The sequence below is a fragment of the Lathyrus oleraceus genome, chromosome 5 (assembly GCF_024323335.1).
Source record: "Lathyrus oleraceus cultivar Zhongwan6 chromosome 5, CAAS_Psat_ZW6_1.0, whole genome shotgun sequence".
Lineage (NCBI taxonomy): Eukaryota > Viridiplantae > Streptophyta > Magnoliopsida > Fabales > Fabaceae > Lathyrus > Lathyrus oleraceus.
Genome location: NC_066583.1, coordinates 94,190,322 through 94,262,410, shown reverse-complemented (window position 1 = coordinate 94,262,410; position 72,089 = coordinate 94,190,322). Strand labels below are relative to the sequence as shown.

Here is a 72,089-nt window from a genome sequence, read left to right as displayed (position 1 = left end):
TTTTGGCATTTTTAATATTTAAAATAAACTTGAATTAAAAATAAAAGAAAGGTCAAACTTAAAAATTACCTCAAATCAACCTTGAAAGGTCCAAGTGATTTACCCTAAGCTTAACAAGGTCAAACAAAGTTTGACAAAAAATTTCAGCATTTTTAAAAGTCAGAAACTATTTTTAATCAATTAAAAATGAATAAAAATAACCTAATTGAACTAAAATCTCAAATAAATCTCAAATCAATTAAAAAATTGATGAGAATATTTTTCATAGATCCATCATCATTCAAATAGGTTAGGAAAATATTTTTGTATTTTTTGAATATTGAAAACTATTTAAAATGAATTAAAAATAACCAGAAAAGAGAAAATTCATAAAAAAATATCAAATGACAAAATAAAAAATATTAAAAATCAAAATTAGAAACTAGAAATTATTTGGAGAAGAATGCAATTGGTCCCATATTTTTTGGATTTAAAATGAAGAAGATATGAATTTTTGAAAATAATGGGAATAAAAGAAATTAAATCAGAAAATAGAAAATTCAAAAAAACAAGGAGCGTCTGATCAAGCCTCATTAATTGACGTGGCTGATCAGACGCTCCACATGCGCGCTTCCATGGTATACCAAAGTCATCAGCGAAACACATGGCATTATTAAAAGTCAAAAGATCCAAGGGTTGGGATATAAACTAGAGATCAGATCCAATGGTCCACAATGCATATGGCAAAGGGACGGTCACCGGAGCCACCTTCTTCTCCGGTGAGCATGAAGATTTCGGTGACATTTGCAGGTTTCAAAAGCTTAACCAAAATACACGATCCATATATCAAAATGAAGCTGGGGTGATGTACATCACCCCTGTAACCTTGAATCACACTCAAAATTCCTATAGAGTAAGAAATCTGAGCTGGAAGATTCAGGTATAAAAAATGCAGTTCAATAAAACACAAAATTGAAGCTACCACTAGCTTGCCTCTCAAGTGAGGACTTCAGAAAACACATTGGCCAGGCAAATAGATCAAAGAATAGTGAGTTTCGAAGAGAAAACCAGTTGATGATCACCTTTGAATTCTGGAGATTTGAGCTTGCTTCCTTGCTTCCTTTTTGGCCAAACAGAAGATCAATGGAGTATGAGAGAGAGGTCTAGGAACTTTAGATCTAGAAATTCAACCAGATGTAGTTGAATTTCAGATCTTAAAAAAATTGAGCGAAAATGAAATAGTTCCTTTAGGTGTGGCTCGGTTTTGATTTCTGCAGCACTTCAGGTTGATTCATGGATCCAATTTGAATGGAATGATGCTCTTATTTATAGATGGAGAGGCAAGGCAAGTGTGATTCAATCCGTGTGCATGGCAAATGGAGCTTCATTGCATGGGCTTGCATGATCATTCAAAAGGCCCAAATTCAATGCCAAATGAAATCTGAGACATAATTGAACTGAAATGGACGTGTAATTGGCAATGCACAAGCTTGTATAATGAATTCCAACATGTTATGCACAATTATGCCTAAAACTTCTCCTCTTCGAAAATGCCATTTGCCAAATCCAAACATGAGCATACGAGTAATGGTTGGAAAAGTCTTGATGTAAGGAACAAATTTTATGTTGGACAAAAATCCATTTGAAGTGTGGAAATTAGTGAATTTTGAGTTTAAAGTGTAAGGTGCAAAACATGCAAAGGCAAGGTTTCCAAATTTGGCCAATGTTCAAGTCCTTTTGTTTTGATGATGCAAGCCACAAATGAAAAATCCTCCAACATCAAAGTTGTAGACTTTTTCAAGACAATCAAAATGGAATTAAATCTTGAATCATTTGGATTTTTAATGAAATAGTTATGGGCACTTGAAGTTGGACTTTTTTTACTTTCAATGCATTTGGTCCAAAGTGACCTATAATGTTTTGCATTATCACATGTATTTCCTTTGAGATTTTGAAATTTTGTTCAACATAAAATTTTAAGTAGACATTTTAAGCTTTCCAATGAATTTGATCCCATATCAAAATCATAAAATGTGAATGAGTTATGTTCTTGGGAATTTGACCCAAAATTAGGGTTTCAGTCAAAATGACCTATAATATATTGGAATGGGAGATGACCTTCCAAGCTTCAAAATAATTTTTGATGAACATGAAAGTTGTTCATATTGTCCTTAAGAACATTTTTGCTTTTGGGATAATCTCCATTTGACCAACACATAAAACGTTAGGTCTCAGTGCACTTCAAAATAGTCAGATGGATTGACTGATCAACTTCTCAAGTCCATGACTCATATCCTGATGAATTGATGATTGAGGACACTCAAGTAAGTTCAAATATGCATGAAATGATGAATTAAAGAACTTCCCTTGATTGTATTTGATCATGGGCTGAGGTTGCTTCAAGAGCAAGACATTGTGGATGATCAGATGAATTAGGGTTTCCTTGGGGAACCAACCTCAAACCCTTTGACTTGCTTTGATCAAAATGATGGATTGAGATGCTAGGGAGGCATATTTGATGGATGAGAGCTTTGTGAACCATTACCATGCTTGATTTCATCTTCTCTTGGCCATACCTTTGTACTTATGATCTCCTAGAGGCTTTTGACCTTGTGATTGCTCAAACTACAAACAAAAGATGTTAATGACATTTTTTGTGCTTTTGGTTAATAAACAAAATAAGAAAAGCAATGATATACAATTCAAGCATGCTTGGTGATCTCAAACCACTCACAAGAGGAGATCCCACCCAAAGGTAAGGAGCCAAGATGCTTATGATCCTTGAGGCAATGCAAATGCAATGTTATGATGTCATGAGGGATCTTAGGGTCAAAATTGGGGTCTTACAGGGCCAGATACACTTGAGTGGGTTTTTTAGCTTGCAGCCCACACAACTGGTTCTATAAATAGAATCTTTGTGTAGAAGCATTGTCACTCTTGCCTGCAATTTCGTTTCTCTCTCTCTCTCACTCAAAGCCTTCATTCGTAGCAGCTAGCACTGAGATTGAAGGAATCCGTTCGTGTGGACTGAGTAGAGGCATTGTCATCGTTCAACGTTCGTGATCGCCACAAGAGGTAATGATTCTATCACTGATCATGCCCATTCGTAAGGATCACTAAATGGAGAAATTTTTAAATTCCGCTGTGCCTTGGATGGCAATTCTCCTTCAGACACCATGATTTTCTCCTTCATCTTTCTCTTAATATAGGAAGCATGAAAGAAATCCAATGGTACAGTGATGATCTACATCACAAGAGCTTTATTTCCATGTCCTCGTTTTTCGTTTTTTATAAGATTCATTTCTCTGCAAATTTAGCCGGAGTTTGTGTGTTTGGCCGGAGAAGACGGTGGTTTCCACCACCACCACCACGTGTGTTAACCGGGGCCTTTGGATCTTGCTCTCACGTTCTAATCTCACGCGTCCATTTTAATTACTTGTTTTAATTCGTTGTGTTGCGCGTTTGACTTGAGCCTACCGTGTATCCTCAGATCCAGGCCATGCATCAGTGCCACGTCAATTAATGAATTGGATCTGATGGCTCTGCTTTTTTCGCTTATTTCATTTTTCTTTTATTTTCTTTTAATTCATTCCATTTTCAAAAATTCATTAAAAATTCATATGAAGTCAGAAAAATATGAGACCAACTTTGAAATTTGTCTTGACAAATCTAGTTTCATATTATGATTTTTAATTATTTTTGTGACTTCATGTGATATTTTTCATGAATTATTTGATTTTTATTAATTTTAATTCATTTTAAAATACTTTCTGACTTTTAAAAAATACAAAAATATTTTCATAGTATCTATGGATCATGATAAGTCAATGAAAAATAGTCTCAACAATTTCTTGTTTGTTTTGAGATTATTTGAGATTTTAATTCATATTATGCTATTTTTTTGGTTGTTTTAATTGATTTTAATTACTTTCTGACTTTAAAAATTTGTGAGAAAATTAGTCAAAGTTTGTTTGACTATGTTGAACGTATGAAAATTTAATTGAACTTATTGAAGTTGTTTTGAATTGAATTGGAGGTTCAATCTTATTTGTTTATTTTTTATTTGTATTCTCTTTTAATTCAAAAAATACCAAAAAAATATTACTGACTTCTTGACTTGTTATATTCATCTCTCTTCTGTTTGGTGTTAATCAAGGTTGAATTGATTCAACTTTGATCAAATTCATTGGATCTTGTGGTTTGAGAATCCTTAAGGATCATCATCTAGAAAGATGAATGAATTTGATCAAGGATGAGTTATCCCTTGATCAATTGGGATTGGTAGTTGACTTCTTACCCCCTCCCTTTCATCTTCATCCCTTTCTTTCCCTCAATGGCCAATGAGTTAAAGTCTTGAGGTTGGTCTTGACAAATAGGAGTTTAATCTTCTTTGATCCAAACCAAACTCAACTTGATCCATGATCAAGGGAGTTATTTTGTGTCAAAGATAGGTTACTTCTTAGTCAAGCAAATAACCAAAAGTCAATACAAGGCCCTTCCCCTTTTGTTTGGCATGGCAAGTTTATGGAGCTTGGCTTACTAGTCATGACATCTAACTTGTGTTCTTTGCCTATATTCTTATTGACCGGCCTCAGATAGGTGTGACTACTATATTAGTCCACTTACGATTGCTTAACATAGCGCTACATTGTCTTATGACAAGCTAACATAACTCTACTAACTACTAACTTTAATTTGAGCTTTTAAATTCTTGTCATTTACTTTTAATGTCATTTATTTCTTGCTGATTATTCATCTTGATTTTCATCTTTGCTCACTTGAGCACATATTTTATGTTTATGTCATTTTTCTTTTGCTCATTTGAGCCCATTATTGTGTATAATTATATTGCTTTTGTGTTGTTTATGTTTGTTTTGAAGTGAACCAAAATGCAAAAGGAGAAAGGACTTAGAATTAGGATTTACCCATGCTTAAAGGAGTTCAAGAGCAACTAGGTCTCATGCCTTTAGAATGCAAAATTTGTTGAAGAGCAACTAGGCCTCATGCCTTTAGAATGCTAAAACTCAAAGTTGACCTCAAAGAACTTCTCTCAAACTTATTCTTTGTCCATTCCCTTTATTATGTTGTGAGCTTTTTGACGTGTGCTTTTGTGTGATAGGAACCTCATCTTAAGATTGTGAAAAGGGGACCATTGTCCTGAGTAGCCAAGTTAAGAGCCAAAGCCAAATGGAGATCCTAGGAGCTTGAATTCAAATTATTGATTGCTTGTGGTTGTGTGCTAAACCCAAAGGAAATGAGCATCTTGAGTCATCTCTATGACTCCAAGAAAAGGAACTCCATGGGTTATCTTTCCCCCTTATCTTTGTATGCTTTAGGAATAGCTCTTCTCTCTTCTCCCCACTCTAACCAAGCCAAAAATCATTTTCAAAACTTTGAATTTATTTCAAATTAGAAACCTAGGCCTTAGGCCTTTGACTTTTCAAAATTCTTTTCATAAATACTCATTGTAAATAAACTTTAATCCAATTTTGACCTCATTTTGTAAATAAATCTAACTTGTAAATATAACCCATTTCAAGTTGTTTTGTGGTTCCAATGGCCACTTGTTAAAACCTTTTCAAAAACATTAGTAATAGGTTTGAGTTGTCATAGTGGTTGATGTAAATCTCACCTCATCCTTAGTGTTGGATTATAAGCCTTCCATGCTTATTATAGGGTTAACCCCTCACTAGCATGTTGAAGTCTTCCTCACATGGTGGATTGTTGGTTTAGGTTGAGTTTTCTCCCTTTGATAACGAAAGACCTTAAGGCTTTTGATTAAAATCAATTCACCAATCTTTGAAATTTTTACCACGAACTACGAGGTTTTGATCCTCCTTTGTGATGGTACGTAGGCAATGGGTTCATCCATTCAAACAACAAAATTTGTAAATATAATCTATTCTCTTCTCATCCCTCCAATCCTTTGCACAAATCTTTTCACAAATACCAACCTACAACACATATTTGCAAAAAGGGTTCCCTTAGAGTACTAAGGATGTTTTGGGTGCGTAAAACCTTCCCATTTCATACCCAACCCCCTTACCTAGATCTCTGACATTTTTATTAGTTTTTGATTTGAAAAACTTCTTACTTGGCTTTTGTTCTCTTTTTAGCCTTTCCTTTGGACAAATAAAAGTGTGGTGGCGACTTGAATTGTATGTTGACTTTTGGTTTAGTCAATAAACCTAAAGGTAACGAAAACCCCGCTACACCAATCTCCTTTATGGTGGCATGAGATGGACCTGCATGGTTAACATTCTAACGCTCAAGTCAATTCAAAATTCAATGTGAATAAAGTCAAATTAGAGATCAGAGATTGTGTACTTTCTCATAACAAGTGAGTGGTTTTTATATGTTGGGTCGAGTATAATGGGCTTAGGATGGATTGGGTCATGGTCTGTTGGGCCTTTTGGCCGGTCCAGAACAAAATGTAACTAGAGTAAATCTCCAAAAACTGAAAACAAATAAAATAAAATAAACTCACAATTAAAATTTTATTACTAACTTTCATTTTTTTGGACATAAAATTGCAAACACTCTCAACAACAGTTTTTGGATTGAAAAATTGCAAACACTCTCAACAACTATTTTTGGTCCAAAAAATAGAAAGTTCTCTTAACCGCAATTTTTGGAAAGAAAAATTACAAATCCTCTCTAGACACATAACTACCTAAATCCATAATACACCAAAAATATTAGAGTTGTTGTGGTGAATAACTGCAAACTAACTCTCAATATTTATAATATTTTTCCCTTCTTTTTCCTTCACATTAATATATTACTAGATGTGAGTCCCACTTTAACACAACACATATAACAAGCCATTCTAAACTAATTAGACATATCTAGCATTTTTTTTTATAGATGTTCAATTTCATGCAATTTTGTCTTTGTTTTCAAGTAATTTTTTATGTTGCCTAATTTGAAAAAGGATTTTTTTATACACTTCCATATTCACCCTAGATAGTAATTATTAATATTTAATGAGAAATACACTGATGTAATAGACCATGTAATATAACTATACTAAATATATTTTTTTATGAATTAAACGATATACTTAGAAAATACGATGAAAATGCCATATATAAATGAATCAATTCTGACTACATAATACAATGAAAATAAATTAGAAACGATAATACTATCCCTAAAACCCATTCTATAATATTGTGTATATCGACCCCTTATTCCTTCGTTGTCTCCTGCACTACAATTTTGTTTGTGCCTCTGTAAAAATTGAATCTACAATGTCCCTCTTAGGAGAGCCTTTAGGAAAGACTCCTATGTCTATACATGTTCATGCAAGATTCATAATACGACGACAAGTAGACACCACATTAATAACATGATCTTCCCCAATCTGCTCCTCTTCTAATATCTCATGATGAGATAGCCTGGGTGGATTTCCCAGAGCATTTGGTGTTGTATAAGAATGTGATACTCTAAAATACCATTAGACGTAATTGTATGCACAACTGTAGTCGCTAGAAGCTAGGGTACCCCGTGTTTCATCTGGTACCTGATGATTAAGGAAATCATTATACATGGCATCTACATATGTGCGGATCATGGTAGAAGGAGCAAAATCGGAGGGGTTTCTTGGAACAAACTGAATATACCCAAATTGGAATATGATGCACTTAGGAAAATATGGATACATCAGACGTGTCCCACAAATCAACCATCCATAGTAGAAGTTATGTACCTTAAGGGACATGTCTGATGGTGATCGTGGTACAACTAGAAGTGTATATCATCTACTATTATATGGTCAAGATACACTTTGAAGGGCATGGTTTCCTGATTCCCTTTGAGAGGGACAAATTCACAAGCACGAGGCATATTCCCACTGTAGGTATCAACATATGACCAACCGGATATGCATGGGAAGTGTTAAAGGATCCATGCCTAAAAATAGTACATATGAATAATTAGTAATGACGTAGCACAGGTATTATGAAAATGGTTCAAAAATAGTAAATGATGCAAATATATTATCGTCAATAACGCGCAACTATATGTCATATGTTTTGTCTTACACATAGAACCTTCAACTAACTTTGAGTACAAGTAAACCAAACAAGTGGCCCCTTAGTTGTACTCATGAATTCGCTCCAAGTCACCGAAGTATCTGAGGTAAACCACATGCATGTAATAAATACTTTTGACCATAAATATGGAAGTGCCAACAAAGTACAACATGTATGATCTTAATTCATATGCTTTATGCTGCATAACCTACTCATCATCACCATTGGTCCGCTCTGCCGTTGTCAGTTGTTGTGCATACAACCTCTCCATGAATCCAAACCTCGCATGACACTCTCAGGTGCCTTCTATCTTCTTCAAGGCATCCCCTGGGCTAACTTTCAAATATGTCACAATCATCTACAACACCTCATCTCTGATAATCCTATTGTGGTCTAATAGTCTTCCCCTAATTGGAAGATGCAACATGCACGACACATCGTCTCATGGGATAAACATCTTACCATGTAGAAGATGAAAATATGACGTCTCAGATATCATTTCTCAATGAACATTGACATCATACCATGGTTAATAGTAGAATAATTGCTCTTGCATAAGTCTTGCAACCCAAATAATTGCATCACATCTTGAAATGATTGCCCTTAAGGCTTATGCAACATCGCAATCTTCCGACCATGTGTGAAGACAAGTTTATCAAAGTGTTTTGATGAAGACATGCTCTACAAGCAAATGTGAATCGCAAAAATAATGGTTCAAGACTCAATCACAAGTCAAGCTTCACTTATAAAAGAATTTCAAGTCTTGAAGATTTCTATTGATTTGATCAAATTATTAAGGTATTAAGTTCTCAACCTCTCTATGTTCATTCAAGTGCTCAAGGTTTTCATACATATATATCATGCTTCATTTAGGCCTCTTAAACATTTTCAATTGGCCTTACATTTCATTTTCACTTCATTCTGTCTTTGTCCTGATGGTAATCGGTTACCAGGTTTGAGGTAATCGATTACCAGTTGTATGTGTTGCCTTCTGTGACCAGTTTTACAGCAGGTAATCAGTTACCATGATATGGGTAATCGATTACACAGTTAAAATTTTCAAATTTATTAACGTTGGCTCAGGTGTAACCGATTACACCATATTGGGTAATCGATTACCACTGAACCAGTGGCAGAAAGAAATGTATTTTTTTCATGAAAACCTTTTCTGAAATGTGTTCTTGAAGCATGACATACATTCATGTATTATGACAATTTAGAAAGGTGTCTAAGGGTTATATATAACATATTTTTTCAGAATTTGAAGACACCTCCTTTACACAAATATTTCAAACAATCTTTCTCTTCATCTTTTCAAATTCTCTCAAGTGTTCTTGATAAAATTTTCTGGTGAAACTTTCTATACAAAATTTTCAATATACATTCATATAGTTTCATCCATATCATCCTTAGAGCACTTGTATGTTATAAAGAAAATTGATTACTTAAAAGAAGAAGATCAATCAATAGATTGATATATTATTCTATTTGTCAAAAACTTGTAAAAACTCATATTGTCCTTATTATCCTTGTTGTCCAGGACTGTTGGAAACAAGATAGTCATTAAGAGAGGATTGTTCTCTTAGTGGACTTAGTGAAAAACCCAAGAGGATTGTTCTTGGTATTCTTGTTAGAGTATGTATAGAAAGACTAGGTTGTCTTGTCCATAAGATCTAACTATAATAAAATCTCTTACATGTGGTAAGGGGACCGGAGTATTCTCGGATTGTGAGGGAAACCAAATACGTTTTGGTATTCTTTACTTTCTGCACTTTATCGTTAGGAGGTGACACCTACCTCCTCCGGGAAGACGAAGTTGGAGATGAATGAACCTAGACCAGTGGGACTTCCGGAGCATTAGAAGGTGACACCTACCTCCTCCGGGAAGACGAAGTTGGAGATGAATGAACCCTGGAAGTTGACACCTCTGCATGAAACGAACTAGAAACTATCGGTGGTTGCAAGAGTCGGGTTCTTTCCCTACGAATTGATGCATGATGCGACACTCTGTCGAGCCTCAGTTTATCTTGATTATCAATAATACTATAATTAAACTACACAAACATTACATAAGAGAAAAAAAATCAAACCCAGATAAAACAAAATAAAAATCATAACAAATAATAGATATAAACCAAATACGAAAATATATTTTTGAATTTTAAAAAAATTAAATTTTAAACAAATATAAAAATATATTTCCATACTCAAAACAAATTGTTCATCTAAACTACCTATAAATTTAAGGTCTAATTCAATAATAAATTAATAGTTTGGGAATGAGGTGAGGTATGTCCGAAAATATTTCAACTAATAATTTTAGGTTTTTAGTAGGCTGTGAGAACTTTTAAAGAGGGAATACCAATTCTCAAACTCAAAGTTTATAGGTGGCATGACTACTCCTTTATTCAATTTATATAGACAAAAAGAATTCGGGGTGTGTTTTGTACTTTTGTTTTATATATAGTTTGTTTGACTTTACCCATTTTTATTTAATGATTCCTTTTACATATTATGTGAAATGAACAACAAAACTTTGTAAGTAAAAAAGTAAAAGTTGGGCCTACCGCGTGTCTTACTAAATGTACTACCCTTTCTACCATCATAAGCGATCGTGCTAGCTTTCACAAAACACTCTCTTTACGCTCAATTCGATCAACACGTTTATAACTTAGACCTTCATTCAAATTCAAAATCCAATTTTTCAAACCAATGATTGTAGTTTATTTATAAGCAACCTCAATACAAAGAAATAATCTCCAATATTAATTGAAATTAATTAACTATATCCACATTATACTTCATTACATGAATGTATGTGCTGAACATGGATCATCATCCTATCTTCACTGATCGAGTTAAAGGTAAAACCCCATCGTCTTCAAGTGGTAATGATGATGATAACAATAAGAAGATGTACAGAGGTGTGAGAAAGAGGAAGTGGGGAAAATGGGTGTCTGAAATTCGGCTACCAAATAGCCGTGAAAGAATATGGTTAGGATCATATGATTCACAGGAGAAAGCAGCAAGAGCGTTCGACGCTGCACTTTACTGTCTTCGTGGTCGGCATGCAAGTTTCAATTTCCCTGATACACCTTTTCATTTCGATATCACTGCAGTTTCTAACGATCCAGAACAGATTCGAGAGATTGCTGCTAACTTTGCCAACAAAAATCCACCAATTGTTATTGATAATAATAATAATCATAATAATGGAAATATTAATACAGATCAATCCAAACCTGTGACTGAAATTATTGGCTCTTCGACTTCTACTACCAGTACTAGTGCTTTGCATGATAGTGGGAACACTATTGATTGGACATTTTTGAACGTGTTAGAACATGGTTCAAGTAATGATGCTACTGAAATTTATGGTGATTTCTATTCCGACTTAGAAAAGATGCATTCGGATGAGTTATTATTGTATTACACTTCACCGCCACTTTTTGAGGATAATAACAAGATGGAATTAGTAGAAGATGATAGCAATGACCCTTTTTCTCATGAATCATTCCTTTGGAGCTGGAATTTCTGAATCTTCATTCTCCTGTAATTTCCAGACTTTCATGGATTTTTTGCTACCATATAATATAGAGTTGTTTTGTTTCTGAATTAATAGTAATAAACTGGCAGGCTGGTTGGTCAATTTTAGACCACTCACAGATATATAAGTATATAATAACAAGTGTCCCGTTTTTTTTTTCTTCACATGTGTATAGTATTTAATGGAGATCAATGAAAGTGTATAAAAAAAATTTACACTAAAATCTATCATTCTATATGATACAAATAATTACAAAAGTTTCTCTTAAATTTCTTTTAATTATTTCTTGCACTTAATTGGAGACTCATATATATATATATATATATATATATATATATATATATATATATATATATATATATATATATATATATATATATATATATATATATATATATATATATTTGTCTTTGAAAAAAACAAATAGTAAAAGATATATTATCATAGAATTTTTATTTATTTATTTATAGTTTTCAACGTTTAACAACATATTAATTTAACATGAATTTGTTGAATAATAGTTGGTAAGTACACAGGCCTTTGTTTCAAAGGTCTTTTCTTTCAAGCTTGGTGATAAGTAGTTCATTTAGTAGTATTTAGTAGTATGTATTAACTGACTTAAATGAATATAATTTATTGGTTTAAAGTTTAGTTATTTACTATTATATTTATTTATATTTAAGCATTAAATTTATTAAAGTTTATAAAATAATAATTTAAAAAAATACAAAAGGGTAAAAAACAAGAGGGATTTGTTGAAAACATACAAGAATCACTTAGTTTTTTAAAAAAATTGTTGGAGTTCAACACCTAACTCCTTTGAAGCATAAAAATGAAGAAGATGAAGAATAGTGAAAGAATTGCAGAGAGTTGTGTGAATCCGCGTGCATGTGTGCGTGTATGCGTTGTGTGTGTATGAGAGAGAGAGAGAGAGAGAGAGAGAGAGAGAGAGAGAGAGAGAGAGAGAGAGAGAGAGAGAGGAGAGAGAGAGAGAGAGAGAGAGAGAGAGAGAGAGAGAGAGAGAGAGAGAGAGAGAGAGAGAGAGAGAGAGAGAGAGAGAGAGAGAGAGAGAGAGAGAGAGAGAGAGAGAGAGAGAGAGAGAGAGAGAGAGAGAGAGAGAGAGAAGAAATTGTAACTTTCTTCAAATCTCAAAATCACAATTTTGTTACAAATGTAACGGACATTGGATTTAAATCTATTCACCCAAATTCAAATGTAAATGAAATGTAAACTAAAATCAAATTCAAATTCAAACTAACTTGAATCTGAATTACATTACATTTAACACCATCCCTTAATTCTAATTCAAGATTAAAAATCAACAACACCAAATTCATCCCTCAAATTGATTAAGTGTTCAATTTTGACCGCCTAGGTCAGGATATCTGCAAGTTGATTTTAAGTGCTGACATGAACTATCTCAAGTACTCCATTTTGAACTTGATTGCGTAGAAAATGGTACTTCGTATCAATGTGCTTGCTTCTTCAATGCAACACTGAATTCTTAGCAAGACTTATGGAAGATTTGTTGTCAATCATTAGTTTGAGTGGTTTGCCCACCTTGAACTCCAGTTCCTGTAGCAAATTCATCAGTCAAACAGCTTGACAAGCTGACAAAGCACCATCTATGTATTCAGCTTCACAGGTTGACAATGCAACCACTGGTTGCTTCTTGGAACACCAAAAAATGGGGGCATTCAGATGCATAAACATGCATAATGTAGTGCTTATTTTGTCTACTTTGACCTCACACCAGTCAGAGTCTGAATAGCATATCAACTCAGCATTATCTAACACTCCGGATGGAAACAAAATTCCATGCCTCAGAGTCTCTTTTATATACCTTAGTATCCCGTCCCTAGCTTGGTAATTTGATCACTTTGGCTTACTCATAAACCTACTTACCATTCTAGTTGCATAACATATGTCAGGCCTGGTGTTACACAGATATCTTAGATAGTCAACCAACGGTTTGAAGGTTGTAGCAGTTACATCCCTACCATCAACATTAAAATCCAGGTTATGATTTGTCTCAACAAGTGTGATTATTGACTTACAAATCATCAGCTCAAATCTCTTCAGTAGCTCAAGTTCATACTTCATTTGGTGCACAATGATTCCCTTTTCAAAGTGGAGAATCTCCATTCCTAGAAAATATATCATATTTCCAAGGCCAGTTATATCAAATCCATTCATCAGCACCTTTTTGAACTTGTTTGTCTCAGAAGTGCAACTCCCTGTTAGAAGTATGACATCTACATAAAGACACACCAGAATCACATTTCCATTAGAAGTATGTTGCACATAGACACTGTAGCGATAAATTCGTGACCATCAAGTTATGGGTAAACTTAACATCAATAAAACCAGAGTCGCCACTGCGCTTTTATTGCTTCCAAAGAAAAAGGGAAAAGTACGAACAAAACCCAAAGATAAGAAGTTTTCAAATCAAAATTAATAAAATGGCATAGATTACAGGTAAGGGGTTGGTTACACGGAGGGAAGGTGTTAGCATCCAAAGTGTCCTAAGTACTCCTAAGGAGTCCTTTTTGTGTGCATATGTTTTTGGTATAAATGATGTTTGATAAAATATAGAGTGGAGGGACGAGAAAAGAATTCATTGATTATATTTTTGTGTTTGACAAGACTTTCAGTCTTATGTCTATGTACCAATATAAAAATGAGGGATCAAAACCCCGTAGTTCGTGGTAAAAATTTCAAAGAAGTTGGTGAATTGATTTTAATCAAAAAATTTGAAAGAAAAGGCACAAAAGGCCAAACACTTGAATGGGGTTGTTAATTCTTTTTTTGTTTTTTTTTTAAATTTAAGTCAATATAGTTAAGTTCATTTACAAGTTTGATTAAGAAAAAAGTTTGAAAATTCAATGGCATAAGGCCAAAGTTTCTAATCATTAAAACATGTCTAAGTTAGGAAACACAAACAAAGAAAGTTTTTAAAAAGAGGGAGAGATTTTGAAATTAAAGAGGTGGGAGGATATGAAGAGACTACCCTAGGCAAAATTTAAAAGTTAAGAGTTGAAAAGATCTGACCAATGGGATGCAATACAACAGACAAGAATGTCATATAGAAACTCATTTTCCTTTGGACTTTAGCAAGCAACAAGCATAAGCAACATCCAAGCAAACCAAATGAAAACCAAGGCATCAAATAAAGATAGCCATAATATCCAAACAAGCATTCCAATAGCTAGCAGTCTTCAATATCTTCCAATGTAGCAGATGAAATGTTCCCTGATCAACTCAAAATCTATCATCAGACATAGACAATAATAACAATATAATAATTAAGCATAGAGACAGAGTAGGAGATGAGTCAAATGGGTCCAAGATCTTGCATCAGATGAAGGCATATTCAAAGATAGCTCAGTCTTAAATGTTGGCATTGGCCAAGTCCTTTAGCACGGGGAATGTTGCCTAATTCTAAGTTCAAAAGCTCAGATCAAGTCCAACAGTCTACCAAGATGTTTTTTAGGGTTTTTGTTGTTATTATGTGTTTTAAGGTCCTAAGACCACACAAAAAAATAAGCAAATAATATATATAATCACAAGATATGGCTCAAGTGAGCAAAGTGAAAAGGACTTGAAACATAAATAAGTTGTATGAAATGTAAATGGCAATGAATGATTAAGGTACTGAAATTTAAATTGCATAAAGTAAATGACTTGAAAGTAAAGCAAAGTTAATTAAGAAGTTAGTCAATGGTTGATCAAATGTTATTGATGAGTTTTAATTGATTAAGTCATTCTTTGGAGAACACTCAACCATTCATTCACAAGTATGAATCCTTTAACCAAGACATCATCCATGAGAAGGGCTCCAACTTGGATAAATCAACAAGTATGCCACTAGCTCTCATGAAAGGAAAAAAGCTCAAGTTTCCATACAATGCCATGAAAAATGGGAGACTTACAATCTCACTTACTAAAATGTTATGCCTTCTTGATCAAATTTAGCTCTATGTTAAGCAATTGTAATTGAACTTATGTAGAAGTCATAACTATCTAAGGTTGGGCAATAGAAATATAGGTGTTAATGCATGTTAGAGATTTGGTACAAAGAACCAAACTCCTAAAACATACCACACACTAAAAGAAATGGGGGGAGGACTTATCTTAGTCTGGCTCATGTTGATTCATACGTAATTGATGAATCAACTAGCATTTAGACATTAGAGAAATCATTGGTCAAATGAAGGATTGGGAAATAATAGGGATGAAGATGAAGAAGGAAGGGGAAATAGAAACACAAATTGATCATGAGAGGAACTTTATCTAATCAATACCATTCATTCATTTTGGAAGATGAAATGTACATTTCATCCATCCCTGAAATCCAATTGTAATGACCAAACAAAAGTCAAATCAACCATGACCAAGGCCCATACAGAAAGTCAAACATCACAAGTCCATAAAAATGAATCAACAATAATTTTAAACATTTAATCAATTAAAAATCAAATTAAAAGTGAATTAAAATACATTTTAAAAAGGACAAAACCTCAAATCCCTTCAAAATACCAAATAAATGGCCAAGGGATTTATCCTAGGTCAAACAAGGTCAAAGGACCTTAGACAAAAAAAATCATAATTTTTGGAAAGTCGGAAGCATTTTAAACTTATTAAAAATAAGTCAAAAAACATTTAATTCATGAAAATTATCAAAATTAATCCCAAAAAATAGTTTTAATTCAAAATATGGAAGAGGAAAATATTTAAAGATTTTTGGTGAAAGTCCCATATTTTTTGGATTAAAAATAAATTTAATATGAAATAAAAAAATAAGGGAATAAATGAAAAATCAGAAATAAAATAAAAATTAGAAAAAACGAGGGTCATCAGATCTCCCTCATTAATTGAGGTGGCAGATCCGATGGTCAAGCACGTGTTTCCCACCATACACCTCAGTCAACGCGTCTTAGGGATGGTATTTAAAAGGGAGGGTTGAGATTAAAACGTGGACTCATGATCAGATGGCTCAGGACATGCCAACACACCACCGGAGCCCTAGCTCCAGTCATCTTCTCTGGTGGACCTCACCAGACTAGTCCATCCTCAACCAAACAGAAAATGAAAAACAAGGATACAGTTTCAAAAGAAAAATGCTCAGGAGCTCGAATTTGGCCCAATTTCTTCCAATTCCAAGTATATTGAAAGATACATGGATTTGAAATTTGAGGTGCATGATCTGAGTTGCTTCGATTTGACCTCAAAACAACTCAATCTTGTTGCCTACATTGGCAGGACTTCAGACAACCAATAATCAAAGAGAATGGTGGAGAATTGAGAGAAAATCGAAGGCTTGAAGTTTCGTAAAATTCACCTTCGAGTAGCAGTGACTTGGCTTGATCTTGATCTGAATTCACTTGGTTCTTCCTCCTCTTGCTTGCAGTGATCAAATGAGATGAAAATGGCAATGAATCCTTGGAGTTTGAATCTCAAAACAGAAGGTGAAATTCAAACTCGATTTCAAAGGAATTCTCAAGGTATTCTATGGTGTAGGGTTCTGGGATGGCTTGGAAAGGATTGGGAAATGTCTATGTGTTGATCTTGAGGCAATGCAGTTGTATTTATAGGCTCATGAATTGATTTCCACACCTTTTGAATTTTGGCCAAATTTAGCAAGTTATGCATGGGTGCATGGGCAATGAATTAGGCCCAACCAATGATGTAATTCACTTCTAATTCGTGCATATTTGGTACTGAAATAATCACATGTAAGCATGCAAAAGGAAATGATCATTTGAGTTTAAAAATTGACAAAACAAACCGAACAAAGGAACCATGCATAAGTCCCTCAATTCTTGTCCAAATGAAGTGATCTTGGATGATTTGGAAAGGTGACATCAAGGGGAACAACTTTTATGTTGAACACTTTTACATTTGGAGCTTGGATAATGATGAATTATGAGGTGGAAGTTGGAGAAATCAAACATAGTTGAAAATTTTCTAAGTACAAAGTCAAATGACCTCTTTTTCCACCTTGAATAACTTTTGTTATGAGCTCCAAATGGAAATTGTTTCTTCATCAAAGTTTTATATATTTAAATTATCTTCAATTTGTTAATATATTTTACATCATTTGTAATTGGCATGAGGGATTTATGCATTTTAGAAGTTGAGGAAAATTGATTGTTCAATGGTGATGGCCCAAAATGACCTATAATGTTTCCTCTTGGCACATGCCCTTGAAAGTTGAATTTGAGATTTCTAAAATAATAAAAGTTGGAGAAGACATATTTAAATTGATAATGAAACTTGGATGGCCTTCATATCTTAAAAATTGAGCAAGTTATGGTCCTTGGAACTTGGCCTTCTAACTAGGGCACAAACAAAATGACCTATAATCTTTCACCATAAGAAATGACTTTTCAAGAAAAACTAGATCTTGATGCCAACATGAAAGTTCTTTGGAATGTCATAAAGAGTAACGTTTCTCTTGGAATCATTTTCATATGACAAAAATTGTAGGATATAGGGTCTAGGGAACCCCAATTTTGACTAGTTGACTTTGTCTGGTCAACCTCTTTGAACCAACCTGCAAACTTGAAGTTCTGTTGATCTTTGGGACTCATGGAGGATCATATATGCATAAGATGATGTATAATTAAGTATACATTAATATATTTTACCAATTGTTGAAGAAACTTGTTGAGGAAGTTACACAAGATACCCAAATGAATTAGGGCTTCCAAGGAAAATAAGCTTCAAACTCTTGATGAATTCTTGATCAAAATGACAAATAATGAACATGGGGATCCATATATGATGTTTATAACCAATGGTGTACCATTCCTTGATTGATCTCTTTCCATGAGAGTCTCAAACCCTAGTTGTGAGCTTAATAGAGCACAGATGGATGCACACACTACCTACAAAAGAAACAAAGTTATACATAGACATATTTTTGGTATTTTGGTTAGTAAACAAAATAAAATAAATCATGATACAATTAAATGTTCTTGGTTACCTCTCCAAATGCAAACCCAATGAATGAGGGGTAAGGAGGATTCCAAGGTGTGATCTCAAAGTCAATGCAAATAATGAGATAGCATGAGGGATCTTAGGGTCAAAATTGGGGTCTTACATACAACATATTCCATTTCACATTTTTTGAATCCCAAATGCTTAAAATATGAATCAATTTTCAGATTCCAAGCCCTTTGAGCTTGTTTCACCCCGTACAAGACTTTATGCAGCTTGTACACCATCCATTATTTGTTCTTTTTCGCAAATTCAATAGGTTGTAACACATAAAATTCTTATTGCAATGGGCCATTTAGAAAAGTTGACTTTACATCTAAATGTATCAGAGACCAATTCTTATTTACAACTATAACAATAACTATCCTTATGGTCTCATGTCTAGCTACAAGTAAAAACACTTCAAAGTAATCTAAACCAAACTTTTGTGGAATCCTTTAGCTACTAACCTTTCTTTAGGATTAGAAACTGAACCATTTGGCTTTAACTTTATCTTGGAAACCCATCTCACACTGATGGCTTTCTTGTTATGAGGTAGAACAGTAAATTCTCATGTCTTGTTTCTTTCAATGGCCTTAAGTTCTTTCTTCATGGAATTTAGCCACACTTTCTTCTTGAGAGCCTCAATGATGCTGATAAGTTCAGAGTCCACCATCATGGAACTTTGTATGACTTCCCCTTCAGAGTAAATCTCAGTATCATGCAGTAACTCAAAGTTTATAAGTCTGTGTGGTATCTGTTGAATTCTTTATGGCCTCTAGAACTGCGCAAGCTCAACTTCAGAAGCAGTACCACCTTCAGAAGCTCCACCTTCAGATGCTCCACCTTCAGAAACAGGATCACCTTTAGAGGTTGGATCAACTTCAGACTCAGATCCATTACCAGAGTCAGACTCACCTTCAGAGTTAGAGTCATCTTCAGAGCCAGACTCACCTTCAAAGTCGGGATCACCTTCAGAGTCAGAACTACCTTCAGATTCAGACTCACCTTTAGAGTCATACCCACCTTCAGATTTAGAGTCGCCTTTATAGTCAAAATCACCTTCAAAGGAAGAATCTCCTTCAGAGGTAAAATCAAACTCTATTGTTGAAACTTCACTAGACTTGGATTGAGACTTGATCCAATCCCATGTTTCTGATTCTTTCACTATGACATCTATGATGACTTCAACTTTGTTGGTGACTAGTGTAGCGGTGTATTCGTCACTTTATGATTTATTGACTAAATCAAAAGCAAAGTATACAAAGAATCGAGTCGCCACCGCACTTTTATTTATCCAAAGGAATGGCTAAAAAGCGAACAAAAGCCTAAGAAGTTTTACACATAGAAAACTAATGAAAAGATCAGAGATCTAGGTAAGGGGTTAATTACGCAATGGGAAGGTGTTAGGCACCCAAAACGTCCTAGGTACTCCTAGGGAGCCCTTTTCACACTTGTTGTACGAAATGTTATCTGTTTATGAAATATTTATTGTGCAAACATGGATGGAAGAGGTGAGAAAAGAATATACAATTTTTATTATTTTTGTCTTTGAACGGATGAACCCGTTGCCTACGTACCTTTCCATGGAAGATAAGGATCAAAACGCCGTAGTTCGGCTAAAATATTTCCAAAAATATGAGTGGGTTCATTTTAAAACAAAAGCCCTAAGGTCTTTCGTTATCCACGGGAGAAAACTCAACCTTATACAAACAACAAGTCCACCATGTGAGAAAAGCTTCAACTTGCTAGTGAGGGGTTAACCCTATAATAAGCAAGGAAGTCTTACAATTCAATCACTAAGGACCAAGGTGAGGTTAACATCAACCAACCAGGATAAATCAAACTTATGGCTAATGTATGAAAACTTATCAAGAATGGACAAAGCCACAAAACAATTGTATGAGTTGGATTAACCAATTAGAATTTATTCACAAAAGAGTGGTCAAAGTATGATTAGAATTCAATTCAAAGGAGTATTATGAAATGGAGTTTGAAAAATCAAAGGCCTAAGGCCTAGGTTTCTAATTTGAAAAGAGATGAAGATGTTTGCACAATATTTTTCAGGTTTGGGTTAGCATGCATGTTGAAATGTATATTTCGTGTCGGGTTTTTGTTATCGTATCCACAGAGATTGTAAGATATCACTGCCGTTCGATGGTTGTTTTAATCTTAACTCAATGTGACAATAGGGTTTTGGTTTTAATCAAGTTATCTTGCATACAAAGTAATTAATTGCGGTAAAAGTTATGTTTTGATTAATATGAGAAATATTGTCAAAGTTAGGTTTCAATGATCACTTTGCATGTATTTGCTCGGTCAACAATCTTATAAACTCCTTTAGATGATAAATCATTTCACAAAGTCCTCTCAAAATGTTTCTCTCGAACACATATTGTGAGTTTTGCCATTTTGATCCATTGTTTCTCTCGAACACAATCTATCAAAATGACAACTTTTTGGTTCAACCTTATGGTGAACAAAATCATTCGTTACTATCTCTAGCTAACGAACAAGTTTGGATGAAAACCTAGGTCAAGAATCGGTAAACATCTCTCGATCATAAACCAACACAAAGAGTTTTAAATAGAAACAAAGTTTTCATCATATATTTACCGTTAAAGAGTTTACATATGAGGATCCTTACATTTACACACAAAGCTAGAAATCACCTACATCTAACCTTGACAAATGGATGACTTAGCTACTCATTTTCATGGTAGCTTGGTCGGCAAGTAAGGAAAGAAGGTTGATCAACATCCAAGTCGAATAATCGAAGTTGGATGGGAATCCACCTTCTTTTTGTAGAAGATGGTTCTAAGATGAAGAGAAATGGAAATTAGGGCATAAAAGCTCCCAAAACAATGCTGCAAAAATATCTAGAAAAGTACAGAAATGGAAAAGTTGGTAAAAATGAGGTGTGGTGCTCAAAAGTGGCACCTGCTACTTATAGACCTCAGCTGGTCTGTCATGTTCGCTAGGCGAGCAGAATAGCTCGCCTAGCGAGGGTCTAAAATGGGCACAAAAGGCCCCTGCGCCCAGAGAAAACAGGGCCTGCTGAACTGTGATGTTCGCCTAGCGAACATACCTTCGCCTAGCGAAGGACACGCTTCAACCTTCGCCCCAGCGAGGTTGAGAGGTTTTGCTACTGGAATGCTCGCTGGGGACTCGCTAGAGCTTCGCCTAGCGAGTGAGTGCTGGCTGCGTTTTTCACCAAAACAGAATGAACTCGCTACCACATTCGCCTTGAGCTCGCCTAGCGAATTAATTTGCTAATTTACTGGAGCTTTTCGCCTTGAGCTCGCCTAGCGAACCAAAGCTTCGCCACAGACTCGCCTAGCGAGCAGGCAGATGAAATGCTTGTATTCTTTGGTTCCTTTGCCAATTTCTTTGTGTCTTCATTTTCAATTAGTTCATGTCTTTCCTGCACAATAACACACAAATCAAAGGCACCAAGCTTGTTTATCAATATAATGCATTCCATGTGAAACAAATGTGGTTTTGACAGTTTTAGCAAGGAAAAAGAGTGTTAGATGCCCACATATGATAGCTCTAATAAGCACTTTTGGGCATCTAACAACTCTCCCCAACTAGATTCTTGCTTGTCCTCAAGCAAAGTATGCCTCTTGAAGGACAAGAGGATTTGCTTTAAGAAACGGTTTCTCCGAAGTTGGATAAACGGCTCAAACACAAGCGAAATCAGCAACTACAAGTTCCCAACGGTTCGAATAAAATAATACATAAGAACTAAAACTTAAATAGCAATGCTAAATATTTATCTATCTACAACAATACTATTCTGAATGAATCATCCTATCTCTCCTCTTCGAATAAGGAATGAAGATTTTGCGCGTTTGCAACCGCGGGACTAATCTCACTCACTAACAAATAATGAAGATATCAAATAGATTCATACAATGTCTAACAATTAAAAATGGTACTGTGGAAGCATAAAGATCACTAAGGGCTTTTCGGTTGAAGCTTGGTTAGGTTAACAAACAAGGGTCATTTCTAAGGCCATTGAAACGAAAGTGCCGATGCAAAAGAGACATTCACAGTATTATTCACACTACTCGACTTTGTTTCATTTGTTTCTTATTTGTAACCTTCACAACACATATTCCACAACTCCATTTTTATTTTTTTCTTCCAAGCAAGCATTCATTTTCATTCTTTTATTTTTGTTCTTTTCTTTCACATCATATATACAAACAGATGTTTCTTTTCTATATTTCCTATACATATATTTTTCTATGTTTGCTCGGTTTTTCTTTTCTTTTTCAAGAGTTGTGGTACTTACCAATTCTTTTTCGTTCTCCCCAACTTATTTCTTCCACACCCTAAGTGAATGCTCTTAACTTTTTACAGCAAAAGAACAATAATCAAGATTTTCCGGGTTGTAAAAAAAAGATTTTTGAGATCTCGCTTTATTTCAAGCCGAGATTCAACTGTTTAGGCTCAAAGGGGTTAACAAATACTCTCTCTGCTCACAGGTAAGTTGTTTTTGGATGTAGTTGTGCTCAAAAGAAAACAAGTGCCTTGATCATTTCTAATTGCTTCCACAATTTCACAATAATAAAAGACAAAGAATGAATCACATGAATCAACAAAACTTATTAGAATCCAACATTTAAGTGTACAATGGAGGTTTCCTCACAATTTGTGGTTTTAAGTTCTAGATGAAGCATTCATTCAATTATGTTGCAAAAAGACAATATTCAATTTACCAAAAAGAGTAAAGTTCCTAATGCATTCTAAAATTCTAGCCGACGGTAACCATGTACCTTAGCTTCATTCACTTGTTTATTCTTATCATTGCCATCCAAGCTCGGATGCACCTTCATTGGGTACTTCTTGAGGAGCAACCAATCTAGAAGGGTTTGCCACTCAATCAACCAAAAATTTATTAACACACAAAATTAAAAACAAAAATAAATAACATTAACTGAAAATATAAATTTGTTCGTGGGGGACAAAACACCCCAATAGTACAACACCATGGTCAAAATACAAAATCCGAAGATACAAATAGAAATAACATAAAAACTGAAAACACACAAAAACTTAACCCACAAAGGGCTCAGGACTCCTCTTCGCTACCGGCCTCAGAACCGGTAGCCTCATCATCAACATCATCATCATCAGCAGCCTCAGCGTCCACCCCCTCACCATAGACTGGCCTGTCCACAGGCCAATTAGCGTTAAGCATAAACTGCTCACGCGCTAACAATGCTCGAGCACCGGAGGGGTCATTACCTTGCAGCTCCAACCTCTGCATACTGTTGTGCATATCAATCATAGCTCGTTGGGATGCTGCCATCCACTCAAAACTGTAGTCACACACCGCTCGTAGGTAGGGATCAAGCCCGGGAGTAGAAGCACTAGGACCATCAGCAGCCCGAGTACTTCCTGAGGCTCCACTGCCACCGGAAGTCTTTGGCCTACAATATTTAGCCACATACCTATCATCGATAGGTGCAGGGATCCTAACCTGCCCACGAGACGGAAGTCTCGCCCTAGCCTGAACACATAAGCTCATAATCAAACACGGGAAAGCCAAGGGACAATTAACACGAGCCCCCGACTTAAGCCCGCTCTCAACCACGGTCTTCAGCTCATTGGCGATTATCCTCGCCACATCTATCTCAACATTTGTGAGGATGGAATGGACTAAATGTGCCACTGGGATCGGTACAGTAGAAGTGTGTGATTTGGGATGGATGTTGGTCAAAACCAAGAGCAGTATCAGCTGAGCCATGGGAGTCATGTCCTCCCGGTGATACCTCACTGGAACCCCAGATGGGTTCGGCTCAACAGATTTCCCAGGTAAAAGCAAGTCGGCGGTAATGGCAGGGACATCTCTGTGAAGCCTTAGGTCGGTGTGGTATTGGTCTCTCTGGTCAGCTCCCAGCTGGAGCGGTTCCCCTAGGACTCGGTTGATAGCATCCCGGTCAAATGGAATTGCACGCCCGGCAACTCTAGAAACCCAAGTAAAGGGCTCGTCGTCGTCGGGCAGTGCGTTAGCATAAAACTCCCGCACTGTCGCAATGTCGTAATGCTCTAAGGGACTTATCAACCTATCCCACTACTTAGTGTCTATCAACCCGGCGAAAGTTCTGTAAGTGCCCTGAGGATTGATCAGAAAGCGCTTCTCTGGAAGTATTTTTCGCTTCTCCAGAGCTATGTACCGTGCAGCCTGTTTTGGACCGACAAACTTGTCGGTATCGAATTGAATCGGCACGGTCCTGGAAGTAGATGCTCCCTTTCTTTTCTTACCAGCTCCAGATCTAGACTCCATCTGCAAAATATACAAAGAAACAACACACACCAAACAACAGATTAGCCATTAAAACATAATTAAAAATACTGTCATGTTCGCTGCTGCTTCGCCTAGCGAAGTTGCAGCGAACGCTCGCCCCAGGTCGCCTAGCGAGCTGCTAGCGAACCTTACGGGTTTTGGGGTTTTCTGCATTTTCAACGATTTTCCCCCAAAACCCATACTCTAATGGTTCCCGCAACAGAACCTAATGATTTCTTAAACAAATAATCGTTCTAATGCTATTGGGGATTGGCTAATTGCATGCAAAACCTAAAATAAAACTAAATCCCCAAATCGAAAACCTAAATATCCAAAAATTGCAAACTCCTAAATATCACATGCAACCTCAATGTTTCCCATACCACACTTATCCTATTTGCTATTGAAATTTGGAAATTAAGAGTTTAAACAAAAAGAAAAATGTAGTAGGGCAAACCTTAGTTACACAGATTCGGAAAAATTGAAATGAGAAGAGTTTGCAATCGGTCGGAAGGAGCGAGGGTTGGTGATAGCGATGCAAATGCGAGAGTTTGAGAAGCTTCGCGAAATTTCTCAACAGAGCCGTTCAGAAATGTTTTTGAGGGTTTGGGGCAAAATGGCCCTGCTGAGATTTAAATAGTAAACAGTGCTGCAGCGCTCGCTGCTGCCTCGCCTAGCGAGCAGGTAGCGAGCTTGCTCGCTACTGCCTCGCCTAGCGAGCTGCAAGCAAGTATGACAGCAAGTGCATTGGCAAATGCTGCACTTGCAAGTCATCCAGCATGGGTTTAGCACAGTATACTCAATACGACACAAAACATAAAACAGTAAATACTTACAATGTTGGGGTGCCTCCCAACTAGCGCTTGTTTAACATCGACTAAGCTCGACGGTGCGATGCTCACAGAGGAGCATCGAGCGGCTGAGCACAACTCTCGCGATCCACATGACCGCCGAGATACACTTTCAATCATTGGCCATTCACGGTCCAACTATCTTTCTTGTCCATGTCTTCAATGACAATGGCCCCGTACTCTTTTACTTCTTTCACCCGAAATGGCCCGGACCATTTTGATTTCAACTTCCCGGGAAACAACTTCAACCGGGAGTTGAACAATAAGACCAATTGTCCGGGCACAAATTCTTTGTTACGGATCTTCTTGTCGTGATACTTCTTTGCTTTTTCCTTGTACAACCAACATTGAGTGGTATGCGGCATTGCGCATCTCCTCCAACTCAAGTAGTTGTACTTTCCTTTTTTCACCGGCCGACTCATTTTCAAAATTTAAAAACTTTAGGGCCCACAAGGCCTTGTGCTCCAATTCAACCGGCAAATGGCAAGTTTTACCAAATACCAATTGAAACGGAGTTAGGCCAATTGGAGCTTTAAAGGCCGTACGGTAGGCCCATAATGCTTCGTCCAATTTTTGGGACCACTCTTTTTTAGAGTTGGACACGGTTTTTTCTAGGATTCTCTTAATCTCTCGATTAGAGACCTCCACTTGCCCGTTAGCCTGAGGGTGGTACGGAGTTGTCACCCTATGCGACACACCATAATGTTTTAAAATAGTTTCCAAAGGTGCATTGCAAAAGTGTGACCCTCCGTCACTTATCAACACTCGGGGGGTTCCAAAAAGGGAAAAGATGTTTTTCTTTAAAAAATTTATCACCGTTTTGGCATCCGCCCGAGGTGAGGCAATCGCCTCAACCCACTTGGAGACATAATCAACAGCTACAAGCATGTACTCATTCCCGTAAGAGGGTGGGAAAGGTCCTACGAAATCTATGCCCCAACAATCGAACACTTCCACTTCTTGGATATTTTGGAGAGGCATCTCATCTCTCTTACCTATCCCACCGCTTCTTTGGCAGCTGTCACAACTTTGCGCATGGATATGTGCGTCTTTGAAAATAGTTGGCCAATAAAATCCCGATTGAAGAATTTTAGTGGCCGTTCTAACCCCATTATAATGTCCGCCATAAGGCGAGTTGTGACAATGCCAAAGGATGCTCTGGGCTTCATCACCAGTTACGCATCTCCTTAACAGGTTATCGCTACCCAACTTAAACAAGTATGGGTCATCCCAAACATAATACTTTGCATCCGAAAGGAACTTCCTCTTTTGGTTCGAAGTTAGGTCGGCAGGCACAAAACCACTAGCCTTGTGGTTTGCAAAGTCTGCAAACCACGGCCTAACTTGAACCTTAAACAATTTTTCATCAGGAAATTCTTCCCGGATTTCCTTTTCAGATGCGGTAACCTCGACATTCACTAAACGGGATAAATGATCCGCTACCAAGTTTTCCGACCCCTTCTTGTCTTTGATTTCGACATCGAATTCTTGTAACAAGAGGATCCAACGGATGAGCCTTTGCTTCGAATCCGGCTTGGTTAGCAGATACTTAATCGCCGCGTGGTCGGTATACACAACGACTTTAGACCCTATAAGATAAGACCTAAACTTTTCTAGCGCATACACTATTGCGAGTAGTTCTTTTTCCGTTGTGGCATAATTTATTTGAGCCTCGTTAAGAACCTTACTCGCATAATGTATCGCATGAAAAGTTTTATCTTTTCTTTGGCCAAGTACCGCTCCAACGGCATAGTCACTCGCGTCACACATTAGTTCAAAATTTTCATTCCAATCGGGAGCGACTATTATTGGAGCGGTAACCAATTTTTCTTTTAAAACCTCAAAAGCTTGCAAACAATCTTCGGTGAAGAGAAATACCTAGTCCTTGGCGAGCAAATTGCTCAAAGGCTTAGCCACCTTTGAGAAGTCCTTGATGAAGCGCCGGTAGAACCCCGCGTGCCCCAAAAAACTACGGATGCCCTTCACATTCACCGGAGGAGGTAATTTTTCAATTACTTCAACCTTAGCTCTATCCACTTCAAGCCCCCTTTTAGAGACTTTGTGGCCTAGCACGATCCCCTCGGTCACCATGAAGTGACACTTTTCCCAATTTAGCACCAAATTGGTCTTCACACACCTTTCCAACACCGTCTTCAAATTTGCCAAGCATAGACTAAACGTCCCACCAAATACCGAGAAGTCATCCATGAAGACTTCCATTGTTTTCTCTATCAGATCGGCAAAAATGGCTTGGACACATCGTTGGAAGGTCGCCGGTGCATTGCACAGCCCAAAGGGCATTTTTCTGTATGCGAACACTCCAAATGGACACGTGAAAGCCGTCTTCTCATGATCAACCGGGTCAACCGCAATTTGGTTGTACCCGGAGTAGCCGTCCAAAAAACAATAGTATTGTTGGCCCGATAGTCTTTCAAGCATTTGATCCATAAATGGGAGTGGGAAATGGTCCTTACGAGTCGCGGTATTCAACCGTCTATAATCTATACACATTCTCCACCCCGTGGCAACTTTAGTCGGGATCAATTCGTCTTTGTCATTTCGGATTACGGTCATTCCACCCTTCTTTGGAACCACGTGCACGGGACTAACCCACGGACTATCCGAGATCGGGTAAATCATTCCCGCATCCAATAGCTTCACCACTTCCTTTCTTATAACCTCCTTCATCGTAGGATTTAAGCGGCGTTGTGGTTGAGCCACCGGCTTAAAATCTTCCTCCATCAAAATCTTGTGCATACAATAGGATGGACTAATTCCTTTTAGATCGGAAAGAGTCCAACCCATAGCTTCTTGATTGGTTTTTAGCACAATGATTAGACGGGCTTCTTCTTCTTTTGTCAAGAGGTTGCTTATGATGACCGGCTTTGCCTCGGTCTCATCTAGAAACACATATTTCAAAGTCGAAGGTAACTCTTTTAATTCAATTGGCGCTTTCTCGTCAATGACCTCCTTCTTCAAGTTTTCTTCCTCTACTTCCCACGGTTGTAGGTCTTCCAAACTATCAAGTTCCTTTAAGCATTCCTCAAGAGCTAGCTCCTCTTCAACAGTGAAAACCTCCAATGAGTCGTCAAGAGCTAACTCCATAGGAGATATCTCATGAATATGCTTTGAAACCTCTATAATAGCGTCTTCGATCACATCTATGCGAAAGCTATCATTTCTATCCTTGGAATGCTTCATCGCCTCGAATAGATCAAATGTGACTTCCTCATTTTGAACCCGCACCTTCATTAAACCGTCATCAACATCTATCATCATTCTTGCGGTCTTCATGAATGGTCGGCCCAATATGAGCGGAGCATCATCATCTTCCTCCATATCAATTACAATAAAATCCACCGGGAAAAAGAATTTGTCGACCTTCACCAACACATCTTGGGCTACGCCATGAGGATGGGTAGTCGACTTATCCGCCAATTGCAATGTCATTCGGATGGACTTAATCTCGATGTTGCCAAGCCTCTTGATAATTGACAAAGGTATAAGATTAATACTCGACCCCAAGTCAATAAGTCCCTTTCTGACATACACATCACCAATTTTAATCGGCAATGTAACTCTTCCCGGATCAACCTCTTTCTTAGGAAGCGTCCTTTGAATAATGGCACTACAGCTCGCATCAAGGACGATGGTCTCCGGTTCCGTATACCTCCGCTTTTTGGTTAGTATGTCCTTCATGAATTTGGCATACTTTGGCATTTGTTCCAAGGCTTCAGCAAACGGAATGTTGATTTGCAACTGTTTAAAAATATCCATGAACCGGGCGTAATGCCGTTCATTTTCCCTTTTGGAGGGAGCATGAGGGTAAGGAAGATTTTGGACCGGAGTAGCGCTCACTACCTCCTTTCCCTTTGCAATTCTAGCACTTTTCCATCTAGGCTTCTTCACTACCTCCCTTATTACCTCATCACTTTTATTTTCCTCAATCTCCACACCTTTTTCTTTTTCAACTTCACCATTATTTTTATTTTTTTCAACTACTTCCTCATCACTCCACACTCCTATTTCACCATCAACATTTTCCTCCATTATTTCCTCCTCAATCTCCTTCTCTTTCTCTCTGTGTTCACTCTCAACTCTTTTTTCATTCTCACTACCCAACTCCCTCCCACTTCTCGTCATAATCGCCTTACAATGCTCCTTAGGATTTGTTTGCGTATTAGCCGAAAAAGAAGGACCGATTTGTTGTTCAGCGAGTTGCTTGGCAAGTTGCCCAACTTGAGTTTCTAGATTTTTTATGGCCGCGTCATTACTCTTTTGATTGGCCATTGACATTTGCATGAATTGCGTCAATGTCTCTTCCAATTTAGAATTGACGACCGGCGGTTGTTGAGGTTGATACGGATTTTGGGGAGGGTTTTGACGGCTAGAAGAACCACCTCCATAACCTTGGTTATGATAATAGTTGCTTCTAGGTTGGAACCCTTGGTTCCCTTGGAATTGTTGTTGTTGTTGTTGTTGAGGGTGCGGTTGATAAGGTTGTTGTTGTCTCGGTTGATAGTCCCGTTGATTGGCCATGTAGTTTACTTCGTCAAAACCGGGAGGTGGACAAAATCCGGTGTCATGTTCACCTTTACAAAGTTCACAACAAGCTATTTGTTTAGCTTTTGACGGTTCTCTTAACTCTTTGATTTGTTGCGTTAAGAGTTCCACTTGTTGTGAGATGAGCTTGTTTTGGGCTAGGATGGCATCATTCGTCCCTAACTCAAGCACTCCCGCCTTTTTCAAAGAATTTCCACGACTTTGACTCTGAAGATCATTTAGAGCCATGCGATTGATAATGTTTGTGGCTTCTTCGGCACTTTTTGACATCAACAAGCCACCCGAGGTGGCATCCAACAACGTCTTGCAGTTTGGTTGAAGTCCATTTCTGAAGATATGGATTTGAGTTAATTCATCAAATCCATGCCCTTTACATTTCCTAAGCATGGACTTGAATCTCTCCCACGCTTCATTCAAAGATTCACTGGTTCCTTGAGAAAACACCGAGATGGCCGTCTTTGATTCCATGAATCGGTTATGGGAGAAAAATCTTTCAATGAATTTCTCTTCTAACACGTTCCAGACTGTCATTACGGCAGGTGTTTGATCGAGATACCAATCCTTTGCTTTACCGAGCAAAGCGTGGGGAAATAATCGTCTGAACAACGGAAGCTCCTGAGCCTGATCCACTCCGGCAGCCAATGCTATCTCATAAAATTTTGTGAGAAAAGCAAATGGGTCTTCATGGTCCATTCCGGTGAATGGACTCCCATATAATAAATTCAGAGTTCCCGTCTTCATCTCAGCTTGCCTTCCTGTTTGGTTGGCAAACTGAGCGGTCTTCCTTGGACTATTGATACATGGAGTAGAAATAGGTGGTGGTGGTTATGGCTCCATGTTTGGTATGAATGGGTGTGGATTTGTGGTCGAAGAACTTTCTCCTTGCTCTTGGCGTTGTCTAGCCTGTTGCCTCCTACGTCTCGTTTTGCTATTGAGCCTCCTTGCGGTTCTCTCGATCTCAGGATCAAAAAGAAGTTCGTCCACAGGGATTTGCCCTCGCATAAAACGTAAGCTGCACACTAAACCAAACAAATTACAAGCACAAGTCAAAAATTCACAAGCTAAAACTTAAACAACCATTGCGATGCTCGCAATATCAATTTACAATCCCCGGCAACGGCGCCATTTTGTTGAAATGTATATTTCGTGTCGGGTTTTTGTTATCGTATCCACAGAGATTGTAAGATATCACTGTCGTTCGATGGTTGTTTTAATCTTAACTCAATGTGACAATAGGGTTTTGGTTTTAATCAAGTTATCTTGCATACAAAGTAATTAATTGCGGTAAAAGTTATGTTTTGATTAATATGAGAAATATTGTCAAAGTTAGGTTTCAATGATCACTTTGCATGTATTTGCTCGGTCAACAATCTTATAAACTCCTTTAGATGATAAATCATTTCACAAAGTCCTCTCAAAATGTTTCTCTCGAACACATATTGTGAGTTTTGCCATTTTGATCCATTGTTTCTCTCGAACACAATCTATCAAAATGACAACTTTTTGGTTCAACCTTATGGTGAACAAAATCATTCGTTACTATCTCTAGCTAACGAACAAGTTTGGATGAAAACCTAGGTCAAGAATCGGTAAACATCTCTCGATCATAAACCAACACAAAGAGTTTTAAATAGAAACAAAGTTTTCATCATATATTTACCGTTAAAGAGTTTACATATGAGGATCCTTACATTTACACACAAAGCTAGAAATCACCTACATCTAACCTTGACAAATGGATGACTTAGCTACTCATTTTCATGGTAGCTTGGTCGGCAAGTAAGGAAAGAAGGTTGATCAACATCCAAGTCGAATAATCGAAGTTGGATGGGAATCCACCTTCTTTTTGTAGAAGATGGTTCTAAGATGAAGAGAAATGGAAATTAGGGCATAAAAGCTCCCAAAACAATGCTGCAAAAATATCTAGAAAAAGTACAGAAATGGAAAAGTTGGTAAAAATGAGGTATGGTGCTCAAAAGTGGCACCTGCTACTTATAGACCTCAGCTGGTCTGTCATGTTCGCTAGGCGAGCAGAATAGCTCGCCTAGCGAGGGTCTAAAATGGGCACAAAAGGCCCCTGCGCCCAGAGAAAACAGGGCCTGCTGAACTGTGATGTTCGCCTAGCGAACATACCTTCGCCTAGCGAAGGACACGCTTCAACCTTCGCCCCAGCGAGGTTGAGAGGTTTTGCTACTGGAATGCTCGCTGGGGACTCGCTAGAGCTTCGCCTAGCGAGTGAGTGCTGGCTGCGTTTTTCACCAAAACAGAATGAACTCGCTACCACATTCGCCTTGAGCTCGCCTAGCGAATTAATTTGCTAATTTACTGGAGCTTTTCGCCTTGAGCTCGCCTAGCGAACCAAAGCTTCGCCACAGACTCGCCTAGCGAGCAGGCAGATGAAATGCTTGTATTCTTTGGTTCCTTTGCCAATTTCTTTGTGTCTTCATTTTCAATTAGTTCATGTCTTTCCTGCACAATAACACACAAATCAAAGGCACCAAGCTTGTTTATCAATATAATGCATTCCATGTGAAACAAATGTGGTTTTGACAGTTTTAGCAAGGAAAAAGAGTGTTAGATGCCCACATATGATAGCTCTAATAAGCACTTTTGGGCATATAATAATGCACATGGAGGTTTAAAGAAACACAAAGGTGGGAGGGTGAGGAAGTAAAATTTCTTAGATGTTCGCCTCTTGAAATCATATATAGATGATTCAAGTGATTCCTTTGGAATAATGCAACAATGCAAATAAGCAAATGAACAAAGCAGAGTAATACCGGATGCCAATCAACGGACTTACACCAATCTCACAAACAAATATGGATACCGGATACCAATCAATGGATTTACACCAATCTCCTAAAACAAAACAATGATACCAGATGCCAATCAATGGGCTTACACTAATCTCACAAAACAAAATCGGATACCGGATGCCAATCAATGGACTTATACCAATCTCCTAAAACAAAACAATGATACCAGATGCCAATCAATGGACTTATACTAGTCTCACAAAACAAAATAGCAAGGATACCAGAGGCCAATCAATGGACTTATACTAGTCTCCCACCATATCATAGGAACAACTGCCAAGTAATGGACTTATGCTTGTCTCCTCCATGGACAAAGCAAAAATGCTATAAAGCAAAGTTTATGAAATGATATACAAATGATGATGATAAATGCACAAAGGCACACTCAAGCAAATATGCACAGATGAATCAAGTAAGCAGACAATCAAGTCAGTTAGCACACACTATATACAATCAATTAGGCTCAAGCAAGGTTAAACTTTAAAGGCAACTAGAATGGGGTAAGTTGTGCTCTTAACCCTAACATTGAGAGTTAGGGTGAAGCAGATGAAATGGAGATGAGGGGTGTGCCTCATAGCTCTTATCCCTGGTTAGGGAGAGCTTTAAACAATAGAATGTGTGGGAGTTCAGAAAGTTGGAACTCTTCTCCACAAGTAGACTCTATAAGATCTTGGGTTAATATCCACAATGCATCAACATGTTATGTGAGCAAAGGGATGACACACTGAATAGTAGGAGATGGACTACACATCTCTTTTATCTACCAATTGCCTCATAAGAGGACTTTTCCTGCTTGGCACAAAGAGTAAACAATCACAAGCATTGCCTCTTAAGGAGGACTTCAGATAGGTGCCTGCCCACATAACAGGACAGGTCTTCCAGACTACATGAAGAAGAGAGGTTATACCTAAGTGGTTAAGCAACCAAGAAAGAGCAAGTTCAAAGTGAACTCAAAGCAACTTATGTACCTCTTGAAGAGCAGAAGTGGAATCCTCGAGCTACAGGCCTTGTGATGCTTCAAGAGTCTTCTAAAATGCTTGTACAAGTGATTGGAAGGAAGATCAAAGCTCAATTGCACACGAACTTGCAAGAATTTGGATCTGCCATGGATGCTTCAAAGCTTCAAGAATGCTTCAACCTTGCACGAATTGCTATGGATCTTCCTTCAGACTTGCTCAAAGATGCTACCAGATGATGAATTGATCAAGAAAAAATGGATTGTGTTTGAAGAATTTGAAAGAAAAAAGTGAGAGAAAATTTGTATATTCTAGATCTAGATCTGAAAAATGTGAGTGTTGTTAGCTGAAAACAGTTAGGGTTTGTGTTATATACCTCTCCCTAATCACTCTCTTAATCATGTTTAGGCAAATGGTAATTGGATTAGCAAGAATGTGGTGTATGTGTAAATTATCAATTTCACCTCATGCATGATATGCATGCATGAACAGTACACGAATTCACTTTAATTTCACTTAAAAATCCATTTTGGAGCTATTGGCAATGATATAATGTTCAAATAATGCACCAATTTTAAACTTTAAAAATTCCCTCCAAAAATCAAGTGAATTAGCCAATGATCATATGATGATAATTGATGAAATGCAATGCATGATTTGGAAACTAGAGGTTAAAAGGAGAATTTAGCAAAAAGAACCACTTGAATTGGAGTTTTGGTTGAGAAGTTATGACCATTTGAATCTTCAAGTACACCTTGCCATGTTTTGATCATATCTCCTTAGCCACACATGAGAAATTGATGATCTTGGACTTTTTAGAAATGGGAGAGAAATATCTACAACTTTCATGTTCAACAAAATTTCATTTGAAGCTTTCTTGATGATTTAATTTGAAGTTGAAGTTAGGTTAAAACCTTTCCATTTTTGGCAAGTTTGAATTATAGGTCACTTTCTATTTTTGGAAAGTTTTGACCTGACTTTATTTTCTTCAATGTTGATGTTTGAAATGTCAAATAAGACTTGTTTGAACATGAATGAAGTATTTCTAATCACTTCCCACCTCCAAATCCACTGTTGACTAGGCAGTTGACTTTCTAGGCCTCCAGTTGACCTGGCAATGTTCTAATGAAATTCAAGCCTCTACCACTTGGGATTTTGATTCAAAATGATATCATAGCTCATATGAACTATTGATAATGATTGTGGGGTCCAAATTCTCAAGAATGGCCACCATCTATTGCCCAATGAATGTCTTTGACTGCTTTGACTATTGATTGCTTTATCTGCAAGACAAGGGTTAGATGACATATTTTTGTACTTTTTGTTAGTGTTGAAAAGAAAAGCAATGATATACAAATGCAAAACATGCTTGATGATCAAGAATCACTCTCAAAAGATAACCCACCCAATGGGAAGGAAGCAAGGTGCACAATGATCCTTGAGGCAATGAAATGATATGATATGATGCCATGAGGGATCTTAGGGACAAAATTGGGGTCTTACAACTAGGCAATAGAGCTTATGCACTTGTATAATGGTAACATATAAGCAACATGACTCTGCTTTTGTCATCTAATTTCTTTCTAGTAGCATGTGGTAATTGTTTGTAACATATAGAACTAAATACCTTGAAATGGCTAACATTTTGCTTTCTTCCAGTCCACTTCTCAAAAGGAACTACTTACTTTAACTTCTTTTTTGGATATATCTTAAGCACATATGTTGATGTGGTAATTGCTTCACCCCATAATGAGTGAGGTAGATTCTTTTCCTTCAGCATCCTCCTTGTCATGTCAAGCAGAGCTCTATTTCTCCTGTCAGAAAGACCATTATGTTATGGAGTGTATGAATTAGTAACTCCGTGCTTAATACCATGTTCCTCATAGAACTTCTTAAACTCTGATGAATTGAACTCACATCCACCATCGATTGTGAGGATCTAAAATCTTTGTCCTGTTTGATTTTCATCCATCACTTTGAACTTCTGGAACTTAGCAAACACCTCATGTTTGAACTTTATGAGTGTTACCCATGTCATTCTTGTGAACTCATCCATAAATGATAAAAAATACTTGTTTCTTCCAAGTGAAGGTACCTCAAAATTCTCACATACATCATAGTGCACCACACATAAAGCATGAGTTGCTCTTTGAGGCATTTCTAATGAGAATCGCAATCTTATTTGCTTGCCTCACATGCATATATCACATGATTTCTCTGGTGCCACAATCTTTGGAATTCCATGTACCATATTCTTTAAACGCAGATGCCTTAAGCTTATATAGTTATGATGCCCCAATATCTTGTGTCATAACTCACTCAACATTTCTAACATTAAGACATTAAGTGTCTGTTATCACAATATTCACCTTAAATGTCATGTTTCTTCCCAATTCATACTAAATAATCAGCTTCTGATTACAATCATACAACTTCAAAAGATTGTCCTTCATGGTTACTAAAAAACCTTTTTTAATCAGCTGGGATACACTCATCATATTGTTATTCATGGCAGGATCATATCATACATCATTGATCAGTACAATTTTGCCCTTATTCAATTTCACTCTAACATTTTCCATTCCCTCAACATTTAGATACTCATCATCAACACATTTGATCTTGGTCATTCTACCAGAGTCAAAACCAACCAGTCATTGCTTGTTTCTAATTAGGTGATTTAAGCAGCCAGTGTCCATATACCCCTAATTTACCAATTTTCCACTTGCATTCTCAGATACCATTAATAGCACAAGTTCATCATCAGAATCTCCTCTGTCTATGTTGGATTACCTTTACCAACCTGGTTTCATCAGTAATCATAAGCATAATGGCCAAACTTGTTGCAATTGTAGCATTGAACCTTTCTCTTATCAAACTTCCCATTTCTCTTCTGAACATTCTGATGTTTCTTATCCGAATTGGATAGTTTTGACTACTAAACACCAAACCATACTTTTTCTTGTTCTCTAACAATGCTTGCTTCTGGTTTTTCTTGATAAAAGAAGCCTTCAGAGTCTGAGCTTTTAGAGCATATTTTGTCTCCCTTTTAGAGTTTCTTTCAGTCAGAGTAACTATTGTGCCACTAAACTACTCTAAAGCTCTTCAATTCTCATGGTGTTTCTGTCTTTAGAGTGTTTTATGGCTATAATTATGTAATCAAATTGAGAAGTAAGTGATTTGAGTACCTTTTCAATGATTACTTGTTCAAAGAGTGTTTCTCCATAAGACTTCATCTCATTTGTGATCATAATTACTCTAGAGATATAATCAACTCATTGTTCTTCATGCTGAGATTCTCATATTTCTTGCATAGAGAATTCAACTTTACTTTCTTCGCAGATGTGTCACCATCATATCATCGCACCAGTGTATCCCATGTCGCCTTCGTCGTCGTCGAATCAACAATCTTCTCAAACACCTTTGTATCCACACACTGATGGACATAGAACAACACCTTATGTTCCTTTTTCCTTGTTTCACGTTGCACATTTGTTTGCGTTTTTGTTGCATTTTTTGTAACCGGCGTGTAATCGTCATTGACAAGATCAAGAACATTTGGAGTTCCAAATAACACACACATATGAATCGACCAACAATTCCAATTCTTTCTGTCGAATACTGAAAGTTTTATGTGCAAGCTACCATTTCAGCCGTTCATCTTTGTTCTTATGCAAATTACTCGGTTCTCACCAACACTCGTGTTTCCTAAACCTTTAGAACCAAGATTTATGATTCTCTCTGATTTCAAACTTGAATTCAACGTGAATTTCATACACAAAATCAATCACACACCTCACTAAACTCATGTTTTCTATTAATCATAACTAGAGCTCTAGACACCAATTATTGGAGTTCAACACCTAACTCCTTTGAAGCACATGAATGAAGAAGATGAAGAACGGTGAAAGAATTGCAGAGAATTGAGAGAGAGAGAGAGAGAGAGAGTTGTAACTAACTTTCTTCAAATCTCAAAATGACAATTCTTTTACAATTGCAACTAACATTGTGTTTAAATATATTCACCCAAATCCAAATATAAATGAAATTTAAACTAAACTCAAATGCAAATTCAAACTAATCGAATCTTAATTACACTACATTTAACAAGAATATGGAGTCTAAGGCTATTTGAAGTTGATTGAAAATATACATGTTGAAAAAGTCACACATTGTTTAGCTTTGTAAAAGAAGAGGGAGTCCAAGTCCATATAAAGGATTCAAGTTCTTCGTTGCAAGATGTATCAGTCAAAAGTACTTTAAACTTGTATTTGACTTTTTATTTTCTCTTTCACTCTTGTGTTAGAGTGTTGTTTGGAGTAGTTAAATATTTTCTTTGGAAAGTGCGAGTGTATTGGGGGGATTTAGGGTTGTTGAGGTTAGCTTATGTGTTATATGTTGGGTCATCATGAAGAGCATCCACATCGAGTCAAAAGCAACACACAAGTGAGAGAGATACCACATATTCACCCAAAGCCTTAATGTGATAGGTGTATGTGTCATCTCACTTATAAAGTGCTCAACCTTCATTTTTCTAAGCAATATGGGACTTCCAACTCACAATTATACACAATAATCTCCCCCTCAAGTATGAGTCAATTCTCTATGCTCCTCCTCAAGCGGAAGCTCTTTCATCCACAAACATTTGTACCGTCATTGCAAACACTACAATAGAACATGCCGCCTGACCACCACATTGTCAAAAAAGACTTTCGATACAAGGAGTCGGTCCCTTAATTGAACCATCGACTCTGATACTATTATTGGATCATCATGAGGAGCATCCACATTGGATCAAGAGCAACACACAAGTGAGAGAGACACCACATATTCATCCAAAATCTTAAGGTGATAGGTGTATGGGCCATCTCATTTATAAAATGTTTAACCTCTACTTTTCTAAGCAATCTGAAACTTTCAACTCACACTCGTACATAATAATATACTTCATTGGTTCCATAATGAATGACTCATTTGAAATAAAAAAAGTGTTTCAAAATGAATAACTCATTTCAATTTTCAATGCACCTTTTTCAATTTTTCATTTTAAATAATAGTATTACTTTTATCTTTCTCAATATTTGATAGGAGATGTTTTAATAGAAATATAATTCTCTTTCTTTCATTTATTTTTCTTCTTAATTTGTGTGAAATGATAAACTAAGCTAATTATTGTGAAATGGAGGAAGTAATAATTTTCACATATTATTATTTTTTAGTTGTCATTTGATTGCGTTTACGATTTTTTCTCCTATTTAAATTTTTCATTAATCTTTTATATTGTTATTATATTTTTTTTATAACTTATTTTTTCCCAACCGGGTCAGCGACAAATAGGAGAGTTAACACATCAAAATCTTCGATAATATCTTATTTTAAAATATTAAAAAAAAAAACTCTTTAAAAAAATTAATGATTTTGATAAAAAAAAAGTAGTTAGAAAATATTTATTTTTCTTTTTTTTTAATTAGTGAAAAGTATACCTCTTAACGTTAAAATTTAAGATGTAAAATGAGGTAAAATGATGTAAAATGGTGGATATATTTCAAGCACTTTGTAAGCAATATTTGAGTTTGTGAAATGAGGTAAAATGATGATGAGAAGCAGTTGTAAAGAACAAAAATGGATATGTGGCCGCCATTGACGTTGAGATAGTAGAGAAAAAAGATGCACGCAAAGAAAGAATGTCATATTTTAGTGAAACTCACGTAAAGAAAAAGACAGGATGAGAAGAAGCACATGATCTGAGTGGTTCAACAGCACTTTCAAAATTCGCAAAATTAAGAAGAGACACCCATCATATCTTATCGATATCTTGTCAACATCGTCCTACAAACTATTTTCCCCACGTGCTCTTTATTTTAAAAAATTCTAATTTGAATAGAAGAATATTGAATTAAATGTTTTTTTATAAAACAATTTTTTTATAAAACAGTTTAATGATTAAATTTATGCAAATTTAAATTATAAAAAGTTATATTTTATTCTATAACAATATCGATGCAACTACTGTACCACTTAATAATTATTTAATTTATATTTACAACACAATTAGATTTTATTTAATTTAAGATTGAAAATCAAATAAAAATATATATCAAAATAGTAAGAAATATATTAGTATCTAATAAAAATAATTTAATAATATATTAGAACGTTATGTTAATATTTCAATATAAGATTATGAGTTTGAAAAAAAAAATTAAATCTCAAATTGTATGTTAGTTGAAAAAAAAATGTAGTCTCACATTGCGTATGTGAGATAACTTAGCTATCTCACTTCATTATATAAGGAAATTCTTTGTTTCATTTCAAAACACACAAAAAATTTATTTTGTTGAATTTTTTCTTCTTTATTCTCATAATTTCGCGTCTTTCAAATTGTCGAAGCGCCAACTTCCCCATTTTTTTTCTACTTGTTGAATTTTCCGAGTAGTTTGTTGAATTCTCTTTAGAGAACTATATTAATTTTTTCTCGTTTGAGAAATTATCAAGTATAATTTTTGAATTTGTTTTAGAGAATTATTCAAATTTCCTTTTGTTTACGAAATCATTTTGAATGGTCAAACGATCATTATTGAATTTACTTTGGAGAATTATTGAAATTTCTCTTTGTTTGAGAAATTATTACGACTGATCGTTATACCAGATACTATGAGTGGTAGTTATACCATATTGGAATGGTCTTTGTACCATCAGAGAATGTATTTCTAGACCGATCATCTACCGTGCAAGTAGTAATAGTACAATATAGAACTGAGTTGTTTTATCCTGAAGGCGGTGCGGTAGTTCAACTGCTTTGCATAATTTTGGGTAGCGCCGCAAAACGTCTTAAAGAGAGCGACCTAGTCTGCGACTCGACCCAGTATTTTTTTCAGTGGCTGATTTTCAAAACTGTGAAGCAACAATTTTAAGATATTTTGAACTATCATGGCTAATGAAGACATTATTGGTACTTTTGCGGTTGTTGTCTCTGACAAACCGTTCGAGTTTGAGGGAAGTCACTTCAAACGTTGACAACAAAATTTGCAATTTTTCTGAAAAAAGATTGTCAACATTCTGAATGATGGCATTCTTGTTGCTCCTTATGGATTAACCGAGCAAATTAACGGTAAGAAATCTATGAATTTAGATGAAACACTTAATAGTGTTGAAGCTGAATTTGCTGCACAGATTAAAGCGAATAATTTACAACTAAAAAAGGAAGAGAAATCTCCTTACGGAAAGAGAATGATTATCTCTTCAAAATCATATTTTTAATGGACTTGCAGATGATATGTATAATTATTAAAGAAATTGTGATACTACAAAATAGGATTGGGAGGCTTTGAAAAGGAAGTATAACACCAAAGAAGCTGGAGCAAAGAAGTATGTCGTTAGTTGTTACCTAAAGTATCAAATGGTATAAATGAAAGGTTCGTGGAGGCTCAATGTTACGAACTTCAAAAGATTACTTATAAGTTCATTACAAAAGGTATGCATTTTTAGATGTACAATTTCAAATTGCTTTTATTATTGACAAATTTTCCCTTAGTTTGAAAGTTTTAAAAATCTTGGTTCACCACAAAATAAAAGAGTTTTTAATCGAGAGACTGATCACTTGACTCCGAATTGAAGAGGAAGCTAGGAGACAAGATAAAAAAGATGAACTCTTAGTTGTTACTAACAACAAAAAGAAATTCGAAGCAGTTTTGAAGCCTACGGGCAAACCATTAAAGAATCAGAACTACAATGATGTGAACTGAATTAAGAATGGAATCCCTCTAGGACCCCATCTGCTCTGATTGCTAGGTAACAGCTACCACCTCAAAGAAATGACGCTCTAGTTTTCAGTTGCTTTAATTTTGGAAAACCTTGTATATGGATAAGAGATGTAAGAGCAGGCCTAAACTTGTTGGCTCTAATGCACAGGTTAACTTGACTGATGAGCAATTTATTGCTTTGATCACTAAAATAAACATGATTGGTGGATAGATATTGTCTCTTCTTGTCATGTCTATTATGATCGTGCAATGTTTAAAACATACATGAATAAGAAAGTATTGTTGGGAGTTATACACACCACTAATGTTGTTGGTATTGGAGAAGTGGAGCAGAGTCCACCTCTGAAAATAATTTAATCTTTAAGGATGTCATGCGTACTCCTGAGATTATAAAGAATCTTGTTTATGGTTTTGTTTTGAATAAGGCAGTGTTTAGTCAGTCTATTGTGGTAGATTTGTACACAATCACTAAAAATAATATTTTTGTGAAATTTCTATGTTTAAGAGTTTTGTGAATGAAATTGAAATTCAATTTAGTAACAAGATTAAGAGAATTTATAGTGATACGGGAACTTAATATTATTTTAGTTTATTTAATGAATTTTATAAACGGCATTTAATTGTACACGAAATGACCGCACCATATTCTCCTGAAATGAATGGTAAAGTAGAAAGAAAGAATGAAACTCTTACTGAATTTTTTGTTGCAATTATAATGAATTTGGGTGTTGCTCCTCACTTGTGGGAGAAATTTTGTTGTTTGTTTGTTATGTCCTTAATAGAGTTCCTTTATCAAGAAGTAAGATCTCTCCTTATGAGATATTAAAGAAAAGACAACCAACCTTGTCTTACTTGCGAACTTGGGGTTGTCTGGCGTATGTCTAAATTTCAGATCCGAAGCAAGTTAAACTCGCTAGTAGAGCCTATGAATGTGTATTCATTAGGTATGCAGCAAACACTAAAGCATAAAGGTGTTATCACCTAAATGCTAAAGTGATCATAGAATTAAATGATGTTGAATTCTATGAAGACAAATTTCCTTTCAAATCGAGAAATAGTGTGGGCACTGAATCGAATCACATTCCTATGATAAGATGCACCAAAAGCAACAATGAAGTAGAAACAGAACTTCGACAAAGTAAACGAGTAAGATTTGCTATAGACTATGGGCCCGATTGTGCGTCCTATATAGTAGAGGAAGATCCAATAAATCTTCAAGAAGCCTTGTCATCTCTGGATGCAAATTTATGGAAAGAAGCTATTAACGATGAGATAGATTCTCTAGAATCCTCTAGAATCTAACAGAACCTGACACTTAGTAGACTTGTCGCCTGGTTGTAAACTAATCGGTTGTAAATGAATTTTGAAAAATAAACTAAAACTTGGTGGAACTGTTGATAAGTACAAGACTCGCCTTGTAGCCAAAGGTTTCAGGAAAAGAGAAAATATAGATTTCTTTGACACTTTTTCTCCAGTCACTATAACTACATCCATTAGGGTACTAATTTCAATTGATGTTATTTATAACTTAATAGTACACCAAATGGATGTAAAAACATCTTTTTTAAATGGTGACTTAGAAGAAGAAATCTATATGGACCAACTGGAAGGGTTTATGATTCATGGGCAAGAAAACAAGGTCTTTAAGTTAGATAAGTATATGTATGGTCTAAAACAAGCTCCTAAGCAATGACATGAAAACTTTTATAACTTAATGATATTGAATGGTACAAAGTGAATGAAAGTGACAAATGCGTTCATTATAAATTTGAGAATCGCATTTGCATTATCATATGTCTCTATGTAGACGATCTACTCATATTTGGATCAAACATTCAGGTCGTTAATGATGTGAAATCATTATTGAGTAACAACTTTGATATGAAAGACCTCGGAGAAGCGAGTGTGATTCTTGGAATCAAGATCACTAAATTCGAAAAAGGAATATCTTGGGTAAATCTCATTATATAAAGAAGATATTAAAGAAATATAACTACTTTGATTGTAAATCCGCTTGCATACCATATGATCCAAGTGAAAAATTATTTAAGAATGATGGTGATAGTGTTAGACAAACGAAATATGCGAGCATCATTGGCAGTCTCAGGTATGCCATCAATTGTACTAGATCCGACATTGCATATGTCATAGGATTGTTGTGCAAGTTTACTAGTATGCCGAGTAACGAGCATTGGCAAGCCATTGAGTGAGTCATGCGGTATCTTAAAAAGACTGTGAATCTCGGTTTGCATTATCAGAGATTTCCTGTTGTACTTGAAGGATATAGTGATGCAGATTAGAATGCCTTATTCGATGATTCCAAAGTAACCAGTGACTATATATTCAATATAGCTAGAGGAGTTGTATCTTGGAAATCAAAGAAATAGACTATCCTGGCTCAGTCCACGATGAAGTCTGAGATGATAGCATTAGTGACTGCTAGTGAAGAAGCAAGTTGGTTAAGATGTTTGCTATCTGAGATCCCTGTGTAGGAAAAACCTATGCCAACTGTGTTGATCAATTGTGATAGTACCACGACTATTGAAAAACTGAGAACCATTAGTATAACGGTAAGTAACGATGAAGTACAACACTGATAGAGACTATATCTCTAAAGGAGTTGTAAGAGTGGATCATGTACGCATTGATGAAAATTTAGCAGATCTTTTGATGAAAGGAGTAGCTAGAGAGAAAGTCTATAATACATTCAATAAGATAAGACTAATGCATATAGAAAAATGAGTTTCTCATGATGGTAACCCGACCTAATAGACTAGAGATCCCAATAAATAGGTTTAATGGGGTAATAATAAGTTGTGAATAATGTGAGGTGATCATGTTGGAGTAAATAAGATAAGCCTCAATCTTGAAGCAATAAAAAGATAAGATAATAGAAACTTTTGATGAGATCTATACTCTATATGAGTACCTAGGCTACATGAGTACTCTTGATAGACTCACATATGTGATTGTGGAACTTAGGTTGGTTTCTATAGAATTTTGAGGCATAATTCCTAGAGCCTTCACTAAATAGGGATACATGTGCAGGGCCATTAAAGCACAAACTATTAGAATACACCTTAAGAAAAGGTTGTGTGTGGGGTTTAATGTTTGAGATAGAGTTCAAGACAATTGTGTAACTCTCGTTGAATCAGAATCCTACTTGCTACGTAAAGGTTCAAGTCGTAGACACTTTTGTTTATGCACAATCTTAAAAATGTTTGATACTTCTAAAACATTTTTTTAAATTCAAGTGGGAGATTGTTGGAACATTATGTCAATATTCAAATATAGAGAGATGAATTCGAAAAAGTTCCTTAAGTCTCACATTGTGTGTTAGTTGGAAAAAATTCCTTAGTCCCACATTGCTTAGGTGAGATATCTTAGCTACCCCACTTCATTATATATAAGGAAATTCTTTGTTTCATTCCAAAACACACCAAAAACTCCTTTTGTTGAGTTTTTTCTTCATCATTCTCATAACTCTGCGTCTTTCGAATTGTCGATGCGCCAACTTCTCCCCCTTCCTTTCTACTCGTTGAATTTTTCGAGTACTTTCTTGAATTCTCTTTAGAGAATTACGTTAATTTTCTCCTCGTTTGAGTTGGAAGGCCCGAGATTCTAACCCACACAGCAAGATGATTAACCATATCTTTAGACGACCAAAGGTTAGGACTCCATTCGCGAACTGTTAGGTAGTGATCATAGATTAGCCACGACTCTTTAAGGAACACATCACTTTGATCTTTTGGGCTAGTAAAGGTAACAAGGTAGAATTCTCGCCAAAAATCAATAATATTCAGCTCCATGTTTGGCCCACGGAAGTTGCAACCTGTTTTCCAAAGCTCTGAATCTGATGTTGCGACCAAGCATTTTGATGATAACCTTTTTTTCCCAAGGTTTAGTAATTCGTTGCTCCTCTAATTCAGAAAGAATGAATTCTGAACATTCATACCCTCCAATCAAGTTTTCCTCAACACGAATATCATGTGTGTTCTCTACAATCACTTGTGCATCTATTTCTTCTTCCTCATTCAAATCCAAAATCCTGTAAAATTCCCATGTCACCATATTCTTGTAAGATATTGGTGCAGGCAGTGGGTGTCGAGAATCATTAGAATTCGGCGGTATAGAAGAATCTTTAGGAATTTCATCATTCATGGATGCTATTGCATCTTTGCTCGAAGGGAGGGCTTCTTGCAAAGGTTTACGAGAGCAAACCTTCCCGGCGGCTCCACCATAGCTGAAGGTAGAAAAGACTCTAAAAAAGAACACCAAGCAAAACCAGAAATCAAAAAGATTTGGACCTTCTTCATTAGCACCCCAGTCAAACTAGGTCCCTAAGCCTAGGACTAGAAATTCAAACCAAAATTTGTGGAGCCCCTTGAAAGAGGACGAAATCTTGTTAGTTCTTCGAAAAGACCTTTCCTGCGTGTATCTTGAAACTGTTGGAAACGCCTAAACATGTTTATCATACATCGAAGCCATTGCACCGAAGCGGAGAATGGTTCTTTCACCTAAAGTATATCCATAACAATGATTAAGTTGTTTATCATTTTGAAGGCAATTAATATTATTCCTTTCGTTCCTTTTTAAGTGTCATTTTTTGACTTTTTACACATAACCAAAATGCTAATCATTATTGTTACTTTTTAAATAATAATTATCCTTTTACCTATAATACCCTTAATTATTTACTATATTCATTTTACTTTTTCTCTCTCTGTAATAATCCCATAGAGATAATTTTAACAAAAGTGTATCTAATATTACCTTGAACTTTGCAAGTGACAATTAAAAAGAAATAAAAATTTATCAAGAAAGTGACACTTAAAAAAAAGGAATGGAGGGAATATAATATATTATAATATAGAAAATATCAAAAGATACATATACCAAACAAAATAAGTGATACATAATTAAAATTGAAATTTAATAAATAGGTAATATTGTTATGTCAAATATTATTTTTAAATGTTTTATTATTTTAAGAGAAGTTTAGTATAAATATGAAATAACTGTTGAAATGTTTTATATTTAATTATATATATATATATATATATATATATATATATATATATATATATTTCACTGTTATATTAGTTTAATAATTATATAATTTTATTATAGAAATTAATTTATTTAATCAAATTTATTCATGCAATTTAAACAAAAATTCAATCCTTCGATGCAATCTAATACTCTCCACATATGAACGGTCTAATTGTAATGCTTGCAATCGCATTCATAAGCAACCGAAAACGCACTTTAAAATGGTCTGCACACTGTTACATTATAAGTGGATACACTTGAAGTAGCTAGCTAGCTTTAGTAAACATATGATCAACAATACTACAAACATTTATTACTCTCTCTTTTAAATTATTTTAAATTATAAGACATTATTTTTTCCGTTTCAAATTATAATACGTTTTGAACTTTTTAGATAAATTAAAAAATATAATTATTATGGAATGAAATATAGAATTACATATCTTTTTATAATATTACTTTTTGATTATTATAGATAATAAATAAATTTAAAAAATTAGAAAAAAATAATAAATAATATAAAATATATTGGAAAAAATTATTAATATTATATTAAAATTATAAAATAATTTATAATTTAGTATAATTTTTTTACAAAATTTAATTTATAATTTGGGACAGATGGAGATGGAGTGAAAAATAGAAATGCCCCGGTGCATAATCATTGTAATAGAAACTGTGTCTATGTATATTAATTTATTTATTTGTACTAGTATGTCTTTTGTCTTTTCTTTTGTGGTCAGAGAATGACACCCAGCCAGACCTTGTTATCATTAAAAAGAAACAACCATATCGAATATGGCCGGAAAATAAAGTAAAACTATTTAGCAAAATTATAGAGGTAGCAAGCCCTGAGAATGGAGAATGATCAAAAGTCCCAGTTCCAAAGGAATGATTGATGAGAAAAAGGGTCATCATAAACATCATCATCACCTTCAACTTTAACCAGTTCCTTCTGAATATTATCCTCAAATAGTGGTAGTTGCTGTGGTAAACTGAATAACTCACCCGAATTCATCTTTTCTAGATCAGAATAGAAACCACCATAGTTTTCAGACCCAACAAAATTAGCATCATTGCTTGAACCATCCAACACATCCAAAAATGTCCAATCAATCGTGTTCCCACCATTATCATGCATAGCAGTGGTACTAGTAGTAGAAGACGAAGAGCCAATAATTTCAGTCATAGTTTTGGATTGGTCTGTATTATCATTTCCATTATTATAATTTGTAGTACTATCACTAACAATTGGTGGATTTTTGTTGCCAAAATTAGCAGCAATCTCTCGAATCTGTTCTGGATTGTTAGAAACTACAGTGATATCGAAATGAAAAGGTGTATCAGGGAAGTTGAAACTTGCATGACGGCCACGGAGACAGTAAAGTGCAGCGTCGAACGCTCTTGCTGCTTTCTCCGGTGAATCATATGATCCTAACCATATTCTTTCACGGCTATTTGGAAGCCGAATTTCCGACACCCATTTTCCCCACTTCCTCTTTCTCACACCTCTGTACATCTTCTTGTTATTATCATCATTAGTAACCGTTGAAGTAGAAGAAGATGATGGTGGAGTTTTAGTTTGACCAGTGGTGATTTCGTGATGATCCATTTGAATTAACATTGGAGATTAATGCTTTGTGTTGTGGTTATAAATAAACAACAATGCGATAGGTTTGAATAAATTTGAATTTGAATGAAGGTCTAAAGTATTAACGTGTTGATCGAATTGAGCGTAAAAAGAGTGTTTTGTTTGTTATAGGTAGCACGATGGGTTATGTTATGTTATGCTGATAGAGTCGCAGGCAGAGTAGGCCCAACTTTTTACCTTCAAAAATTAATTTGTTCATTTCACATATATTATAATTCTTTTACTAATTTTTCTTCTAAAATCTTTAAACATAAATATAGTATTATTTATTTATTTTTATCACCAATAATTTAGGTCAACTACAGCAGCAGGTTTTTCATGTGTACTGTCTAGCTTGTCAAACAATATACAAATAATAGCAACATTGATTAAAATATTAAATAGAAGAAAGACCGTAAGTCTGAAACAGTGGAGATGTGTTTTATCCTACATCAAGGCAGACAGTCCTCTTAAGAAAAGAATACAAACAAAAAAATCTCACTCTATATTATTTCATGGATTAAATAAGAATTTCGATTTAATCATGAAAAAAAATTTATTATTCTTTTTAATGTTTAAATTTTGTTTCTTTAATTCTTTGGTGACCACATGATATTTTATTTTATTTTTTAAAATTTAATTTTTTTCTTTAACATTTTTTATGATTATTTTTTTTAAAAATATTTTATATTAAAAAAATCTATTAATATTTTATGGGTTAAATACATTCTACTTGTAATATGAATGAATTTCGATTTTACCTTCTGTAAAAAAAAAATTTAAAATAAATAAATTTTTGTTTATAAAATGAAAAAATCCACATGGATTTTAAAAATTAAATAAAATGTCACATCACACATGGACTGCTCAATCAACAAATTTAAAAATTGCATAATTGACACGTCATTAATGGTGTCAAAAATAGAATCTAAATATTACAAGGAGATAATCAAATTCTATTAAAAAAGATAAATTAAAATTCGCTTACATTTCAAAGAATATGTTATGAAATTAACCAAAATAATATAGATATGAAGGAGACAAAGAAAAGAAGAAAAGTGATATTATATTATTCACCTCAAGTCTTTCACAGCATTGCAACCTAGACCATAATAAATAACCATTAACTTAAGGAATACACGAGTGTTAGGAAATTAACTCATACGAGTTAAGGAATATAGAAAGTTGGGTAAATGAATATCCATATCTATTTACTATTATTTATAACACCCCCCTTTGGATGTTCATTAAGGATATGCCTCGTTAAAGTCTTATTAGAAAAAACTTCAGTGGAAAAAAATCTACGGAAGGAAAAAGAGTACAATATCCTTTTAAAGTAAATTCAATTCTCCCCCTCAACTGAACAATCATTTCTTCGACGATGAAGACCAATCTTTTGTACTGGTTGATTAAAAGTTCTACTTGGGAGTGACTTTGTGAAAAGGTCTTCAATATTATCACATGAACAGATTTGTTGGATGTTTATATCACCACTATTTTGAAGATCATGAGTGAAAAAAGACTTTGGAGAAATGTGTTTTGTTCGGTCTCCTTTAATGTAACCATCTTTCAATTGAGCGATGCATGCAGTATTATCTTCATATATGGTCATTGTATTTAATTTTTTTGGAGATAAAACACAAGTATTTTGTATGTGCTGAATTAGGGATCTCAACCAAATGCATTCTCGACTTGCCTCATGTAATGCAAAAAGTTCTACATGATTAAATGATGTTGCTGCTATGGTTTGTTTCACCGATATCCATGAAATAGTTGTACCCCCACATGTAAACAAGTAACTTATTTGTGATATACCATTATGAGGATCTGACAAGTAACTTGCATCTGCATAACCTCATAATTCGAATCTGGATACTTTGATATAAAACAAACTCATGTTTATTGTACCTCTGAGGTAACGAAGTATATGTTTGACTCTGTTTCAATGTCTTCGTGTAGGTGAAGAACTTTATCTTGCTAATAGATTGACAACAAATGATATATCAGGATGTGTATAATTAGCAAGGTACATTAGTGCTTCAATTTCACTGAGACATGGCACTTCAGGACCAATCAATTCTTCATCCTTTTCTCGAGGTCTAAAAGGATCTTTCTCCACATCTAATGATCTAACAACCATTGGAGGCAACAGGTGACATTTGTCCATATAGAAGCATTTTAACACTTTTTCTATATAGTCTTCTTGATGTACAAATATTCATGTGTCCAAATGCTCAGTTTGAAAACCTAGACATAATTTTGTATTTCCTAAGTCTTTCATCTCAAACTCTTTCTTTAAACAATTCATAGCCTTTGGAATCTCTTCAGGAGTTCCAGTAATATTTATGTCATCCACATAGACAATTATTATTTCAAATTCCTTTCCTGATCTTTTATAAAAATACAAGGACAAATGAAGTTATTTATATATCCCTCTTTAAGTAAATATTCACTGAGACGATTATACCACATGCGTCCAGATTGTTTAAGCCCATAGAAAGACTTGTTCAATCTTATGGAGTATCTTTCTCGAGATCTGTAATTATAGGCATCTAGTATATTGAACCCTTATGGGAGTTTCACATAAATTTCACCATCAAGTGAACCAAATACATAAGTTGTTACAACATCCATCATGTTCCAATTAAGCTCTTAATATGCTACAAGGCTTATTAAATATCAAAAAGTTCTTGCATCCATTATAGGTGAATATGTCTCATCAAAATCAACTTCAGGTCTTTGTGAAAATCCTTGAGCGACAAATCGAGCTTTGTATCTCACGATTTCATATTTTTTTTCATTTTTTTCCGTACAAAAACCCATTTGTATCCAAATGGCTTCACACCTTGAGGTGTTCAGACTACAGGTCCAAAAACTTGTATTTTATAGAGTGAGTTTAATTATACTTCAATTGCATCTTTCCATTTTGGCCAATCCTCACTTTATCTACAACTTTTAATAAACGTTGATTCCTGATCCTTTTTGTCACTTATCTCATTTAGCGCTATATTGTATGCAAAAACATCATCAATGTCAACTTCGTGTCGGTTCCATTGTATTCCATTTTGGACATAGTTTATCGAGATCTCTTTATTTTCATGAGTTTTAGGTACCTGATCAATATCTTCTAGAGATAAAATGTTTATTATGTATGAAGATTCTTTTAGATTTTCCATATCCTCACTTGGGTCATCTTTATTCTTAGCTCTCTTTCTTGTTTGAAGATTTTTATCTTTGGAACCGATTGGTCTGCCACGCTTCAGGCATGGTTAAGAGTCATTGGATTGTCCAATAGGGATATCAATTTTTATTGGAGTATTTTTAGTTGGTATATATGATTTAGTCACACCTTTTGGATCAGTAAATGCATTTGGTAATTGATTTACTAAGTTTTGCAGCTGAATCATCTTTTGAACTTCTAGTTCACATTGTTTTGTTCGAGGATCAAGATGAGACAATGATAATTCATTCCAACTGATCTCTTTTTTCAGCTTCTTATTATCTCCCCTTAATGCTAGAAAATTTGATTCATCAAAATGACAATCATCCAATCGAGCAATGAATAAATCTTCTATTGTTGGTTCAAGGTACTATATAATATATGGAAAGTCATATCCAACATATATTCCCATCCTTCTTTGAGGAACAATTTTATTGTGCCGTGGTAGAGAAATTGGTACATACATCGCACATCCAAAAATTCTTAGATGAGAAATATTATGTTCTTTACCAAAAACTAATTGTAAAGGGGAAGAGGTGTGGTAACTCGTTGGCCTGATGTGAATTAATGTGGCGGCATGCAAAATTTCATGTCCCCAAGTAGAAATTGGGAGTTTGCATCTCATAATAAGCGGTCTTGCAATTAATTTTATACGTTCAATAAATGATTCTGTAAGTCCATTTTGTATATGACATGTGCTACTGGATGTTTAATGTCAATTCCAATAGACATACAATACTCATTAAATGCTTGAGATGAAAATTCTGCAGCACTATCAAGACGTATTTTCTTGATAGGATAATTGGGAAAATGATCTCTTTCGAATTAGTTGAGCTAACAATCTCGCAAACGGCTGGTTGCGAGTTGACAACAAACAAACATGTGATCATCTAGTTAATGCATCAACTAAAACCCTAAAATATCTAAGTGATCCACATGATGGGTGTATTGGCCCATAAATATCACCATGTATACGCTCTAAAAAACTGATAGATTCATTTCCAGTTTTTGTTGGTGATAGCCGAATTATCAACTTCCCTTGCGAGCAAGAGCTGCATGAGAACTTATTTAATTCAAAAATTTCCCTACTCATTAATTGATGACCGCATGAATTTTCAATTATTTTTCGTATCATTATATAACCGGGATATCCCAATCGGTCATGCCAAATTAGAAATTTATCATTATTTGTAAACTTCTGGTTTACAAAAAAAATTACAATATTTGCAATTCTTCAGAGATGGTTTTTACTAAAAAAAATTACAATATTTGCAATCCTTTCGGGATGCATACCATCAAATTATAAATAAAATTGAATCGCTTTTATTCAATTTTATTTCTCAAAAATTTATGTTACAACTCTTTACATCAATAAAAGAAAAAAAAATCAAATTTCTTTGTAAAAGAAAAAAAATCAAATTTCTTTGTGAAATCCTTCTAGGATACTTCACTGTTATTTATTCAATCCAACTAGAATTCGATAATATTTTTGATGCAATATTTTTTCTATTTTTTTTAAAACATAATTGATGCAATCCTTTTAAGATTCATTAATATTATAGCTGCAACCTTTTAAGGATGCTTGAATGTTGAATTTTTCTGGAATTTATCAATTATTGATAAACACAATAATCGGTTAAGTCCAGTCTTTGAACAATACTTTAGAGTTATTTTAATATTAAATTTTATAATATTAAATTTTAGTTCTACAAAAACCACATCATAAACTATTTCCATAAACAATGATAAAGAAATATTATTCTTCGTACAATCCTTCAGGGATGCTTGAATGTTAAATTAACACTTTGAAGTGTTAAAATTCAATTTTGAGCAATCATATAGAAATGTTTTAATATTAAATTCTTCCCGGATTTAACAAGAATGATCAAAGAAATGTAATATGATTGTACAAGGTAAATAAATTTCTCTACAAAATATATATTAAAATATAAACATATTTATATGAAAAAAGAATAGTAACAAGATCATGAATTATATTATATCAGTTCAAATATATTGAGAGTAGAAAAATAACGTAGAAACTGACTATATCATCACTTGCAATGTAGAGTTTCGTGTTGATAACGTGTTATGAAATTAACCAAAATTATATAGATATTAAAGATACAAAGAGAAGAAGAAAAGTGATATTATATTATTCACCTCAAATATTTCATAACATTACAACATGAACCATATTTTATAGTACATGACCACTAAACAACCATTAACTTAAGGAACACACAAAGGCTAGGCTAGGAAATTAACCCATATAAATTAAGGAATATAGAAAGTTGGATAAATGAACATCCACATCTATTTACTATTATTCATAACAAATAATAAATTGTATTTAACGCGTATTTCATTACACAATACAAACTTATAAATAAATATTTCTAAATATAATCGGTATAATGAAATAACAAAAATGCTACCAAACTTATTCTAAAATCTAGATGAGTCCCCACATCATCTCACATATTGGGTTTAACTATAATTTTAGCTTTCAAATCATAACGAAGACATTCTGCTTTTGCTTTAATAGTTCTTTTATTTATAAATTATAGTGATTTAAAATTTTACACTCAAATTTTATTTCATTGATCTTTCTTTGACAATCTATTTTAGTAAAAAATGTCTTCAAAATTACTTTTGTTTACATCAAAATTACTTATGTTTCGTCTTGTTATGGGTCGGTCACGAATCCAATGCAAAGTGACTTCAATTATCACTTATTACATATAAGATATCATGTGTGCAGTCTAAGATACAATTTTAATCAAAATTCGTTCTACCCATTTTTATTCATTAACTAACTTGAACATTGGAGTGCTAACTTTCCAGGACCTGCACAACCACACTGGAGATCTACACCATCACATCAAGAGTCTACACCAACAAATCTGGTTCTCGTACGTAACAATTGTGTCGTATGTGGAAATCTACTTTTGATTCCTGTGAATTTCTACACCGAGATCTTTATTAATTCCATCATATATGCTCCAATTTAAACCTCAACCTCTTTAACAGTTGCACTAAGATCGAAGCAGCTTCGAATCTCATCCCTAAAAATATATCTAAATCCTTCAATTCAAGATCACTTCAGTATTCGTCATAGGCACAATTGATAGAAATTTGTTCGAGAAAGAAGAATTTTAATCACAAGCTTCTCTTCAATCATTGTTGCTAGTTGAGAAGCGAAAAGGGCGATAGACTAATCTTAGGGTTCTAAGACCACGAGAAAGTGGATGGAACTCCTAATGTGGCGCTTCCGTTGATTATTACTTCCGACATTGCTAATCACTATTTATCAGGGATCCTCGTCGATGAGATAAGTTCATGTAACTTGATATATCTTTGTTTTTCATAGAGTTGGGCTTAAGAAAGCAAGATCTAAGGTTGTGTGAAGGCCAGATCCTCCTGGAATTCAATGAATCTTTTACTCGCCTATTTGAATGTGTAGATTTACTAATTTCCTTGGGAGAAGGAAAAAAATAAAATAACTGTGAATGTTTGGTTCTTTGTGATTCCATGTGAAACAGTCTACAACAGAATTCTCAACCGACCATTCTTATTAACTCTGGATGCGTTGGCCTCCATCTTCCACCTGAAGATGAAGTACTACAACGATTTAAGCAAACCAGTTGTAGTCAAAGCCAACATGTGTGAGACACAACGAATACATGAAGCAATACTGAAGAAATCTCTATCAGCAACCATCATTCTTGAGAAGAGAAAAGAGGCTTGTAAAGAAATAGATGTAGTTGATCTCGATGTATGCAAAGACGAAACCCTATAAGAAGACAAGTTAAAATCCTCGATCTCCCTCACGACTTTGAGGAGGAGTATGATGCTTCTTGCTCCTATGGTGCTTCTTACTCCTTTGATCATTCTTTAATCTAATAGCTTCATCATTCTTAGTCAAGTTTGTCTCAAGGACGATAGTTTGAGTCCTCCTTCATACAACTTCCTGAACAGTGTTTTCATGTGGAAGAAAGCATTGTGGAGGCTTTCTTCGAGGTGGAGCAACCTTTCTTTTATCTATTGTGATTTCTGATGTCGAACGATGTTGTATATGTTGTTTAGCAAATCATTAGCACCTTGCAATCCAACATTTGCTCACAGTAGTTGGACATCAGGTAAGACTTTAGGTTGCACAACTGGAGGTAAAACCTGAGGTCCAATCAGAGGCAATTGGAAAAATCCAGCTATATGAGGAGTATGAACTAGATTTGGATGCAGTAGAACCTCTACTTTTGGATTCAAAACATTTTGCAGAGGAGGCGGGGGTGGTTGATAATCGTTGCTTGAGTTGTAGTAGCGGTAGAAGATTCTTGTGCAGCAACGAAAATTCAAGGAATCAGAGTTGAAACAGAGCTTTATTTAATCGAATGTGACAAAATTTTATGTTTGGTTCCGAACACTCTTGATTCGTTGACGTGAGAGGGTTACAGACCGATGAATCAGATAACGAGCGTGAAATCATGGAAAACATAGGAATCATAAGTCAATTCCCACAAACGTCGCCACTGTCCTATACTGGAACTAGAAATGGAGTGAGGATCAAAGGTAATCAAAGATCTGAGATTTTGGTGGTATGGATAGGGGATGATGACATGCAAGGTTAGCACTTCGACGCTAAAGTCAGTGTATGAGGAAGAATACTGAATTTAAATTGGATTTAAAACTTAGTACCTTAATTGGTGCCTTCGCTCTATATAGTAGAAGGGGAATAACAGATTTGCTATTCATCAGGTGTGGATTATAGGGAGTCATTGGATGCACCTAGAGTTCAAACCTCATGTGATCATATGTAGGATAGATCTCGTGTGCTAAGAAGATTCTAAAAGGATTGTAGCTTCTTCAGAGTGTTCGGTCGGGACCAATATGGTCAGCTCAGAACATGAACAATTTATATGGCTTCCCTGAAGTTGCATCTAGGACTCCTACATAGGGGTATTTACGGTGCGTCTGGGATTGATTTTGAGGCAAAAATGCATCTGATTCAAAGATGAAATTACTCGCGATTCAATTTAGTTTTAGATGTCAAATGTAAGTTGAGTATGCGCCTAAGAGGGAAGGTGAATTAGGTTATTTAAAAAAAATCCGGTTTTATGAAAACTTGTTCTTTCTTTTCTAGTTTGGTTATGCAATGAAACGGTAAAGTGCAGAAAGTAAAGAACACCGAGACGTATACAGATTCCCATCACAATCCGAGAGCACTTCATTCCCCTTACTACATGTAAGAGATTTTATTATTGTTAGATCTTATGAACAAGACATCCTATTCTTTCTATACAGACTCTAACAAGAACACCAAGAACAATCCTCTTGGATTTTTCACTAAGTCCACTAAGAGAATAATCCTCTCTTAATGACTTTCTTGTTTCCAACAGTCCTGGACAACAAGGATAATAATAACAATATGAGCTCGATTAGCTCAACTGACACCAAATGATGAAGGACAATCCCTTCTACGTACATCCATGAGATACGTCTTGATGTTTGCAAGATGCTATGAGTTCACGTCGAACATGGCCCCCTTTGCATCCAAAAAGTATGGCCCAACATGGTTAAGAAGACCTTTTCCATCTCCTGCCAAGAAACAAGAGACATAATCCCTTCTACTTTGGGAAGCCTTTCTAACCCCAAAACTTATAACCCTCAGGTTACACCATTCGAAGATCCAGGTTATCTTAATTGCTTATCAACCTAACCTTGTGGCTCGACAGTTTGGATTAGTTCAGGCTCTCTCAAAGTGTCTTTATGACAAGAAGAGCAATCTCCTTCTTTATAATGCAATCCATAATGAAACCACTATTGTCAAATAGATAGCTCGATATACTGGTAGAACACACCTTGCTCTAGTTAAATTCGAGCCATGCTTTCTCTGTACTCCAGAATTTGAGAAGTCGTGGTCGAAATACTATGCTGAATAATTCTATGATGTTTCTTCATTTACTCAGCATATTACTAAAGCTTTCCTCTCTGTGCAGGAAAAAACCAAGAAAGGTACTTACACACACATCAAAGAAATCCAGACATTCCAAAATTACTTTGAAACTGCCTATAGGCCTGATGATCTTAGTCGAACCATTCGCGAGGCAGCTGTCACTCTAAAGGAAAAACTTTTAAATAAAATGGAGAGTTTAAAAATCCCTTCGTACGTTCCTCTTGAGAAATGCTACGAAATAGCTTTCAAAGTGCATCCGCTTAAGTTTCCTCGACTACCAAATGCTAATTTTGGAGTGGCCCTTGCCCCTCTATTCCCAGACTGGTTCATCTGTGGGGATTCTATAAAAATCCTTCGACAACAATCACAAAAAAAAGCCCAGCAGATGGTTATGACTAAGCGTACTTTAGACAGTTTCAAAGGATATCTTCATATAGGAATCGAAGATGTTCGCATTGAATCAGATATATATGAAGGTGTGGAGTGGAAGGCCTTTTCGAATCACATATCTTATTAGGATATTCATTCTTGACTTGTAGTAACTGCTTCATTTTATTTCTTTTAGCTGTCAGAGTTCCACCTAGGAAACCAGCAACCAAGAAGTTGGTCGAAGAAAAAACTAAGGCTGGCAGCAAGACCATTAAGGTATATTTTTACTCTGCCCATTACTTTTTATTACATATAATGGTATCTCTAACACTTCTATTGTTTTTATTCAGGGTGCTCAAAAACCTTCCCCTACTCCCCAAAAAATCAAAACAAAAGCAGTTGTATCTCCTGTGATGATAGAGTCAGACGAGAGGATCTATCTCCCGTCCTAGATCTGACTTTTAGGAAAAGGAAGAAACAACCCAAGGTTGTCGAAGCCTCTAGTCAGCCTCAGGAAAAAATTTCCAGAGTTATAAAGCGACATGTTACCCTTTCCATTCTTGAGCCTACTCCTGAAGAAATGTCGAAGATAGCAGCAACGCAAGTCGAAAGTGACAACTCCATCCCTGGAGTCGAAGGGAACAAGGTAAAAGCATACATGACTTAGCTTCTTTCGATTTATTGTCCTTTAATACTTTGACTAACTTATTTTTTAACCTTTGGCTTTCAGGATGGCGTTGCCGCTGCCACCGAAACAACATGCAAATCTTCTTCTATACCAGATGTTCTCAACAATACCGACGAACCCACTTATCGACCCTCATCAGAGAAAATCTCAATGAGCAAAATCAACCAACCCATTACTGGAGGGCTTGAGACTTCGCCATAAAAAACCACTACCTAACACTCTCACACAAGTGGCTCTGATCGCGGAGATGACTTAGGTCCAGAAACCCAAGTTGAGGCGAACAGAGATGCCATGGTGGTGGACAAAGAAGTCTAAGTTGGCAATGTTTCTGAAGGTGATTCACCTAATGTCAAAGGTGCAAACACCACTGCTTTGGGAGGTGATGATGCCCAAGATGAGGAACTGAGAGAAGACGAGGAAGAAGTCGAAGAGCCGCCAATATTTGACGATGCTGATGATGTTGATGATGATGATGAGCTTAAGGACCAAGATGACAATGGTGAGGGGGGCCAGGGTGAAATAAACGAAGGACAACCTCAGGGCCAAACTTCTACAACCCCCACAACTAAAGTTATTCTTGAGGGTTTTAGAGATTTGACAAGAGCACCTGAGGGTCTCTCTTCAGAGGAATTAGCAGCTCTGAAACAAAGCCAATCCCTTGAGTATATGAAGGCTATAGTGAGTCGAATAGAAAGCTCATCTGAAAAAAGTCTTAGCACTTCTACAACCTCTGAGGATCAATCTTTGAGCAGACTCGCGAATAAGGCACTCTAAAAAATTAAAGAGAAAATCTTTAAGGGTGACTTATTCCTACTCTTGCTGGTTGATCCTTCTACCCCCTTATCTTTGAAGGCTCTCCTCAGCCAAGTTAATTTGTTGGATGTTTCTCCTGAAGTTGCCAATATCATCTTGGAGTTGGGTACCATGATAGAACAGGTTATCGAAGACAATAAAATGCTTCCCCAAATTACCAAAGAAATCGAGCATAAATCAGGTGCTGAAGCTACTGCTTGGGATGCAACTAGTGAATCGACAAACAAGGCACTGGAACTGGAGGAGACGAAGAAGAAAAACCAGGCCAAGATCGAAAACTATGATTGTCACATTTCCTAGCGCAAATAAGGGAACTTCAGGCCAAGATCACTAAAGAAAAAAAACACAAATATGAACTCTTAAAGTTCGATGATGCTTCCATAGCTAAGGAGTTAGATTTTGGCTTGGAGTTTGTCGAAAAAGCGCGCAAACTAGAGGCATAGCTCATGACTCTTCGATCAAAATGATCTCTGTGTGAAAAATGTATAGAGCTTCATAAGACCAAATACCTCCATATGAAGAATCATCTCCCATTTTAACTTTAGTCTCCTTATCATCATTTATTTCTTAATAAGTTTTGGATTTACTTGTATTGATCATTAGCCCTTTGGGCCTTTGTAACGAATTCCATCCATATTGGCAATATTTTACATTACCATGTTGGCTTCAACTTATTTTAATGCAATTACTCATTTATTATTCTTATCTCTTAGAGCGTTGGCTTATATTTTTTCAAGTATTTTCCATTCACTCTTAAGATTCTGTTGTCTTGACTAAGTTCTTTGATCTCATAAGCATCTTTGATCTTATGAAGAATCACTCTTAAGAAAACTTGCAAAATTTGACATTTGGGAGACCATTTCCCTAGGGCCTTATCCTTTCGATCCATTGGAAGGATAACTTTCCAACTAAATCTTCAGACGAAAATGTCTTAATTTTAACCTTGTTATTATAAGTGTTCTCTACTCTCTTCTTCTGCCTTTTCAATAATTCCAAGGCATTTAGTCTCTCTCCATCTAGATCGACTAACTCATATAGCATCATGTTCCAATATGATTCGGATGGAATATCATGATGCCTCTGAATCCTTGTTGATTGTAGGTAAATTTCTACTGGTAAAACTGCATCATGACCAAAGGTCAGTCGAAATGGGGTCGAATTAATGGCTTCCTTAGGAGAGGTCCGACATGCCCACAAAAATCTGATCTAAATTTTTGTGCCAATTTCTAGGTTTCTTCCCTACATGTTTCTTGATCAAACCAATTACCACCTTATTTGCTGCCTCGACCTGACCATTAGCCTCAACATAATATGACGTAGACGTTAACAATTTGAAACCCATTCCCTTAGCAAATTCTTGCATCTTTCGACCAGTAAATACTGATCCTTGATTCGTTGTAACGGTCTCTGGGATCCCGAATCTGTAAATGACGTGTTTCTGGATAAATTCAATCACATCTTCTTGGCTTGCATTTGGAAAAGGTATAACTTTGATCCATTTTGTAAATTAATCAATGCCAACCAAGATATACCTCTGATTCTTAGATGATGGTGGTTGAATTTCCCCGATCAAATCTAAAGCCCAACCTCTAAAAGGCCAAGGTTTGACTATAGAGTGCAATTCACTCGCATGGACATGTTGTATGCCTGGAAAAGTCTTTGTTTAGGAAAATGATATAAATGATAAGTACAAGACACATTTCTATAATTTATTTAATGGAGGATATGACATCTCACTATACTCTAACATACTCGACATTAGATAAGAGGTTAGAAACTATAATTACTACCTTCGAATTCAAAAATAAGAAGAAAACTAAGTTTTGAAAATAATGAGTAATTGTAACACATCTGGGCCAACACAACACACCTATTGACGTGTGGAATTGTTTTTGGAGATATAGGAATTGAGTAATACACCAAACTCTTTAACAAAGTTATGAATTCTAAGGAAATGCTGGATGAATGGATAAGAAACACTTCAGTTTTCAATTCTATAAGAATACAGGGGATATGCAAAATTCTGTAAATTATAGGAGGATTAAACATATGAGTCATATCATAAAGTTATGAGAAAAAGTGATTGAACAGAGACTAAGTTAAGAGATAAAAGTTACTGAGAATCAATTTCAGTTTATACATGTGAGATCGACCATGGAAACAATCTATTTACAACGACGTGTGATGGAGCACTATTAGATGGACCAACAAGACTTGCACTTAATTTTTATTGACTTGGAGAAGGCGTGTGATAGGGTTCATAGAGAGATTTTGTGGAAAGTCCTAGAGAAGAAAAATGTTATGATTTACTATATTTGAGCTATCCAAAATATGTATGAAGAGACATCAACTAATGTTTGGACACATGATGAATGTACAAACGTTTTTCCCATTACAATAAGATTGCATAAATTCAAACCTAAGCCCATACCTTTTTACTTTGATTTTAGATTTACCCACAAAACACATACAAGAGCTAGCACCATGATGTATGATTTTTGTAGATGATATAATTCTACTTGGAGAGTCGATTGAGTATTTAAATGAGAGGTTGGAGATGAGTCAAAGAAATGCATGGACTTTGCCTATGCAGAAGTAAGATGAAGTATACATAATGTAAGTTCAATAAAAGGAGAAAAATTTCTAACTTATATGTGAAAGTTGTAGATCATATCATCGCGTAAATACCTTGGGTCATAGTACAAAAGAATGTTGAAATAGAAGGGGATGTAAATCAGCAAATTCAAGTTGGATGACTGAAATGGATGAGGGTCTCTAAGGTTTCATGTGACACAAAAGTATCCCTCAAGTTGAAGTAGATTTTTACCGGACAGTGATAACACCTACCATGTTGCACGAGAGAAAGTATTGAGCGGTTAAAAGTTAATACAAGAATAAAGTAACTGTAGCAGAGATGAAGATGTTGTGTTGGATATGTGGTAAAATTAGACGAGATAAGATTAAAAATGACAATATTTAGAGAGTGTGTTAAGGTAATACATATAGACTTAGATGATTTTAGTAGGGAGACAAAAGATTTGTAACAAGAGTACATTAGATAAAGATGAGTCATCCAACTAGAGATAGATAAAAAATTAGAAAAACTATAAGATAAACTATTAAGAAATATTTTGAGATCAACTAATTGACTATGAACATGATTTTGAATAAAATATTATGGCAGAATTCGATACGTGAAATTGACCCACTTAATGAGAAATATTAGTTGTTGTATTTAGTGTTACGTTATGTCTCACTAATCATTTATAAAAATCCTATAGTTTTATAAAAATTCGATGCCACTGTATCGATTTTTTTATAATGTCCGGTGGAAATCAATACACTGTATCTTATTTTTCAAAGTTTCTAATATCAGCTTTACATTAAAATTGGATATTAAAAATAATTTGGTAGAAAACTATACATTTCTACTAGATTTTTCTAAAAATACCTATATACAATTTGGTATAATATGGGAGTGACAAGTGCAACTTTGGGGTGTCATGTGAGAACACAATGAGATTATTACTGGGCCCACTTTACAGCCCGGCCCAATTCAGAAGCAGTTTTCGTCTTGCGATGTGAAAATACTGTTTAACAATGTCACTTCGAAACAACAACACAAACGCTTAAACCCAAAAACTTCGTGAAATCAATGCGGTTTGGATTATCAGGGCTCGATTCATGGCGAAAAAGTTGCTGTTATTCGCATTGGGAACGATGGATGACAACAAGCAAACGAGTTCAAGACCGAAGCAAGAAGAAAAGGGTTCACGAACTCGAAGTAGCAACAGAGAAATGGAAGATAACATCCAAAATCATTTTCTTAATGGAACTTCTCAAACAAGAACCGGAAATGGTTATTCCTGTTCGATCCCTTTCTCATTACAGAAAACAAATCAGCCTTCCCAAACCTCACAGAATCTCCGATTTTCTTCGCAAAACCCCGAAACTTTTTGAACTCTATAAGGATCGAAATGGTGTGTTGTGGTGTGGTTTGACGCATAAAGCTGAAGACTTGATGGAAGAACACAAAAGGGTTGTCGAGGAAAATGAGGATAAAGCTGCGGAATATGTTACTAGGTTTCTTATGATGTCCGTTGATAAACGTCTTCCGGTGGAGAAAATTGCGCATTTTAGAAGAGATTTTGGGTTGCCAATGGATTTTAGAACTCACTGGGTGAATCGGTATCCTCAGTTTTTTCGTGTGGTGAAGCCTTCTCTTGATGATGTTGAGTTTTTGGAGCTTGTTTCTTGGAACCCTGAATGGGCTATCACAGAGATTGAGAAGAAGAACATGAAGATGGTGGAAGGGGTAACAGAAACTGAAACGAAGACTGAAACTTCACACACTCCGGGTTTGCTTTCTTTACCATTTCCTTTGAAATTTCCTTCAAATTTTAAAAGGGTGCATAGTTATTATGGAGAAAAAATAAAACTGTTTCAGGGTAGATCATATTTGTCACCTTATGCTGATGCAAAGGGTTTAAAACCCGGATCATTAGAATTTGATAAAAGGGCTGTTGCTGTAATGCATGAACTGCTTAGTTTTACCGTTGAGAAGAGGTTGGTAACAGATCACCTCACTCACTTTCGTTGGGAGTTAGTGATGCCTCAGAAGTTGATGAGGCTTTTGCTTAAACATTGTGGTATTTTTTATGTTTCTGAGAGAGGGAAGAGGTTTAGTGTGTTTCTAACAGAAGCTTATGATGGTTCGGAGCTTATTGAGAAATCTCCTTTGATCCTGTGGAGGGAGAAGCTTCTTAGTCTTGTTGGTTATAGAGGGAGAAAGAAGAAGTTTGAGGCGGACACTGAGAGTGATGAGGAAGGTGGTGATGGTTTGCGGTTGCTCCAGAGTGGTTCTGATGTGGAGGACTTGGATGTGGAGCTTGAGCAAAAGGATACCTTGGAGTACAAGGATCCTTTACTCGAGGACGATTCTGAGATGGATGTTGGAGAGATTATGTGAGCGTGACGAAACTTTATAATTTATTGAGGTGGAAGTTTGTTGCGTTTCTCGAACATTCAATTGAATACTTCATTGTAAGTCAATTTTGTATCTTTAAACAAAACTTGATCTCTTTTATACATGAAAAGATGTATACCGAATATAGATTGTACTTGTACCTGCGTGCATTGTTGTTAAATAGTGGCTATGTTAGGATGGGAAACGAGTTATGTTTTACATGCTCAGCTAAAGACTATATGCAGTGAAGTAACCAAAATGAGGAGTTACTCTCATTATTGAGATATTTAATAAGTCAATGGTTTCTGTGATGCACTCCATTTAATTAATTTGAGAAGTTTGAAAGTCAATTGTGCTTATGTAGATAAAAGTCAAGAATAGCAAATCTTTGTCCTGTTATTTTCAAATCATTAATTTAAAGTGATAACTAATTGAAGTTTATCTATTTTATGTGTATGTTATTTTCAAATCATTAATTTAAAGTGATAACTAATTGATGTTTATCTATTTATGTGTATTTTTCTTTGTCTTAAGTTACAAATATAGGCTTGTAGTGTTCAACTTTGCCTAGTTGATTGAGTTGGAATGAAACTTCATCTCTGTCTGCCATGGTCTTTCATTACTGACCATATTTACTTTACTTCCCAACTTGCTGTATGTCAGTGTTCAAAATTAAATGGAAGAAGCTTCACTGCCTCACCTAGATGTATGGATGATTGAATCTCCAAATCATTACTATTCTATCTGCTTTGCTTACCCTTTTAAAAGGCAGTGTTTGTTATAGAAACTTGAATGTGCCTGTGCTGAACTGTGAAGTATTCAATTTCACATGACATTCTCAAGCTTTTTTTGTGTGTGGCTAAATCACTTTTTTGTAAAATCTGAATCTGATTCCTTAGTTATGAGTTACTAGTATGATTTAAAGTGAAAGTATATTGAGTAATTTATGAGTTACTAGTTGTAATAAGCTCTTATAATTCATTCATAAGGAATATTATGGCGATTCTTTATGGTATTTGGTGGACTAGAATCAAAGTGTTATTTGAAGAACTAACAGTCAACAGAATGTCAGAAGCAACCAACAGTATGTGGATCCTAACAAATATGAGAGCAACAAAGGTAAGTGTAGCAACACTATTCAGGAGAAGCATTAGAGCATAAATGCTCAGAGGAAAGCTACAAATAATTACCAGGCCGAAATATGGGAGGATCAGCAAGCACCAAACTAAGACCAAATTAAGAGCAAAATAGTGAAGAAAACTGGAGTAAAAATAAAAAACAAAGAATTAATCAAAACTGTAACAATATCAGATATAGAAATATGCAAAAGTCTAAAGATGAGAAAGCGAAAGTGAGGTGGTCAAAGTTGCTGATCACTAATTAGTGTATTTTAATATACTATCTCTTATCTCTTATTTCGTACTAAGACTTTTATATGGCATCTCATATTATTTTAATTATTTTTAAAGGTTTTTGAAAGTTAAGTTGAGTTTTGTTTATTTTCTGAATAAGTGTTTATTTTATAAATAACTAGATATTTACACTTTCTTGCTGTGTATATCATAATTTGAGTTATGAGAATTGGATTGACACATTCTAATATGCGTTGAAAAATTGAGAGGATAAACTATAATTTTTGTGTTGAAGTCAAAAGCAAATTTGAAGTTCATAAGAGTCACATATTTCGTTTTCAATTCAGACTTAAGAAAATACTTAGTTTTTGGGTCAATTTTATATTTTTTCGGGTCGGTTGCCGTTAGGCTCGAATTTCCTTGCCATATTTAAAGAAATTAGTAATTTTAGATTATACTATTCATCATTCAAGAAATAAGAATAGGGATTACAAATTCTATGGAGAGCTAATTCTCAAGGAGTTGATTTGCGGTATTCGAATTCCATTTTAAGGTTTTTATTAATTTCAATTTAATTTCGATTTCTATTCAATTCTTCCTATAAACTTGTTTGCTTAATTCGATTGCTCTCGTTTGCTTAATTCGAGTCCTGCTTATAGGATAAAGTTGATTAAATTTGATTATTATATGATGCTTAACTATAACCACAACGTAGTTTTTTTTGTTACCGTGTTTGATTAAGTCACATTTGCTTGATTCACGACAACTTAAATCCGGTTGCTTAATTCAAAAATTAGAAACATACATCACATAATACCAATTGCGCTTGTCAGTAAGTGTTGTAATCGAATAGATCAAATCCGCTTAGGAAATTGAAATTATAAGAATCAATGATAAGTAGGAAATCGAAACAGTAGAATAGTTTATTTATCAATTTTGCTTTTACCTTAATCATCTTCGATTTAAGTTATGAATCTTAAAAATCCTTTTTTTTTCATTTGTTTGGTTACAACATTCAAGAGTCCTTGTGATACCACTCGAGTGTTGCTTCCGTATACTACATTATATTAACTCGTTTTTGACACACATGCGACATCGAATCAAATTGGCGCTGTTGTCGGGGACTCTTGACGAATTTAACCATTATTAGAGTCATAGGTGTTGCGTTTCATCTTTCTTGCCTTATCGCGTTTTAGCGTAAAAAAATCGATTTTTAAGAAAATCGTCTCAGATTTGTCAGATTCTTTGCCGATTCATTAGAAAAAATCAGGGATCAAAGATGTAAGTTACTATGACGATGGGAATTAGGGTTACACAAAAGAGCCTAAGTGACGCCCAAAGGAGATGGACACATTTAGATATGATGATCAACAACATTAGAAATAAGTTTATGGGTCGGGTTCTGGAAGGGCTCAACCACATTAGAAGTGATATGAACCCAAGAAATTGAATTTCACCCATTTTTTTCTCCAAAAATTTAATCCAGAGATGCATCTCCAGACCTACCCTATGAAGGGTTTTTCTAAAGTATCAACTTAGTGACAAATCCGAAAATGCATTTTTGGATACACCTTATTTTGAGAAATTTCACATAGTGAAGTAGGGTGTATCCAGAATTACATCTTTGGAATTACCCCTGGGACATGATTGAGTTTCTAAGGTCCGTATTGTCCTAAAACTTGTATAAATATGGTGCTCTTATCTCATATCTTTAGCAAAATCGCGTTACACAATGAATGAGCATATATTGACATGTCACATTTATCTACTTCAACGACGCGAATGCCTCACTTGAATTTAAGGTCAATGAGTACACATCTCTTGTAGATATGAAATTCATACTGGAGAATCTCCTAGAATACTCAAACAGTCAAAAAGTTGTCAAACTCGGGTACCGTTCACCCTTGATTGACAACGAAGAAAATATTTAATTCAAAAAGTTTGAGCTGAAGACGAATGAAGATTTAAGGGTTACGTGGAGTACATTTCACCATTATAAAACAAAAGGTTCGATTAAGTTGGATGTGAAAATCGTGAGATCCATCGAAGATATTTTAAAGATGTTGAAACGTCATACTTGACGATGAAATGTATTGTTCGATTTATGTTAACGATTAACTATGTAATGTTTCATTTTTATGCATGTCATAACAATTATCGATGTCCATTTATCTCCGTTTTTGCATTTCTTTCTGCATCTATTTAAAATCCGGAATTACATCTCCGTAAGGTATACAGAGATGCATTTTTGGATTAAATTTCGTCATAAAATTAGGGCTTGACTCAATAAAGAATGAGTTGTGTGTGAATGGTAGTGCGTCCGGAGATGCATTTTTGAATTCTAGGGATAGTTTTGGTTCTTCACTAGGGTGGGAAAGCAATACTTAGGGTTTATTAAGCAATCCCTTGAATCAAAAGGCCCACTATTTGGCCATTCTAGCTATTAAGCAAAAGGAAAAATGCTCATCCAACCCCATGGGGTGCACCCACACCTCTGAAAATTCAAAAATTTCTTTATAGGTGTTTAGAGATGCATCTCTGGGCGCATCTAAAATCAAACCAGCCTTCGTAATCCAACCACACACCCTATTTTTTCCAGAATCTGGCCCGGAAGACGCATACCGTGAATTTTCTTAGGTGAATTCGGAGATGCATCTCCATAAAACTTCCTGAAAAACATTTTAAGCTATTGGAAGTGTGTTTATTGAACATCACAAGGATGTTTTAGAGATGCATCTCTAGAAACTCCCTGAATGCATTCTAAGCAGCAACATTGTCCTAACTTTGACATTTTTTAGGCCAACTTATATTTTAGGTTATTATAGGTCACATTTTTATCATAAAACCATTTAAGAGTGTCATAATTTGATTCAAATTTATCATACATACATTAAAAAACTCATACATTAATTAAATTAAATTCAAAATATACCGACCATACATAATTTTTTTTTAAAATACAAAAAATAATACAAACAAACATAAACTATTGGGTATGTCCAACCCCTAGGTTTCTCCTCTGTCGCATGTACTGCATGGCACTCTGTGCCTCTGAATGATAATCGCTTTTATTAGGGCCAACTAGAGTCTGCATTCCTCAAAAAGTCCAACCTCTATGCCCGATCTCGCCATATCCACAATACGCCAACAGACCGACAACACGTCATGTGCATGGTCATCCATAGGCTACTCATACTCCATTATCTTCTAATAAGATGGCATATGCAGTCCTCCAGGAGCGTCTGATTCATGATAAGATATGACACTATATAGAACCATGTGATGTGACTGTCTTCATAAACCCATTGTATAAGAGCTAGCACCTTACGATAGTCCATAGATGACTATCGTGATCCTCAAGTATGGAATCAAGATATCTGCGATAGACGGTGGGAGGAGCATACTCTGAGGGGTATCTCAGAATAACCTGCAATTACCCAAACGGGAGCATCACTCACTCGGGAAAATACACATACATCAAACCCGACCCACAAGCCAACCATTTGCGGTATAAAGAAATAACATCCATCTGATGCGTCTGGCGGTGACCGTCGTATGGGAAGAAGGCAATGTCATCTGCTACATGAAAATCAAGATACACCCATAAGGGATCAATCGTCTGATTCCCTATGTACGAGGCTAAAGTGTAAGCACATGGTCAATCCTCAATGTAATCCTTCTTAGGTTTCCAGGAAAAAATGCGAGGAAAATGAGAAATGATCCATCACATAAAATGATTCACATAAAATATTTGTAACAAGTGTAACAAAAGAGTTAAAAAAATATTAGTAACTGTAAATTACTATAAGCAGCGTGCAACTTCCTTTCAACTACTTTGTCTTCCAAAGACAAGCTTCGCCCATCTTCGATTACAGGTAGACCAAACAGGCAGTCCCCTAGTTGTACTCATGAGTTATAGTTAAATCGATGAAGTACTTAAGGCAAATCATGTCGATTTAGGTTGAACTTTTGTCTAGAAACCTGGACGTGCTAACCAGGAATAAGAGGTAGCACCTCAATGCATAGTTTCAGTGGTACTTAACCTGCATATCATCACCGTTGGCGTCCACAACCATTTGCAACTGGTCTTTATGAAGGTCTTCCAAGAATTTAAATCTAGCATGAGCACCTTTGGTGTCAACTACCTCATTTTGGGCATCAGTTAAGTCAGCTCCCAAATAGGTAACCATCATCTCGGTGACTTCATCTCGACTGAGTGTGGAACGGTCTCATAATTTCCCTCTGATGGGAAGATGTAAGTGCATGAGACGTCATCTAGGGTTATAGAAATATCACTAATAGGAATCTGGAAAATAACGTCTCTAAATGCCATCTCTCTGCAAATGTCGTATGCATGCCATGGTTTATGGTATTGTTCCCATAAACACTTAAACCACCAAGACCATAGTAGTAGAAACATTCTTGAACAAGTGATCTTTGAGTTGTTCCAAATTCAAATCTTTCTTATATGGTTTACGGATTTTAAACATGAATGCTCTTGTAAAAATAAATACCTCACCATCAACCGCGATTAAATTACTATAAAACATATGTAATGTAAAATTAAATAAATCTATCTCTCATTCCGAGACATGCCTAGCAACATGGTTTTCATAAAGATGAAGTAAAGAGGTGTCATATGGGCATTCTGAATAACTATCTACAGGGGCATCCGCATCATCATCAATTTCCTCCTGATTGGCTTCATAAGCGTCAGGGGGCTTCATAAATAGAGGACACATGGCCCCGTGAAATATATGACTGAGACATGCAACTTCGGGAAGTATATGATTGTGAACCCCAAACTTGTGAAGTTAACGCTTCCCCATCAAACGAGGTAGCATCGACTCATGGCCTTGTGGGCCCGACCCTCTCACGTCCTACACATGCGCGTTAGGACACACAACCAAGCCTCAAGCTGTTCTGGTTGTTTTCTGCCATTGTACCTGTAATAAAATAAAAAAATCACATCAAAATTAGCCAGACCAAATTTGGAGTTACATCTTCGTAAACCCGTTTAGACAAATTTCGGAGATGTATCTCTAGATAAATTTGCGAGTTACGGAAATGGTAGAAACCCCATTGATACGTTAAACTCCAACCGAATGGGAATACATGTGTATACCATGTATTTATTTCGAATGTAACTACTATCTAATGCATCTTAAACAACCTCTTTTAGCTAATACGTTCATCAAATCTCAAAAAAAGAATGAAATGAGAAACTTACCGAATGAGAGTTGTGGGTGAAAAGCTTGAATAAAGTGAGTGGAATGACGTGAGATTGAATGTAGTGAAGTAGAAGTAGTCTTGAACTTTGAAAATGAACTTGAAGAAACTTGCCTACAAGCTCAAATGTGATTTTAGTGAGTTTATAGCAAATGAAAAAAGAAGGAGGAATGATCTTACGCGGATATATGAATTAAACACACTTGGAGACGCATCTCGATAAAAATCATTGAGTTTTGAATTAAAGTTTGTTAGGAAGATGCATCTCCAAACTCACCATAATATCGATACAGAGATGTATCTCCAAACTAAATTTTGACAAAAATAAAGACGAGTCACCAATTTACACCAAAGAGTGTATAAAAAAATGCGTCTACAACTGCATCTCTAATTCTAGAAGAGTTGTGACTTTACACCGTGATAAAGAGACACCCATAAAATGAAGAGAGTAATCCCTTAACCAAAATAACTTTAATTAAATCAATAGTGTAAAAATACCAAATTGGCTGAAAATTAATGAAAATTTTGTGTTAAAAAAAAGTACTAAGTAGCAACTCTAATCAATCTTTGTATAATTTTTTAATTGTTTATTATTTTCATGATATATTTTTCAGTAATAGTTTTCAGTTATAGATAAATTATAATATATTTGAAAACGTGTTAGAATAAAATATTCAACCACACTAATAATAAGGATGAGGATAAAGGATTGACCATTTTTAAGAATTTTTTTTCTTAATAATTCATGTAAAACACACGCACATAAACAATAATTTTTGTTGCTGGTAGAAATACCTAACAAAAACAGTTTTAATATGTATGGTCATCGAATGTCTCAAGGGACTATAGTGACACAACTTCACATATATTTAGGAACCATAATGAAGAATTACTCTCAAATTATTGAGATATTTAATAAGTCAATGGTTTCTATGATGTACTCCATTTAATTAATTTGAGAAGTTAGAATGTCAATTGTGCTCACTTAGCTAAAAGTCAAGAATATCTAATCTTTATCCTG

General features: G+C 35.4%; 4 protein-coding genes across 4 annotated transcripts; 3 read left to right on the top strand and 1 right to left on the bottom strand.

Moving 5' to 3' along the window:
• The first annotated feature begins 10,762 nt into the window (after positions 1 to 10,762).
• LOC127084170 (ethylene-responsive transcription factor ERF018) lies at positions 10,763 to 11,721 on the top strand. Its single transcript, XM_051024570.1, has one exon. The coding sequence runs from the start codon at positions 10,828 to 10,830 to the stop codon at positions 11,551 to 11,553; it is 726 nt and encodes a 241-aa protein (XP_050880527.1). The 5' UTR covers positions 10,763 to 10,827; the 3' UTR covers positions 11,554 to 11,721.
• A 35,782-nt stretch (positions 11,722 to 47,503) lies between these two features.
• On the bottom strand, positions 47,504 to 48,477 carry LOC127084168 (ethylene-responsive transcription factor ERF018). Its single transcript, XM_051024569.1, has one exon. The coding sequence runs from the start codon at positions 48,467 to 48,469 to the stop codon at positions 47,714 to 47,716; it is 756 nt and encodes a 251-aa protein (XP_050880526.1). The 5' UTR covers positions 48,470 to 48,477; the 3' UTR covers positions 47,504 to 47,713.
• A 10,123-nt stretch (positions 48,478 to 58,600) lies between these two features.
• LOC127078931 (uncharacterized) lies at positions 58,601 to 59,821 on the top strand. The gene is made up of 4 exons (XM_051019343.1): positions 58,601 to 58,666; positions 58,751 to 58,862; positions 59,043 to 59,386; positions 59,561 to 59,821. The coding sequence occupies exons 1-4, from the start codon at positions 58,601 to 58,603 to the stop codon at positions 59,819 to 59,821; spliced, it is 783 nt and encodes a 260-aa protein (XP_050875300.1).
• Positions 59,822 to 62,920: 3,099 nt separating this feature from the next.
• On the top strand, positions 62,921 to 64,816 carry LOC127087828 (protein WHAT'S THIS FACTOR 1 homolog, chloroplastic). The gene has a single exon (XM_051028746.1). It carries the CDS (start codon positions 63,177 to 63,179, stop codon positions 64,488 to 64,490), a length of 1,314 nt encoding a protein of 437 aa, XP_050884703.1. The 5' UTR covers positions 62,921 to 63,176; the 3' UTR covers positions 64,491 to 64,816.
• The last annotated feature ends 7,273 nt before the right edge of the window (positions 64,817 to 72,089 follow it).

Coding starts and splice junctions, on each gene's coding strand:
- LOC127078931 (XM_051019343.1), top strand. CDS start 58,601: ATGTCGAAGATAGCAGCAACGCAAGTCGAAAGTGACAACTCCATCCCT. Junction 58,667..58,750: donor CTGGAGTCGAAGGGAACAAG/GTAAAAGCATAC, acceptor TTTGGCTTTCAG/GATGGCGTTGCCGCTGCCAC. Junction 58,863..59,042: donor ATCAGAGAAAATCTCAATGA/GCAAAATCAACC, acceptor ATGTTTCTGAAG/GTGATTCACCTAATGTCAAA.
- LOC127084168 (XM_051024569.1), bottom strand. CDS start 48,469: ATGTTAATTCAAATGGATCATCACGAAATCACCACTGGTCAAACTAAA.
- LOC127084170 (XM_051024570.1), top strand. CDS start 10,828: ATGTATGTGCTGAACATGGATCATCATCCTATCTTCACTGATCGAGTT.
- LOC127087828 (XM_051028746.1), top strand. CDS start 63,177: ATGCGGTTTGGATTATCAGGGCTCGATTCATGGCGAAAAAGTTGCTGT.